The sequence below is a fragment of the Ceratotherium simum genome, chromosome X (genome assembly GCF_057802395.1).
Source record: "Ceratotherium simum simum isolate JZ-2026a chromosome X, ASM5780239v1, whole genome shotgun sequence".
In the NCBI taxonomy this organism is placed as follows: Eukaryota; Metazoa; Chordata; class Mammalia; order Perissodactyla; family Rhinocerotidae; genus Ceratotherium; species Ceratotherium simum.
Genome location: NC_141940.1, coordinates 84,686,934 through 84,747,881, shown reverse-complemented (window position 1 = coordinate 84,747,881; position 60,948 = coordinate 84,686,934). Strand labels below are relative to the sequence as shown.

Below are 60,948 nucleotides of genomic sequence, written 5' to 3'. Positions count from 1 at the left end.
CTCTACTTCCTGCCACAGGCACATGCTCTAGTTTGTCTCCTTTCAGTTAGGTGCACAGGTGTATGTGTGTGCACGCATGCATCATATGTCTCCACATACAGGCATTTGCTCACATGGGTGTGCCAGGCAGAGGTGCTTCCCCACACAAAGTCACACGGACACACACTGTCTCACTCGGCCATACCTCTCCACATGTCACACAAGACACACAGACACACAGACACACACACACACACACACAGGCAGAAAGAGAAAACATCCAATATAGCACTGTTCATTTCAGTTTTCCATTTACAAAATCCAATGGTGAATCCAGGCAGTTAGAAAAAAGAAATGGAGGAAAACCCTCCTGAATGTACCCTATCTACCCCCACCCCTGTGGTTCCCCCGCCCCACCCCCTGGGAAAGGCACCCCATCACTATCACTGAGAGAACAGGTACCCTCCCACCCCCAGCCTCTCAGCCACTCTGGCCTGCATTTCCAGGGCCACTCCACAGCCAGGCTCATTAATGTCTCTCCTGCCTAGAGTGCCCTCCCCATTCCTCTTGGCTCAAGGCTTCCCCAGCTATGGGACTGTCCTGGGGTAGGGAAGGAGCTTAGGACAAGGGCTTCTATAGGGAAGGGAAAAGGGGGAGGATAAATATAGATCTTCCCCTCCCCCCGAAAATGAGAGAGGGACAGAGAACCCAGGCAAGACTGGGCAAAGGAATGCCAACTTGGCTCACCAGTCCACAAGAACTGGCCTTGACGTGAGCCCAGAGTGGATTCTGCCCCGGGATGGAGGCTTGGGATTTCCCACCTGGAGAATCTGGCTGAAGTCTGCTCCCGTTTGGGTGGAGGTAAGGTTGAAGGGAGGAAGGGGGAGAAGAGCTGTCTGGGGGAAGGGATTTGGAGACTGAGGACCCAGAAGGTCAAGGGCTACCAGGGAGGGGCTTGAGGCCCCTGAGGCTTGAGGAGGACAAAAAGAGGTCAGATAGGAATGGACTCAAGTCCACAATGCCTCAGAGCTTACACCACTATGAGTTACCAAGGCCCCAAAAGAATTTTCATCTTCAGGAGAGTAGCGTGAACCCAGGAGACAATTCTGGGATTGAATTTCACTCTGACCCCAAGCTCTGGGATCCAGCTACTCTGGGGTGTTTGGTTCTCTCCCTACACTTCCCTGGGGGTGCTGCTCCTGCCTGTATGGCACCCACATCAGCCTTAGTGGGGCTGGAGTGGATTTCCACTCTCAGGAAGAGTTGGCCAGGGATCCAGGAGGCAGCTCAAGAGAATGCAGTCAAGCTCAGGTCTCTTCAGCTCGAGGCATGCAGCTCACATCCTGCTTTTCACCTAGCCTGGGCTCATCCCAGGGGCCCTTCTCCCTCCTCTCCTGGCTTCTCAAACACATACTCAAGAAACACTTGGGAGGTCTGGACATGGTGGGGAGGGAGAGGAGACTGGGCTTGGGACCAGGGTTAGCCTAAAACAACATTGCACACAACATAGCAATTCAACATCCCTGCTCCTTGGGGACCCAGCACCCCCCTTGATCCCTCTTGCCAGCATACCAATTTCTCCCTAGACATCCAGACCTTGCTAAAGGACTTGGAAGGGGTGGGTGCATGGGAGCAGAGGGGGCAATAAGAGCTCTGGAAGTCTATTTTACAGGACAAATTTCCCCTTTCTGGACAATGTCAGAAGGAGAGACATTAAAGCAAGAAAGCCTGTCTCCTCAGCTATTAGTAGAAAAACCTGCATTTTCAGTTTTCTTTTCTTTTTCTGAATTGTCACTTCTGGGGGTGGGGGAGAGAGAGAGAGAGAAAAGGAGAGAGATTGTAGAAGTGGAGAAGGAGGTGGCTGAGACAGGCCCCACAGAACTAGAAATGCCTTTTTCCCAGTCCCCCACCCCCACCCGGTCCCCAACCCTGGGGAGGTGTTGGCAAAGGTGCCTAGATTCCAGGTGGTTCGAGGGGCTGGGTCTGGAGCTCAGAAAGAAAGGCTCCTGTATGGGGCCGCACCTCTCCCTTTCAGGTGGCCCCATCATGGTGACCTTCCTGCCTGTCTGCCTACCAGCCTGCTTCACATGACACAGTAGGGTTCTCTGGGACCCGGGGCACCTCCTGTGCTCCAGCAGGGGGCATGAGTCCTCAGGCACTTCTTGAGGTCCTTGTTGAGCAGGAAGCAGACGATCGGGTTGACGGCAGCCTGGGCGAAGCTCATCCAAACAGCTGTGGCCAGGTAACGGTGGGGTACGGCGCAGGCTTTCACAAACACTCGCCAGTAGCAGGCCACAATGTAGGGTGACCAGAGGAGCAGGAAGAGCAGTGTGATCGCATAGAACATGCGGCCCAGCTGCTTTTCACCCTTGACCTCGTCCATGCCCAGCAGCCGCCGGCTGGCTGTGTGCCCATTCTGCCGGATACCCAGCAGGGTTGGTGGCATGGGCCCACGGCCAAAGCCAGCAATCCAGTTGGCAGCAGCCTGGCCAGTAGCCCCAGGGCCATGGAATGTCCAGTTCTGGCTGATGGCTGGCACCATCTGCACTGGCTTCATCTTGCGGTGACGGTACTCGAAGAGGAGCAGCTTGCCATAGACAGCATGTGTGGCTGCCATGAGCACAGCCAACATAAGCATGAAGCCCAATGTGTCATTGGCCTTGAAGTAGCGATGCTCAAAGATGCACTGGTCCTCCTCACGGATAAACTTGTAGGTGCCCACATCAAAGACGGGTGGGAAGGCCATGGCCACAGACAGGGTCCAGGCCATGCAGATGACAGCTGCGCATGTCCAAAGTGTCATGCGCTTGGCATAGAAGCGGTGGTGGGCGATGGCCATGTAGCGGGTGACGCTGATGCAGAACAGCATGAAGGCTGCATGGAAGCAAAAGAGCACGGCCATAAAGGCCACAATCTTGCAGCTGAGTGCACTGAAGGTCCATGAGGAGCCGTGGCGCACAGAAGCCAGCACAAAGGGGAAGCAGACGGCAGAGCGTATGCTGTCAGCCAGGCACAGGTCCAGCAGAAAGTAGTAAGGAGCCTTGTGCAAGGCACGCTCCTTGAGCACCAGCAGGGACAAGATGGTGTTGCCTGCCAGGCTCACGCACATGATCAGTCCCAGCAGCACCAGCTTCACATAAGCTGATGCTGATGGCGGGGACAGTGCGCCGCTCACCTCCTCAGGCTCTCCAGTGGTGTTGGCCATACTGAGGGGCAGGGGCTGTTCCCAACCCTATGGGGTCAGCCAGTCCAGTACTTGATGGGCCCTGGGGGACTCCATCAGTTGTCCTGCTGGGCTGCACCTGCAATTGGGGGTAATGGGAGAGACACAGACACAGAGAGACAGAGAGATGAGGGCAGGAGAGAGACAGGGAGAAAAAACACACACAGAGGCACAGAGATAGAGTGAGAAAGAATAGAACAAAGAGATAGAAAATGGCAACAAAGACATAAATGGATACAAATTGAGACAGAAATGGAGAGGATGAGAAAGAGTGAGAAAAGATAAGGAGAGAGACAAAACCAGAGACACAAGCAGAGGGGGAAAGAAGGAGAGAAACAGAGAGAGGGAGAGAGAGAAAGAAAGAACAAGAGAGGAGAGAGAGAGAGAGAGAGAGACAGAGAGAGAGAGAGAGAGAAACACAAGAAAAAGACAGTGAGAAGAAACAGGTGGAAAGGAAAGGTGAGGAGGAAACAGAAAGGGCAGTGTTAGTGTGTCTACGTGACCTCCCCACTCACTCCCCGCTGGTGTCGGGTTCTTGGCCCACTGCTGCTCATACCCCTCCTTGCAGGGTGAGGGTGCTTCATGTCTCTGGATGTCCTTGGTTACCTGTTTCCTCCATTGGTGGGTCTGTGGGGCAGGGATGTTGGTGTGGCTCTTCTGCCCCTTTGCAAAGCCCTAGGTTGTGTTCTTCAAACTTTTTTGACTGTCACACATAATAAGAAATACATTTTACATCACAACCCAGTACACATACATGCACGTGCACATGTAGCTGAACCAAAAGTTTCACAAAACAGTACTGATTCTATGTGTAATGTACCCCATTAGTTTCTATTCTGTTTCATGTTTTTTTTTGTTAATGCTAGTAGCCACTCGTTAAATAAGTTTCTTTATTCATTATCAGGAATGTACTTAGCACACTCAAGAAACGCAGGAAGACCAGTGTGGTTGGAACAGGGTAGGCGAGGGAGACAGGGGTAGAAGTTAAGGTCACAGAGGTGTCCGGGGCCAGATTGTGTAGGGCTATGGGCCATGATGAGGACTTGGGTTTTTATTTTAAGTGAGATGGGGAGTATGTGTGAATATAAAGATGTAGGTATGCTTGTGTGTATTCATTTGTTGAAAAAATATTTATTGAGCATCTACTGTGTGCCGGGCACTGAGGATACAGCTGTGAACCAGATAGACAAAGATCCCTGCCCTTGTGAAGCTGACATTCTAGATAATAAAGATATATAGGTGAAGTATAGTAAGTCAGGTGATGATAAGTTCCTAAAAATACAAATAAAGGAGGGAAGGGTGATAGGAAGTGCTAGAGGTGGGGGAGGTGCAATTTTAGATGAGGTGGACAGGGAAGGCTTCAAGGAGGAGGTGTTATCTGAGCAAAGACCTGAAGGAGGTGAAAGAGTGAGCTATGTGGATATCTGGGGAAAGAGAAGGCCAGGCAGAGGGAACAGTTAGAGCAAAGGCCCTAAGGTGGGACTACACATGGTAGGCCACTGGACGGAACAGAGTGAGTGAGGGGAAAGTGGTGGGAGGTGAGGTCAGAAAGGCGGCAAGGCCAGATCACTTAGGCCATGGTGAGGACTGTGACTTTTACTGAGTGCGATTGGAGCTATGGGAGGGTTTTGAGCAGAGGAAAGACGTGACATGACTCAGGATTGAATGGGATCCCACTTGCTGCTGTGAGGAGCACAGACCATGGTGGGCAAAGGTGGAAGTAGGGAGACTACTTATGAGGCTCCTGCGGTAATCCAGGTGAGAAATAATAGCACCCCTGTGCCCCTTGCCCTACTTTATTTCTCTTCCTAGAATTTATCTCTTCTAATTTACTATATAATTTACTTTTAAAATTTGTTTTTTTGCCTGCCTCTCCCTATTACAATGAAAGCTCCAGAGGGGCAGGGATTATAGACTCACGCACTCTCCTCTAGAAAAGCAGTGCATAGCACGTGGTAGGTCCTCGGTCAAAAGCTGTGAAATCAATTGGTTGAAGGACTAACCGGGCTGGTGGCTCAGGGAGAGCCACCTGGAGGCATCCAGGTAGGATTTGCTGAAAAAGCAGCCTGAGCAATGCATGAGTGGGATAGCACAGGAAGAGCCTGCGGGAAAACAGGAGAGCTCCTGATGTGTGCTGGCTGGAGGCAGGGCAATAGGGTGTGATAAGGTAACAGGGCAGGGCTCTGAGGGAGGGGGCAAGGCAACTGGGCAGAAGCTGGAGAAGCTCAGAACTACTGTTGGGGCTGGGATGGGCTTGAGGTGTGTGGAGGTGGGGCTTGAGTGGATGTCTTTCTACCCGCTCCCTCCCAGGAAAAAATATCCCCTTTGCACTGTTTCCCAGCTCAATCCAACCTGGCCTGCCACAGCCACCTGGGGCCAGGCTTTTTTGATGGCATCCCAAAGTCTCAGAGCTGCTGCCAGTAGGCCACAAGAAGGTGCTAGGGCAGGAGCTTGGGAGAAGTGGAGTTGGTGGGCCTCTTTTGGCCCCTGAAGGCCTGACAGCTCCCACAGAACTGTGGACCAGACAACAGCTGGGTGTGTGTGAATGTTCACATACACATACACACACACTCCTTAGCCTTGAGAGGAGGCAGGGGGAAAGTGATAGAGACAGAGAGAGTCAGAGAAACACGCAAAGAGTGACAGAGAAGGAGAGAGGAGCAGAGAGAAAGAGAGAAAGGGAGGGAGAGAGAGGCAGATGGAGACATGGGGGGAGGGAAAGAGAGAGAAACAGAGAAGGGCGAAATGGCCCTACACACAGAGAGGAAGAGACAGAAATAGAGACAGAAAGCAGAAGAGAGAAAGAGTGAGAAAAAGACAGAGACAGAAACACAGAGCGAGAGACAGAGAAGGGAGAGAAAAAGAGAAAGATGGAAATAATAGAGAGAGAGAGACAGAGAGGGAGAGAGGCAGAGAGATAGAAAGAAAGAGATAGAAAAAATAGATACAGGGGAAGGAGGGAGGGAAACAGAGAGAGAATAGGAAGAGAGGGATAATGCTAGGAAAGAAAAAGAGAAAGATGAAATAGAGACGAGGATGGAGAGTGCGAGATAGCTACAGAGAAGGAATGGAGACAGAGGCAGAGGCAGAGACAGAGAGAGGCAGAAACAAAGATGGATATAGAGAGAGGGAGACACAGAGAGACACACTAAGACTGAGAAGGTGGATAATGTGTAACCTAGAGTCTCAGTGAAAACAACAACAAACACTAAAACAAAAGAAAATAAAAAATAGCAGCAAACAAACAAAACCCTGGTGTTGCCTGGAAAGCTGGGGCAATTCTATAAATAAATGAGGAGAGGGTTGTTTTGAGCACAGACTGGCAGCCACAGCCTTGGTCCATCCTAGGCTAGAGATGTGTGTACCTGCACGAAACATACACACCTGTTCGTGCTCTGATGCCCTTAGACACAGATACACAGACTCCTACACATACACTCACACAGACACATAGCCTACTGCTATGGAGACCCGCAGACAGCAACCAGTTCACACACACACACACACACACACACACACAAACGGGGGGGTGTATATTGTGTATGCTGCCTGGTTCACATAGGCACAATGTACCCTGCCTAAACGCCAGCGCTTCGTCCTCAACAAAGGCGTTACTGCCCCCTAGGGGACATTTTGGAAATTTGTAGGAGCATTTTTGGTTGCTACAATGCTGGGGTGTAAGATGTCTTTCTAACATTTAAGGGTCCACAGCAAGGATGCTGGCCATCCAGGGATCTGCCGGGCAGTTCCACACAGCCAACATATGTCCCGCATCCCCTAGGATTTTGGACTTGTAATGAACTGAACCTAGAATCTATTTCACAGATAAACACAATTTTCCCTCTGATTTTAATATACCCTGAATTATCCAGGAATATAGCTGTCATGTAAATCCAAAAGAGACTGTACTTTGTTTTGTGGAGCACTTTACTTGAGTTGTTCATTATTTCGGAAAATCTCACCCCTAGGCCTTTGCTTGTCATTCTCCCCTTCTCCTAAATTCACGTTTACTCATCATAAGACACTACAAGCCTCTAGTTACTTCACTGAATCTCCTGGGAAGTGTCACACCCAAGCATTTACATATTGAAATACAAATTATTTTCTGATAAATCACTTTTATTTCTTATTTATTTGTATTAGAGTTAATACAATATGGATATTGTATAAAATTCTATAGGGATTTTCTTTTGAAATTATATATGCAGAGAGGTTATATTATCTAAGAACCTCATGTTCAGACAGTAAAGGTTGTTACAAAATATGTTACATAAAAGAGGGCATTGGGTATGAAAGGGCTGAGAATTGCTCATATACACAGACACACTGAGACACACACACACACACACACATTTGCAATGGCCCATAAACCCACAATTATAACTCCCCTAACACACACACACACACAGATGAACTCTCAAGTCCTGACAGATAGATACACACACACAAACCTACTCACTGTCACTCACACATAGACTCACGTAAACTCTTTGTCCCAATATACCTGATTATTCAAATCCTCTCATATATTCAGGCAAACTCTTGCAACACAGGTATGTGCACAGTGGCATACCTATACCATCACATGTACAAACACTGTTACACACATTAACACTCAGATTCAAAGTCACTTACATATGCCAGCATGCTCCCATGCACTTGAACCCTGCCACACACATACACACACACAAACACACACGTATGTATACACAGACAGAATCCCCCTCAGATACCCACAGATATATGTGCATGAAGAAAAAAATAGACAAGTAAAAAACTGCTCATATATACACACATGTACATACTCCAATACCCTCTAACATACAGAGATCGACCCATCCAAACCCTCTCACATAGATTAGGCACACTCACCAACACAGATGTGTACATCCTGGCACAGATACACACAGCTAGCCATTCACATACGCACTCACTTATGCAGAGAAATATACCAGCTCCAACATACGCACACACACCCCTTAGCAATATGCAAGCACAACCAAACACAAAGAGAAAAACCACCTATGTATACAGATACACTCTTGCACACACAGATGTGTGTACACACACAAACTTGCTCACAACACACATGCACTGACTTGATATACACATCTTGCAACAGGTATACACCCAAAGACAAACCCAGGCATGTGTACAGACCAGCCAACTCCTGCATGCACAGGTGGAAACATTAGCAGAGCTGCCTGGCTGGTGGGCACCTGCCACAGCAGGGGGCCAGAGCAAGAAGGGGCTCTAGGGTGCCACGTGAAAAGGGAGGTTGTAAAGGTTTAGATCACTTCCTGTTAAAACATCCCAGATAGTCTGATTATTACTTTGCCACTCGTTCATCATCAGTGAGGTTTTTTGATTTTGCCCATATGTGCACAATGTTTTTCTTTTAATTTGATCTCATTCTTATTTTTTGACAAAAATAGAAGGGTGTTGCTGCTATTACTATTATATAGTATTAGGTGTTCCTAAAAGGAATATTATTATGTTGTTAATTTCCTTGATTGTTGCTTCTTTATTTAAAAAAATCTTTTCTTTTAGGACATTTCAAACATAAAAAAGTAGTGCACCCATTGCCCAGATTCACCAATGATCAACTCAGAAGGTCTTTTTTCACCTATAACCTCACCCACTTCCCCAACTTCCAGAGTATTCTGAAACATATCTATTATACCATTTCATCCATAAGTATTTCAATAAGCATTTCTAAAAGATAAGGACTCTTTTAAAAACAATGCAACAATATCATTTTTATTATTTCTTTGCTTACTTACTGATTTACCTGCTACTGGCTTTTGACATTACAAATTAGCCAAATCTGATTCTTGGTGGGATTTCATAATTATTTCATAATTAATTATTATTTTTTGTTTTTAGGTAAAAATATTTGTCAAATGAATGGAGCCTGACTATTGTTGAATTGAATTGAACTTTCTGGCTTTGTCTCAGAGTGCTGCTTTCTTAATGATGCAGAAGACCTCAAATTTGTTTTTTGAAAAAATCAGTTTTCAGAAGTCACAAAAGTCTGCTGATCCCTTAAATACTTTATATTCAAGCAGCTTTAATTTTTGAGATACTTCTTTTCCCATCAAAATGGACTTTTTTATTAAAGTTGGAAAATCAGGAGACTCACAAGACAAACACAATAGTCTCCCCTCCAGAAAAATCCAAGATGTCCCTAATTTAAGCAATTTAATGAGGATTGTCTCAAATTTGGAGTCAGCTGCCCAACTAGCCCTCTCTTTCTCAGCCTAAATGTTCGATTTGTGTGGAAAAGTTATCAAAAGAAACTTCATTTCCCAGTAGGCTATGTTGGTCAACTGACCACAAAACACTCTATTACACAGAGAAAGATCTGGACTTGTTAAAGCATCGGGAAGTGCAAATCAAGAAACTGGGCTCTTTTATGAGATGAGTTAAAACATTCTTAGATGGAGCTCAACCAGCTAGTAACAGGGTTGCACAATTAATAAGTAAAGCTAAGACGACCATCCAGTAGAATCTCACGTTAGCAGTCTGCCGGGAAATTTTCCACACTATATTTGAGACCAGTGAGGTAAAGGGAATAGGAAAGAGGCTGGGCCAGCCGGGTGGCACAAGCGGTTAAGTGTGCGCGCTCTGCTTTGGCAGCCCTGGGTTCGCGGGTTCAGATCCCTGACGCGCACTGACGCACTGCTTGTCACGCCATGCTGTGGCGGCGTCCCATATAAAGTAGAGGAAGATGGGCACAGATGTTAGCTCAGGGCCGATCTTCCTTGGCAAAAAAGAGGAGGATCGGCATCGGCTGTTAGCTCAGGGCTGATCTTCCTCACCAAAAAAAAAAGGAAAGGGGCCACTTTCAATTATTATTATTAGGAGACACACTGACAACAGGTCAAAGGACATCAAGGTGACACTAACCCAGAAGTTCATTGAATCAAAAGGGTTTTCATTTTATAGTGATGCAATTCTGGATGTTGATTAACTGTGCTCAGTTAATACTAGTACTAATCAGAAAGCCTGAAGAGCAATGCAAGAAGCACCAAAATAAACCAAGGTTGAAATACTCAAAATGATACATGAATATTTTGAAATACTGTGGAAACTTTGTGTCAGGCTGTGGATTGATGCTGCTGTTGAGATGGCAGGAAGTTTACACCTGGAATTTGTTCTGAAAACGCTGAGATTCATTCACTGAGGAGCCCTCACCTACAAAAGTTTGCCTGAAGGTCTAATTTCCACAGTAAATGATGCTAGGTGAATTTAATTAAATCCAAGGCACTACCCACCCACTTGTGAGCTTTCTGTGAAGGAATGGGATCAGTATACTCTTCTCTATTGTTTTAAACTTAAGTGTGTAAGGATTTTGTAAACAATTTATGAGCTAAAAGAAAAATTTCAGCATTTCTTTGTGAATGAGTCTCACTTTGCAGATTTGATGCTTACTGGCTTCAACAAATGGCTCTTTGAGCACATGAATAAAATTACAGTGAAAAACTTAAAGACATTCAAAAATATATGAAAGTAGACCAACAAGGTTTATGGATTTGAAGCCAAACTTCAACTTAGAAGAAGTGAGAGCAGGTATGGTTCCTGGGTGATGTTTAGTTGGTGTTATAAGTTTAATACTAACAAAGATTTATTAGGATGAGCAGAACAATGCCTGTGTCTACTTAGGGGAAAAGCTTCATCATTAGTTTTAAATAGTCAAAATGGGGGCCAGCCTGGTGGCGCAAGCGGTTCAGTGCGCGCGCTCCGCTGCGGCGGCCCGGGGTTCGCCGGTTCGGATCCCCGGCGCGCACCGACACACCGCTTGTCAAGCCATGCTGTGGTGGCGTCCCATATAAAGTGGAGGAAGATGGGCATGGATGTTAGCCCAGGGCCAATCTTCCTCAGCAAAAAGAGGAGGATTGGCAGATGTTAGCTCAGGGCCGATCTTCCTCACACACACACACAAAGATAATAAATACTCAAAATGAAAATTTTCTGTTGGATTCAAAATTCATGAGCATTTGTTACAGGAAATTTCAACATCACATTTGATTAAAAGAAAGAGGTGTTAGATTTAAAGAAGGATTTCACCTTTGAAGCAGCAAGTTCAAAGGCTATGAATTATCCAAGTTTTGATTATTGATGAGAAAGGAGTTTTAATCAATAAAAAAATACTCTTTGACCATTTGCTGCCACCTACTTATGCAAGCAGTCTCCTGTTGATGGTAACTACCAAGAGATAGAAGAGATCATGTAGCTATTTCGAGCATAAAACCTGGGTCTCTGCCTGGCCATGGCAAGAACAAGTGAGTTATAAAAGGGAGGTGAAAAAGGGAGGCACAAACAAGCAGTTGTTCCATTTCTTAAGAAAGGTTGGTATAGTATAAAAGCATCAGCCATATTCAACACTAGAAACTGCATCTGATGCTTCAGAGAAACCAAAGTGGTACCTGATGACCCCAAAGCTCGTGCTTTTGAGGTAAGCTTTGCTGACCTGCAGAACCATGCAGCTATATTTCATACATTCAAGCTAATTACTGAAGACATTAGGGCAAACTGTGCCTGAACAACCTCCATGGAATGGATCTTACCTTCAACAACATGCCTTCCAAGGTCAACAAGTGGCAGCCCACGATGGAAGTTTACATCTGTGTCAAAACTACTAGTGGTTATTTGCTTTATTTGTTTTGTTTGGGTTTTTACCATGAAACACAATAACGATGTAGAAGATCTATGCTCATTACCAACTGATTTACCTAATCATGATGAAAATGGCCATAAATGAATCAAATGACCATGAAGTAAATCAAGGTAGTCATGACCAAAGGCTCAGAAAAACTGGGCATGAATGTTGACCACTACGAATTTGCATGAGTGAATAAAAAGTTATGCTTACAGAAGTGAACTCAAGTGTGCTATGACAAAATTCTGAAAAGATTTCATTTGGCAGTTGTATACAAATTCAATATTTAATAACTCTCTGAAAACTTTGCATTTTTGTTTTTCTTACCACAATTTGTATAACATAAAGAAAATGTAAGGAATTTCTTTTCATCAAACCCCAGTACCCCTGAATCCTCTTCAGTTTACTCCAGTGTGCCATACAAATATTTTACCTTCTCTATGTGCCTGGTTGTGAATGCCCTAACACATTCACAGCTAGTTACATTGCGTAGACACACTAGCACACATGGACATATACGTGCCCACAGGCACATGTGTACGTGGAGATTTGAATATGTACTTACATCCAGACTCACACCAGCTGGTAAGTGCAATCAGGTGCTCATACACACACACACACACACACACACACATACTTCTTCTTCTACACTGAAATGGTTAGGCATGTGTGTAGGTGCCCACCTACCAGCAAATCATGCAAATATATACAAAACACACACACACACACACACACACAAAGATATAACCACCCTTTTATAGAAATACAAGCCTAGGCAGAGACACATTCACCATTCACATGGGCACATGCAGACACATACACCTACAAACCAAATCATATGGTCCTACATGCTTTCAGACACAATCATGCATGCACAGACATCAGAACTGACACAGGGCAAGTCCTGCTCACATCCTACAGATCCAGGCTCTCCTCCAACCCAGGTTCTTTCTTTCTTTATTTTTTTCGTGAGGAAGATCAGCCCTGAGCTAACATCCGATGCCAATCCTCCTCTTTTTTGCTGAGGAAGATTGGCCCTGGGCTAACATCCATGCCCATCTTCCTCTACTTTATATGGGACGCTGCCACAGCATGGCTTGACAAGCGGTGCGTCAGTGTGCGCTCAGGATCCGAACCTGCGAACCCCAGGCCACCACAGTGGAGCACACACTTAACCACTGCACCACCGGGCCGGCCCCAACCCAGGTTCTTAAACTAAGAGATTAAAACCCACTAGCTTATACAAACCCTGCCCTGGCACACATACATATACACACAGTATATAAATCTGCCCTGGCACACATACACATACACACAGTACAGATATGCTTGCACATACAGACACATTGCTCAGGCTCACTGCTACACACAGAGGCAGGCAGGCATATGGAGCAGTGCAGACTCATGCATACACATCCCCATAGCCACCAATGCTTATAAACACAGACAGACACAAAGCCTCAGATGCACACACCCATACACACTTATACATAAACTCATGTGACACAGATATACACATCCTATTACATGGCCATATAGGCACAAATCCTTTACACACACACACACACACATCCACCCACATCATCACATATAAACCTGGATACCAACATTCTTACATTTACAGACACTCACAACAGAGATTCATGTGCACATATTTACATCCTTACCACTACGAACCTGTTTACATATTCAGATAAAAACACACTGGCGCACACACACACACACGCTCACATATGCAGACATACCGGCAATGCAGGTAACACCTGCACTCACATGGACACAACACTACCATAGATACAGATGTGTGCACTCATATACCCAGATGTGTGTGCACTGGGAAACACACACACAAGGGCAAACTCCCACCACTGACGCCCTAGACACACACTTCCTTTCTCAGACACCCATGGTTTTATATACATACTGGGACACGTATAAGTACAAACCAAGTTTTATGTACAAACACACTCTCACGTACACACAGGATCTGCTCATTCTCTCACATACACATGGATACAGATAATGTGGCAACTACACACATAGAAACTACCCCATTCACACTTGCGGATGGACACATACTGTTACTTACACATCAGCACATCAATAATTATAGTATTAGGTAACACCTTATATGGCACAGAGGACTCATTATGTGTCCAGCACTGTCCTAAGCACTTTTCAAATATTAACTCATCCAATCCTCACCCTGTGAGATAGGTAGTATTATTACGCCTACTTTACAAATAAGAAACTGGGGCTTAGTTGAGGTTAGGTGACTTGCCCAAAGCCACACAACTAATACATGGCAGAACTCGAATGCAAACCCAGAGCCTGGCTCCAGAGAGCTTGCATATCCAACTTACTCACATGGAGAAACACATTCACTTCATACACATATACAGATACACACCACTCTAGCACAAGCACATGCACACACAAGCCATGTATTGACACACTCAGATGCAAACAGCCACACACGTAGGCACATACACAAACACAGACATTCTCACATTTACAAACACTCCAGCAGAGGTATATATGCCCTAGGAAAGATACACACATTCATACATATACCCACAATCACACACCCCACCCAGACACACCCACACTATCAAACACACAAAACACCCAGATGAACCACCTGCACACCATCCAGATAAATCCACACTCATATAGAGATACACCCACATTCTCAGATACATTCCCCACCCAAATACACCCAAACACTCTCGCACACACTATCCAGATATACTCACATGCACACACCCCCACCCAGATACCTCACATTCACACGCTCCGCACAGATTCACCTATACACTCTCTCTTTCACACACCACCCAGATACACCCTATCTCTCTCTCAAACACCATCCAGAGAGAACCCCACACATCCTGCTTAGATATACCCACTCTCACATGCCCCAAACCAGATAGGTGCACATTATTTTTCTCACACACACTATTTGGATATACCCACTTTCACACACATACCCAATAGTGATACAGCCACACTCTCTCACACACATCCCATCTAAACATACCCATCCTTGTACACACACACATCAAATACACCTACAGTCACAGGCACTCCACTCAGATACAGCCATACTTATGCAAACTCCCAACTCAGTACACCCACACTCTCACCTACAATACTCAGATACACTCAAACTCACACACATTCCCAACCCAGAGCCCTCATATCCAACCCAGGCACAACTAAAGTCTCTCTGACATGCGGTATCAAGACACATACCCACAATGACACACACACACCATTCAAAGACACTATACTTACACACACTCCACTCAGCTACTCACACTCACAAATTCCCAACCCAAATACGTCCATACATACAGACATCCACTTACACATAATCCAGAGACACCCACTCACACACAAATCCTATCCATATACACTTACTTTCTCTGTCTCTCTGTCTCTGTCTATCTGTCTTTCTCTCTCTTTCACACACCCCCACCCCCAAGCACAGTTCTGCTCACACAGCCTCACCCAGATACATTCACCCTCTCATACGTACACACACCATCCAGAGTCATCCCATATGGACCACTGAGATAGACTCACACCCACACACATCATCTAGATACATACTCCACTACCATCTAGACACATTTGCATTCACACACACATCCCACGCAGATATATCCAACTCTCACACATGCTATCCAGGGGCACCTCCCCAGACACTCCACTGACCAGATACATCCATGCTTTCATCCCCTCCACACCACCCAGATGCACCCACACTCCAAACACACACTTCCCACCCAGATATGCCCCCAAAATTCTCTCTTTCACACACCCCATCAAGTTATACACACACATAGCCAAGTACATAAACATCCAGATATACAACCAAAGCTTTCACAACACACCATCCAGATATACCTTACTACACACTCCCCCACCCAAATACACCCAGGCTCTCACCCACCCACCGTCCAGATACACCCACATTCAAACACACTTCACCCCAAAGATACCCACACACTGTCTCACATACAGCCCAGAGGTACCCCTACACTCTCTCTCACAGACTTGCCACACACCGCCACAGCCCACCCACTCACCATCCAGCTACACCCACTCATACCTCCAATACACTCACACTCATGTCCTGACGCAGTTAACCACAAACACTTACACCTCATCCAGATACACCTACACACTCCTCTCACCTGATACATCCATGCTTTCATACCCCCACTACACTCAGAAACACCTACACTCTCTCTTATACAGACACACAATCCATATCCCCTCTCTTAATCACTATCATTCAGAATATCCACATTCCACACACACAATGCACATACACCCATACTCTCTCACACACACCACACACACATATCTCATCCCCACACACCCCAACACACCATCTGTAGATACCCCCAATTATATACACACTCACATACACCCCCACCCTCACTCAGATGTGCCCAGATTTTCTCTCTCTTACATACACACCATCTAGGTGTACTCCATCACACACTTTCATTGCCTAGATACACTTGTGCTCTCACCCACCTACACACCATCCAGATATATCCTCACCTGAATGCACCCCACCCCATTACACTCATACTCCCTCCTACACATACTCTACCTAGAAATACCCACACTCTCTCTTACACACACAACACAGATACATCTACACTATCAAACACATACATGACCCAGATACCTCCCCATTCTCTCTTGCACCATCCTGATATACCCACATATGCCCACATATCCCTCAAACACACACATCCTCACACATATTCCCACCCAGGCACACCCAAACTCTCACTCATACCATCCTCCACCCAAATAGGCCAATGCTCTCATAGTACCTCACAAATGTACCATTTACATACACCTGCATTCATACTCACCCCTCTCAAATATACCCAAATGTCTCACATACACACCCTACCCAGAAACACCCAGGCTCTCTCTTACATACACACAACCCAGATCCCTTCTCTCTCTCTCTCTCTGTCTCTTATTCTCTCTCTCACTAAATAGAACACCCTCTTCCACACACACACACCCTACTCTACCCAGATATACCTTCACTTATACATATATATTCACATCTAGATTTCTGCCTGGATGGCATAATTTGGGTGCTCTCTATGAAAACCATTTATCAACCCTAGACACCATACAATGCCATTTTGTCCTGGGTCTTTGATGGTGAGGGGAAGGGGAGGGAGGTCTTTGTGTTTCAAAAAATCCTTTTCTAAAGAGGTCACAGGCCCCCTTTCCTAGTAGGACATCAACTATGATTGGTTCCCACTTCTTGAGTGTGAATCATGACAGGAATTGTCCTGAGACCCACACAAAAGCCCAGCATATGGTCAAGGCCAGAGAGGTCCCAGAAGGGGTTCATGGATTGCTCAGGTGTTTTAGCTTGCCATCCTGTAGGATGTCTACAAGTTAGAGCCAGACATGGTCTAGCAGGGTGCCACTGACTCTCAGACATGCACATAAGTACATGCTTGGGTGTGCATACCATCACACAGACTCCTAAGTACCCTCCCTTATCATCCCCTCAGTGATGAGACCTATCTGCACAGACCCAAGGCCAAATATCTCTCTCACACACATACTGTCAGACAGGCACATGCACAAATACCTACACTCATCCCTACACATAGGCACACTCATAGCAATGCACACTCACACTGCACATGGTCCCACATGTACACATCCATTTACTCGCAAACACGGGCATACATGCATGGCATACATTCGTATGACATAATGTCCATGAAGGACATACATTCACTCACAAACACAAGTGTACACACAGGCATATTTACACACATCCACAGTCGGGCAGACTCTGTATCACACCTAACAAGACAATGAACAAACATGATACACAGTGGTGAGTTCCCAAATGTATACACACACACACCCGGACATGACCACATAACCATATTCACACACACTCACACATGGGTGTACGCACACACATAAACACTCAGATGTGCACATGCTTGTCAATGAGATATATACATATACTCTAACACACATAGACATACACACAACTGGGCATGTCCACCTATGAGCATGTTCACATGCATATAGACTTGTACATCATTCATTCCTATATGCACACACAATGGAGACACAAATGCACTTACAAAACATACACAATCACAGTCAGATATGCACACCATATACATTTGCACACATTCATACACCCATATGAGAAGCTATGCAAACAAAAGAAGATTCATTTACACTTACATTCCCAGACAGACTTGGACACAAATGTATATTCACACACATGCACACATGGAAGAGCAGTCACATATTCTCACACGCTTGTACATCTGCACAAGAACTGATAACACTCATCGCAGACACACACATGCAAAGACATCCTCATACACACACACATGCAAACACACTTATAGGCCAAGAGTGGCATGCATATACATTCACTTACACTGTTCTACAACATATGCTCCAGAACAAACAATGGTATATAAACACAAACACAAATATGCAAATAATTAGAACTGTACAGACTGGTACATTCACACACCTGTACATTCAGACAGGCACACACACAGGCATATTCACCCCTGCACACACACATACACTTAGATGAGCATGAACACACAGGCAAATATACACACATATTCATTTAAATTGCACACACAGCCAGATGTTCACACATACTAGCAGATACACATACATATACGTGCACAGTCACTCACAGGCATATCCACACTCACACATTCACAATCACACTCAGAAATTCAAACAAAAGACATAATAAGACAGGTGCAGCCAAGTATTATGAAATGTAGTTACTCATGCATACCACAATGAGACATGTACTCACACACAACAGTGTACCCACAAACATAATTAGACATAAACATAAATGCACCTATTCACCTATGTACACAGTCTTTCGTGCATATATATACAAGCATACACCTCCTCCACAGCCATATCCATATACATAATCAAATGTGCACACATAGGCATATCCACAAAACATATATTCATGCACAAAACATGTATTCACACACTCTCCCTTACTCACACAATTAGTTCTCCTTATACTAGTGTGACCATCTACACTAACATTTCCCTAATCAGATGTGGACCCATAAGCCTATCTACAGACAATATGTACTCAAACATGCAAACACAGACATATACATAATTCAAAATGCTGAAGAACCCACATGGACATTTACATATAGGCCTACTCATACATATACATGACAGACGCATCCACACAGAAACATGTTCACACACATGTACCCTCCCATATATTCATGGACACACACATGCGCTTATACTCACAAACGCACCATTTAGATGCACCTAACTCATATGTACAGATAAGCACACATGAATATACACAATCAGATACAATTAGGCATTCACCTAATTGGATATGCATACCCAGGCATTCTAAAACCCTCATACTCATACACATACAATCAGACATGTACAAAGACAAATTGACACTACACACATATACAACTAGATATTAAACGGCCTGTTGGTTCAGAGGAACACACTCTCACTCAGGCTCAGAATCAAACATACCTATTTGCTCACCCAGACAGACATGCAAAGTCATACCCACTCTCCTATACACAGACAAACCTATCCAGACACCCACACTCTCGCATACACCATCACACAGCCTGTTCACACACACTGACTTATACACATCCACAGTGCCCATGAACAGACACACACACAGACTGCACACACAGCTACACGTCTTCAGTTGCACATATAGTATACACCCATGCTCAGGCCCAGATGCTTCTGGACCACAGGTTGGGTCCTCTCCCTTCCACACCAAATGCTTCTTCAAAAAAGCCTACTCTATACTCCAAAGCCCCACCTCTCCCTGCCCCCACAGAAAAGGCAGTGTTCTGAGCCTCAGCCTTTCTCCTCTTCCTACTCCCCCCTGGCCTTGAGGACCCTCTTCCAGCCACCAATCCCTAACTCAGTTTTCCACCACATCTCCACACCCAGAAGCCAGCCAGCAGACCCCACTGTCCCCCCTAGCCCAGGCTGTAGGATAGCAACTCCCTGGGGCCTGTCCCCCACAGGTCTGGCTGCTGCATGGGCCACACCCCAGCTCCACCCGAAGCCCTGTGATCTCAGAAGCTTCAGCCTTGTCTCCAGGCCCTGCAAAGCACTGACCACAGGCCAAACTCTTGCCGAGTCTCCACTCAACAGAGAGACGCATACATCACCAGGGCCAGGAATGCTGAAGGCTGCAAGCCAGGCCTCTGTTAGCTCACAGGGGGCTCAAGCTTCTGTGTTTGTGCATGTGTGTGTGTGTGTGTGAGAGAGTGTCTGTATGTGTGTATGCACGGGCACAGACAGGATCAACTGCAGGGAAAGGAGCCTGGAGCGGGATGGGGGCAGGAGCTCTGCCCACAGCCACTACTTATAACTTCCTATAGATGAGGAGTAACAACACAGAGCTGCTCCTGCCTCCCTTCCACTCCTCCCACCATTTGCCTACTTGCTGTCCTCTCCAGATCCCTACCAAGAGCCTGGAGAAGGGGGGCCAGTCCCTCCTCTAAATAATCAATAACAGTATTAATCATGAATAATCAGCAACAACATTGACCATGAGCTTTGCTGACATTGCTTAAGGGCTACTTCTAGGCACATCCTTTATTTACATGCACCAACTCATTTAGTCACTACACACACACATGATGGAAGGGTTATCAGTCTCTTTGACAGACGGGAGACCCAAGATTCAGTAAGTAGCATACTTTTACTAAAGTTTCAGAGCTAGTAGTTGGGGGAAGTGTCCCTGGACAATCCACATTCTCCATGTACCAGGATTTCTTGCCCCTCCAGACATAGGGACCACTGGCCAGTATGCACAACGCCATAAGATCTGAGGGTCCCAGACACAACATGGGCGTCTCAAACAGAGATAGACAGCCTTGTGATGGAGGCTGGGGACCACCACATTGTGTCTGGCCCCTGCAGGTTGTTGTGTGGCATGGTCCTTGCCCCCACAGAGCCATCAGGCAGCCTAGGGCCTGGAAGTACTCCCCACCCCACCTCACCTTCCTTTCAGTCCTACACTGGTTTCCTCCCCCTACCAGGGAATCACAGTAATCTTCAGTGGTGATCGAGCAAAAGTCTGCTACCTTTAGGGAGAGACAGGAGAAGGAAGGAAGGAACGAAGGAAGGAAGGAAGGAACGAAGGAAGGAAGGAAGGGAGGAAGGAAGGAAGGGAAGAAAAGGAAAGGAGGGAGGGAGGGAGGGAAGGAAAGAAAGGAAAGGGGGGAGGGAGGGAAGAAGGAAAGAAGGAGTAGGGGTTGGTCTGGGCTGGGAGCAGCTTCTCTGTTATGTCTACCTACCTGCCTGCTCACACACACAAACAGACACACACACCCTGCATGCAGGCCAAGGAACCTGGAGGAGAGTGGAGGAGGAGGGAGAGGGAGAGAAGGCAGCTGCAGGAGGCTGAGCCTGCCCAGGGTGCAGGCATTGTGAGGAGAGCATGGCCTGGCTCCCAGGCATGCCTACCACAGCTAGCACACAAGAAAATATTAACACAGCCTCATGCCCAAATGCGACTATAATGATAAAAACAGACCCTGTGCGAGGAAACAGGTGGTGGTTCCCTTTCTCATGGGACATTTGGGATTGTGAAAGATGAGGATGGCTACAGGACTCTCCAGGTTTGGGTGCCCTTGTGATGGAGCAGAAAGAAAGAGACTAACAGAGTTAGAGAGAGACAGAGAGCATGGCAGTGATGGAGACTCTGAAGTATGTGGAGGGAGACAGAAGATAAGTCCCAGCCCCCCATCCTTGGTAGAAGGATGCTGACTACTTACCTGGGCTCTCTCAGCAGGGCTGTCTTGGAATCCAAGGAGGGAACTCAAGATGTCTCACCCAAGATAAATCACAGCCCAGACCACATTGTGGGACCCTCAGTGAACTAGCAGGCCAGTGACACTCGTGTTTCTGTTGCCGTGGATACACCCTGGTTGGTCTAAATTGCAGATATCAGGGGAAGCAGGCACCAGAGCGGTGCACTGGACAGGGCTAGGGGTTTTGGAGAACACCAGGTGGGCAGCACATAGACTTGGGGTGCCCAGCTAGCTGGCAGGTGGGGATCCGGGCAGGTGCTTCCCCCACTACACACTCCCACCCCCATATTCATACCACTGCCAAGCTGGGAGGGGGGCCAGCGCTGGCCCCTGCTACCCGTCTGCCCACCCGGCTGTCGGTTCCCCCCTCCCCCACTGTCTGCCTGCTGGCCGCTGCCTTTTGTCCTCAGAAGACACAGTCCCCATGGGGCCTCTGCCAAGCCTCTAGCAGATGCTCAGGGTCCGGGGCTCCTCCCTGGGAGCACTCCGGCCATGGCCTTGGAGAGCCCCAGGTTGGGGGGGGGCTCTCATCCAGGCTCATCCCGCTCCCCAGGCCTGGCGGGGATGGGGAAGAGTTGCAGGTCCACAGCCAGAGGCAGCAGCAGAGGTGGTGCTGGGGAGGGGATGGACGCCAGAAAGAGGGGGTGGGGTGGAGAGAGAGGCTGGCCTGGTAGCTGTGTCCCGGGTTTTAGATCCGGGTTGAGGAGAGTGGCTCAGAGCATCCGGGGGGGGGGTCCTAATGCAAAACGGGGGCACCATGGGCCTGCCGGAGGGACCCTCCTGGCCTGGAAACCACCCCAGCTCACACAAATCCAGGTCCCAAGATGCTGGAGACACGTAGCCTAAATGGGGTTTCAGCGGAGAGCCCAGGGCCCTAAGCTGAACCCCATCTGGGCCTGTCCGTCCCCCCTCTCCTCGATTTGCACGGTCCCTGCCTCAGGGGCGGGCGGAGGAGTGAGGGAGGCAGGGAGAGAGAGGGAGGGAAGGAGGGAGGTTGAGCAGGCAGGGAGACTCCCAGCTGCCAGCCTGGTCCTCCGCGGGGCGGGGCGTGGAGGCGGGCTAGCGAGGCCGAGGAGCAGCCAACTGGCTGGCTGGCCGACCGACTGGGTGGGGATGCTGGCGTGGCAGCCGTGCTGCCAGGACAAAAGCTGGCTGAGGAAGTCCGACTCCGGCCTTTCTGAGATGCTTGAGAGAGGCACGCCGTATAGGTGGAGAGAGGTGGCCAAGAGGCTGCTGAGAGAGCAACCCACATGGGCTACAAGTGCAGAGGAGGAAGGAGGTGGGCAGTCTGGGGTCAGGGTTCGGGCAGAAAGGTCCTGTGGAAGTTTCTCAAAAGCTTTGAGATGAGGCGGATACTTAGAGCTCTGAGAGGTAGGATAGATAACCTTATTTAGAATGGGCTCTATGGGCATTTTCCCAGCAAGGCCTGGAGGTGGCCTGCGGAGCGGACAGCAGGAAGCTCTGCCCAGCTCTGAACAGCCCCTCTCAGAACACCTCCCAGTGCCACCCCTTCTTCCTCCGGGCCAGAAGACAGACACGGACTCATACTTAATGCCATGTTCCAGGACAACAGAATGGGACAGGCGAGGAGAAAGCCTGCTGGGCAGAGATTTGAGGATAAGGAAAAAATATTTCTGTCCTGAATGGATTAAATTGGGACCAAATGATGCCATAGTGGTTCCCCTAATTTATAGCATTCGAGAATTATAATTCTCTTGATGTAAGTAATTTTCTTTTATTTCCTTTCTTCCGTTATCCATTGGTTCACCCATTTCTTAACATGGCTTTATGCTAGGCCCTGTGGTGGGTACTGGCGATACAGGTGAATTGGACTTGCTCTCTGCCCTTAGGAAACCCTTGCTCTACTACCAAACTGTGGTCCTGCAACCCACCTGTATCTGAATTCCCTGGAGAGCTTGTGAAATGTGGATCCCCAAGCCTACCTCCTAGAAATACTAATCTAGGAAGTTTGAGATGAGGCTCCAAAACCTGTATTTTGACAAGGCCCTCAGGTGGTTATTTTTATGCCCACTGAAGTTTGGACACCCTGCTTTGAAGAGGGAGAAAAACCCATGAATCGAAGATAAATTCACAATGGAAATTAGAAAATATTTAAAACTGACTGATAATGAAAATATTACATCTGAAATCCTGTGGGATGCTGCAAAGGCTATGCTTAGAGAGAAATTTATAGCCTTAAATTCACCTTATTTTAAAAAAGGCTGAAAATCCATCACAAGAAATTAAAAAATCAAATTAAACTTAAAGAAAGTAGAAGGAGAGAAATAACAGAGATAAGAGCAGAAATCAATGAAGTAGAAAACAGAACCACAACAGAGAGGATCAACAAAGCTAAAAGTTGGTTCTTTGAAAAAACTAGAAGAATGATAAATCCCTGAGATTGATCCAGAAAAAGTATATAGAAGGCACATAACTAGTGTCAGGAACAAAAAGGGGCACTACAATACGGGTCACAGATACATTAAAATATAAGACAGAATTATGAAGAACTGTATACCAAAAAATTTGAAGATTTTGATAAAATGAGAAAATTTGTGGAAAAATACAATTCACTAAAACTCGTACAAGAAAAAATTTTATGTCTGAATAATCCTATAACTATTAAATAAATTGAATTTATAATTAAAAAGCTTTCTACAAAGAAACCTCCAGACCCAGAGACTCTCAATGGTGACTTCTACAAAATATTTAAAGGAAAAAACCCACCAATTTTCTAATTTTATGCAAATTCTTGCAGGGAATTGAAGAAAAATTATATGATCATTTCAATAGATGCAAAAGAAGCATCATGACAAAAAACTTAGCAAACTAGTTTGCTAAGAATATAAAGGAAATTCCTTAATTTAATATACGTTATCTACAAAAAACCTATAGCAAATATCATACCTAATGGGGAAATGTTAAATGCCTCCCGTCTAAGATTGGGAACGAGGTAAGAATGCCCACTATAACCACTTTTATTCAGATTGTACTGGAGGTCCTGGCTAGTGCACTAAAGCAAGAAAAATACATAAAAGACAAGGATTAGAGAAGAAGATATAAACATGCAACTTTATTAGTAGTCAAGAAAATAGGAAATAAAATCACACTCACTAGAATGACTAAAAAGAAAAACACAGTACTGAATATTGGTGAGAATGTGGAGCAACTGGAATTCTCATACAATGCTGATGAGAGTATAAATTGATATAATCACTTTGGAAACTGCTTAGCAATATATACTAAAGGTGACCATATGTACACGCCATAACCCAGCAATCCTACTCCTAAGTACATACCCAACAGAAATGCTTATATATGTCTACCAAAAGACATATACAATAATGTTTAAAAAAGCTCTATTTGTAATAGTCCAAACTGGAAACAACCCAAATGCCATCAACAGAAGAATGATAAATAAACTGTGGTATATTCATACAATGGAATACTACACATGGATGAAAAGAAATGCCCCATAACTACATACAACAATATGGGTACATTCTGCAAACATTATGCTGAGCAGAATAAACCAGACACAAAAGAATACAGACTGCATGATGCCATTTATATAAAATTCTAAAACAGGAGGAACTAATTTATGGTGATAGAAGTCAGAGCTGTGATTGCCTTTGGGGTCTGAGTAGGGAGGCCCAAGGAGACTTTCTGGAGTTCTGGGAATGTTCTGTTTCTTTATTTTGGTGCTGATTACATGAGTGGTTACTTAGTAACAATTCATTGAGAGCTGTGCATTTATGCCTTGTGTACTTTTTATGTGCATTATACTTCAATAAAAAAAAGTTTTTACAAAATGAAAAAGTAAAATAAGCAGTCAGACTGTTTCATTATCATGGGAGGCAAAGGTGGGAACTGGGAGCTGTGGGAGCTCAAAGATGTCAGGGTGGGTGTGGGGAGAGGTGTTGATACCCAGGATAAGTGTGAAAGAAGTGAAAGTGAGTTGAAAGAAGTTTAAGAGGCAATATAGTGTAGTAGCTAAGAGCATTGACTTTGGCTCCAGGCTGCTTAGGTTTGAATCCATGCCTCTTACCCTCCTTGCACCTCAAGTCTCTTGTCTGTTAAATGGGGTAATAATAGTGCTTACAACATAGGGTTGTGAGGATAAATGAGGTAATATTTGTAAAGTGTTCATAATAATGTCAAGACATGTAATTAGTACCATGTACATCTTGATTAAATAAAAAATGGTGGCTAGGTGAGTGAAACAGCCTGTACAAAGGCTTGGGGGTCCCAGAAGGCAAGATGCGTTTGGAGCCTGGTGAAAGCAATTTGTTGTGGCCTGGGTGAGGGATACTCCTGCACAAGCCGGACCCTGAATGCCAGGCTAAGGATCTCAGACTTTCTCTTGAAGACAGAGATATTGACCCGGACTCCTACTATCTTGGTTTGCCCTCAGTTAGCTTCTAACTGATGTCCTTCTAAGGCCCTCAGGAGAAAGAACTGTTCTGGTGAGGTCATTGGAGATGATGAGGAATGGCGTTGAGGAAAGAAGGGCTTGCAAAGGAGGGTGGGAGAGGCTGGCTGGACTCAAGCCTCCCACCCTACCCTTCACCCTGAAGCAGCCTTCCTCCCTTGCCAGGGGGAAGAAAGGGTTCTCCAAGAAGGCCTATCTGTGAGATAAGCACATAGGAACCAACAAGCAGAGCTGTAGGGGGAGTAGACAGGGGAAACTGAGTCATATGCTTATAGCCACAGTCCCCTGTTTTGAATCAACTCCAACATTCTAGGAATGGGAGAACCTTGGTTCTCTTCTGCCTGTGCCCCTCTGTTTATCCCCCTGAGCAGGTGGGGAGAGAAGCACATTTTAGAGGATTTTAAAAGTTCCTTATTTCCTCCTGTTCCTTTCTCTGAAATGACAGTATTCCACCACCAGGTGGGCAAAAGCACCTTTGTGGGGTTGCTGTGGTCTGTTTAACTGGCTCAGACTGCATTGAATTGGGAGAAAGAGTGCCATGTTTTACTATTCAATTGTGATTTAAAAAATTTAACATTGTAGGGGGCCGGCCCGGGGGCGCAAGCGGTTAAGTTTGCGCGCGCTCCGCTGCAGCGGCCCAGTGTTCGCCGGTTAGGATCCCGGGCGCACACCGACGCACCGCTTGTCAAGCCATGCTCTGGCGGCATCCCATATAAAGTAGAGGAAGATGGGCATGGATGTTAGCCCAGGGCCAGTCTTCCTCAGCAAAAGAAAAAGAGGAGGATTGGCAGATGTTAGCTCAGGGCCGATCTTCCTCACCAAAAAAAAAAAATTAACATTGTAAAGTGTGAGATGTAATATACAGATAGAAGTGTGCATAAAATTTATACATGCAGATTGACAAATAGTTATAAAGTGAACACCCATATAACTACTGCTCAGCTCAAGAAATAAAATATTAATGGTATCCAGAAGCCCCTAGCATAAATGATTCTTTTATTTTAAAAAACGAAAGACACATTCCTATCATAAGGAATGTTCCACTTGGTGCCTAAACAACTGGAAATGGTTTGGTACATTTATCATCCATGTTTAACTGTCCTAGTTACTGAATCTAAACAGGGCTTTTACTCCAGACTTGAATAAAGATGCTTCCTTACAACTTGTTCTGGAATTTTTCTTAGTTGGGGCCCCTTTTCATTTTCTCAACAAACTTTAATTTTTTTATTTTGAACATTTCAAACATACAAAACAGAGAATAGTAGCATGAACACACACACACACACACACCAAGATTGGACAATGAATAAGATTCTACCATATTTGTTTCATCTATTCCATTTTTTCTTTTGTTGAGGTATTTCAAAGCAAATCCCAGACATCATGTGACACCCATATATACTTCAGTATGCATTTCTAAAAAAGGACATAATTTAATAAAACCATTATGCCATTATTACACTTAAGAATAGTAATAATTCCTTGGTAACATCTAATAATAAGCAAGTCCACAGTTACTCAATTGTCTTCACGATCAAAGGTCTTTTTACAGTGGGCTTGTTCTAATCAAAACACACTTCATTGTTTGGTATGTCTCTTGAGGGTCCCTTAATCTAGAGCAGGTCTTCTCTTCCTACTTTTTGTGTCATGCCCTTGACTTGCTGCAGTTGTGCTATAGAAGGACTCAGCTTCCAAATTTGTCTGTTTGCTCTCTTGTGGTATCATTTAACATGTTCTTTACTCCCCATTTTTCCTGGAGATGGAAGTTAGCTCTGAGGACTCTATTGCATTCAGGTTATTTATTATTACTATTTGTTTTGAGAGAAACAAAAAAGTCACTGGATCATATTGATATTTCCAATTCAAAATTAATATTCCAAGGTGTTTATGCAACTTTTATACTTCAAAAGTGGCACTGTTATACTGAAAGTCTTGGTTCCTAACAACATTTATATAATGACTTCTTTACAGTAAATTAACAAAACCAATATTTCTACCAACAGTTAGACTCCTGAAAGAAGTCTAAGATTTCTTAGCAGCTCTGTTTGTCCTTGGAATATATTCCACTAAGGATATGCATTCAAAACACTGTGTTCTAAAGTTGCTGGAAATAATATATTATCTTTGGAAGCTATGTCATGAATGTGATAGATTTAGGTTTATTAATTCCAGTTTGTTTTCAATTTTTAGGGATTAGTCTTTAAATTTTTAATTGAACTTTAATTTTTGAATATGTAAAACATTTTTATGTTTCCAATATACAGTCTAAACCATATAACTTCCATCCTGTTCCTACACTCTGTTGCATCTGCTCCCTCATAGGTCACAATTTTTTGTTAGTTTTTGGTTTATCCTTCCAGTATTTCTCTTTGCAAATGTAAGTATCTACCTATATGCTTATGTGTGTGTGTGTGTGTGTGTGTGTGTGTGTGTATACTTATACTTTGCATTCTCCCCTTTCTTATGCAAGGTAGCAGACTAGATATACTTTTTTATACCTTCTGCAAGCATCTATTGAGTGCTTGTTATATTCCCAGCACCGTGCTGAGGTACAAGCAAGAGCGATTCCACTTATCACCATGTTCTAGTGTATTTTTCGGTATTACGGTTAATTAGGGCTGCTACTCTTTATCTCTGTCTCTCAGGAGACAGCGCTCCTGGGTGCCGCCTCAGTGCAACTTACCTCCCACTATCTTGCAGCAAGCAGTGACAGTGATAAACTCTTGTCCCTCAGCATGTCAAAAGAATAAACATATTTTTAATTACACAAGTAATGCGTGAGAACATGTACATTGTGAGATGCTTGAACACAGAAGTGTATCGAAAAACAAGCCATGGTTTGCTCTCGCTCTTGCCCAATTCCACTGCACTTGACTGAAACAATTATTCCTATGGTAGTTGCCAAATGGTGATTTTCTAATTCCATTATTTCTTCTAGACATATTAGTTCACATTTTACAATAAAGAAGAGCTTTCTCTTCTCCTTCATTTATTTATTTATTCATTCATTTAATTTCGTCATGTGAATTTGTGGATTATTATTTTATTCAATGGGTTATAAACTGCTACATTCATTATTTATTTTGATGCCCAAATTGTCCCAGAATTTGACAAGGTGGGGGTCCTTTCAAGCTTGCTTTTGTGTCCTTTTGATATGCCCATCATTCTTTGAGCACTTCCTTACTTTCTGGAACAACAAGATGTTCTAGGCTCATCTTGTACTTTTTCTGGCCCAGCTCTGGAATCAGCCATTTCTCCAAAAATCCAGACTTGGTTCCTTTTTGTAGAGATACCAAGATATGGGCACTAGGTGTGCTCATTGTTGCAACTAGGGGCCATTGCTTCTAGGTCATCTCAGTGGACAGTGCTAGTGTGTATATATATTCCCAAACACAAACACATATATACACACACATTATCTATATCTATCCACCTATCATCTATCTATCTATCTATCTATCTATCTATCTATCTATCTATCTATCTATCAACTATCTATTTATGTAATGTCTGTATCATCTTAGAAATCATGAGTTCATACTGGTACTCCGATTCCAATCTCAAACCACAAGGTTCATTCTAAACTTCCCTCTTTCCATATTTCTAACTCCCTTCTCTGACAGTGAAAAACCTGGTTCTCATAATCCACAACATATTTACTTATTTGTTCAATCCTAGGATTCGCATTCAGTAGTTTCAGAACTACCAACCCACACCACTGTGAAAAATAAAACTACTAACTAGGGTTTAATATTTGTTTACAGTTCTTTTTGTTTTTCCCCTTCACTGTAGCTATGTTATTCATCTGAAATAGGCTCATTTGTTTCTGTTTATATCCCGTTTTGTTTCCCCCACCCTTATTGAGCGATTATGTAAAACATTAACATGATTTTAAAAGTCAAAACTACACAAAAAATTATACCCAGAGAGGTGTCACTCCCCCATCCCCTGTAGACCATTCCCATCTGCCAATCCTTTTCACTCCATTCTCACTCATCCCACGTAGGTAATAAATCCCACTAATTCCTGTTTTACCTTTACTGTATTTTTTTGCACAAATGAACAATATATATTTTTCATTTCTTTTTCTTTCTTACACAATAGATAGCATACTATATATACTCCATTGCACTTTGCTTTTTCTTTTGTGCTATTTTCTTTACAAATACATCCTGAAAAGGTATGTATTTATAAAAGCATTTTAATGGTAAAGTATAATATACATACAGAAAAGTACACAAAACGTATATCCACTTTTTAGGAATAATTATAATTCAAATACCTGTATAACCACTACACAGGTTAAGAAATAGAACGTTATCAGCACCCTAGACGTCCTCTGAGTGACTTTTGCCAATCATAGCTCCCTCTCTCTCATCCTGAATTTTATGGTATTTACTTTCTTGCTCTTCCTTATGGTTAACCACCTTAGTTTAGTTTTGCCTTTATTCAAGTATAACACACACACACAAATAACGGACAACTTGATGAGTTTTCACAAACCAAATATACCCAAGTCAAGAAACAGTTCATGACCAGCACCCCCTCCCAGTCACTTTCTACCTCAAGGTAGCCGCTATTCTGACTTCTAAGGGCATGGTTTAGTTTTGCACTTTATATAAATGGAAAACTAATAAAGTATATGCTTCTTTTACTTAATTATGTTAGTGAGATTTATCCACTCTGTTGACTGAACAGATAGTTCATTTTTATTGCTGAATAGCATCTCATAGTATGAATATACCACAATTTAAAAAATGTTCCGCTGGCATTGTTGAGAACTTGAGTTATATATACATAGCTTGTAAAAGAAGGAAAAAATAACCTGAAGATCGTAGCCCCACAGGTGAGACAGACAGATGAGGCAGAGAGTTGCAGAATAAGTTCTCCATGAGAGTTATACATGTGGAGTTATGGATAGATGGACTTTGAGATGTTTGAGGTACGTTTTGAAGGATGAGAAGATAGGATCTCCCTAGGAGGATATAGGGAGAGAGAGAGACTGAGAGAGAGAGGCAGAAACACAGAGAGACAAAGATACAGAGAGCTTCCAGGCAGAGGGAGAGCATAGCGAGGATCTGAGAACTGCTAGCATTTTGGGAAGGCTGGGTCAGAGGGAGCTGCATTTAGAGGTGGAGGGGAGAATTGAGGTTGCAGGGTAGGTTGGTGAGGCAAAGGACATGTCACAAAAGTCCTAGGGTGCCGGGTTATGAAGATGAGACTTTATCCTTTAGGGGATTGGGATACTACTGAATTTTTGTTTTCTCTCCTCGTCCTCTTCCTTCATCATTTTCTCCTATATTTTTTTTTTATTGATGTTTTAATGGTTTCTAACATTGTGAAATTTTGGGTTGTACATTTTTGTTTGTCCATCACCACATACATGACTCCCTTCACCCCTTGTGCCCACCCCCCACCCCCACTGCCCTGGTAACCACAGTCCAGTTTTCTCTGTCCATGTGTTGGTTTATATTCCACATATGAGTGAGATCATACAGTGTTTGTCTTTCTCTTTCTGGCTTATTTCACTTAACATAATACGCTCCAGGCCCATCCATGTTGTTGCAAATGGGACGATTTTGTCTTTTTTTATGGCTGAGTAGTATTCCATTGTATATATATACCACATTTTCTTAATCCAATCGTCAGTCGAGGGACACTTAGGTTGCTTCCACTTCTTGGCTATGGTGAATAATGCTGCAATGAACATAGGGGTGCATAAGCCTCTTTGGATTGTTGATTTCAGGTGCGTTGGATAGATTCCCAGTAGTGGGATGGCTGGATCATAGGGCATCTCTATTTTTAATTCTTTGAGGAATCTCCATACCGTTTTCCATAGAGGCTGCACCAATTTGCATTCCCACCAGCTGTGTATGAGGGTTCCTGTTTCTCCACATCCTCTCCAACATTTGTTTTTTGTCTTGGTGATTATAGCCATTCTAACGGGCGTGAGGTGGTATCTTAGTGTTGTTTTGATTTGCATTTCCCTGATGATTAGTGATGTTGAGCATCTTTTCATGTGCCTATTGGCCATCTGTATATCTTCCTTGGAGAAGTGTCTGTTCATTTCCTCTGCCCATTTTTTGATCGGGTTGTTTGTTTTTTTGTTGTTCAATTGTGTGAGTTCTTTATATATTATGGAGATCAACCCCTTGTCAGATGTATGTTTTGCAAATATTCTCTCCCAGCTGGTTGGTTGTTTGTTCATCTTGATTCTGGTTTCATTTGTCTTATAAAAGCTCTTTAATCTGATAAAGTCCCACTTGTTTATTTTTTCTTTAGTTTCCCTAGTCTGGGTAGGCATGTCATCCGAAAAGATTCCTTTAAAACCAATGTCAAATAGTGTGTTGCCTATATTTTCTTCTATGAGTTTTATAGTTTCAGGTCTCACCTTCAGGTCTTTGATCCATTTTGAGTTAATTTTTGTGAATGGCGATAGCACATGGTCCACTTTCATTCTTTTGCGTGTGGCCGTCCAGTTTTCCCAACACCATTTATTGAAGAGACTTTCCTTTCTCCATTGCATGTTCTTAGCACGTTTGTCGAAAATTAGCTGTCCGTATATGTGTGGTTTTATTTCTGGGCTTTCAATTCTGTTCCATTGATCTGTGTGTCTGCTTTTGTACCAGTATCATGCTGTTTTGATTACTATTGCTTTGTAGTATGTTTTGAAGTCAGGAATTGTGATGCCTCCTGCTTTGTTCTTTTTCTTTAGGATTTCTTTAGCTATTCGGGGTCTTTTGTTCCCCCATATAAATTTTAGTATTCTTTTTTCTATTTCTGTGAAGAATGTCATTGGGATTCTGATTGGGATTGCATTGAATCTGTAGATTGCTTTAGGTAATATAGACATTTTAACTATGTTTATTCTTCCAATCCACGTGCATGGGATATCTTTCCATTTCTTTATGTCATCATGGATTTCCCTCAATAATGTCTTGTAGTTCTCATTGTTCTCCTATATTTTTTAAGCAAGGGCATCGTATCGCTTATTTTGCAGTTTAGAAGGATCCTTCCAGCAGCATGCAGGAAAGATGGATTCGAGGGGTAAGAGCAGGAGGGAGGGAGACCTGTGAGGAAGCCACAGCAACATTCAGGGAGTAATACATGTTGGTAGTTAAGAGTGAAAGTCCTGGAGTCAAGCTTCCAAATTTTCTCCAGCCCACTTCTCTCTCCCGATCTCCAGACTCTCATATCCAACTTTCTACTCAACATCTCCACTTGAATGTCTAGTAGACATTCTCAAACTCAACACAACCAAAACTGAACTCCTGACCTTACCCCTGAAACCGGCTCCTCTCACAGTCTTTCTCTCATCACGTTGGCGATTCCATCCTTCTGGTTGCTCAGGCCACATTCTTAGAGTTATTCTTCACTCCTCTCTCTTTCACGTCCCATATCCAATCCATTCTGAAGTCTACTAATCTATTTGTTTGCATTTCCTAGAGTTCATATAAATGGAATCATATGATATGTTTTCTTTTTTTATCTGGCTTCTTTCACTCGGCATAATTAGAGATTCATCCTTGCAGTTGCATGTGTCAATAGTTCATTCCTTTTAGTGCTGAGTAGTATTCCATTGTATTTATATAGTACAATTTCTTTTTTTTTTTGGCGGGGAAGGATTCACCCTAAGCTAACATCTGTTGCCAATCTTCCTCTTTTTTTTCTCCTCAAAGCCCAAGTGCATGGTTGTATATCCTAGTTGTAAGTCCTTCTAGTTCTTCTATGTGAGCCGCCACCACAGCATGGCAACTGACAGACGGGTGGTGTGGTTCCACGACCAGGAGACAAACCCAGGCTGCCAAAGTGGTAAGCGCACTGAACTTTAACCACTAGGCCATCAGGGCTGGCTTTATACCACAATTTCTTTGTCCATTCATCTGTTGATGGACATTTGGGTAGTTTCCAGTTTTTGTCTATTATAAATAAAGCTGCTATGAAGATTTGTGCACACACCTTTGTATGGACATATGATTTCATTTCTCTTGGGTAAATACATAGGAATGGGAGGGCTGTATCATATAGTAGATGTATGTTTAACTTTGTAAGAAATGTCTAAACTGTTTTCCCAAGTGGTTGTACCATTTCATTCCCACTAGCAGTGTATGAGAGTTCCAGTTTCTTCATATCCTACCAAAACTTGGTATGGTCAGTCTTTTAAATTTTAGCCATTTTTAAAGTGTGTAGTGGTACCTAGTCATGGTTTTAATTTGCGTTTCCCTAATGACTAATGATGTTGAGCATTTTTTCATGTGCTTATTTGACATCTGTATATTTTCTTTAGTGAAGTACCTGTTCAGATCTTTTGCCTATTTAAAAAATTAGGTTGTTTGATTTCTTATTACTGAGTTTTCAGAGTTCTTTACATATTCTGGATACAAGTCCTTTATTAGATATATGCTTTGGAAAACTTTTTCTCTCGGTCTGTGGCTTGCCTTTTTATTTTCATAACAGTCTCTTTCGAAGAAAAAAAATTTCTAATTTTGTTGAAATCCAAGTTATCAATGCTTCTTTTATATCCGTGCTTTTTAAGTCCTAGTTAGGACATATTTGCCAAACCAAAGGTGAGTAAGATTTTTTTCTGTTTTCTTTAATAAGCTTTTGGTTTTGAATTTAGGTCTATGATCCATCTTGCATTAACTTTTGTATATGTTGTGAGGTAACTGTCAATGTTCATTTTTTTTTTTTTGCATATGGCTATCCAAGTGTTCCAGCACCATTTATTGAAAATATTATTCTTTCCCTCATTGAATTGCATTTATACCTTTGTTGAAAATCAACTAACCGTATGTGTATGGGCCTATTTCTTGACTCTTTTTCTTTTTCACTGATCTTTACACCAATACCACATTGTCTTGATTACTGTAGCTTGAAATCAAATAGTCCTCCAATTTTGTTCTTTTAAAAAATTGTTTTGGCTATTCTAGGTCCTTTGCATTTCCATATAAACTTTTGAATAGGCTTGTCAATTCATGCATCTTAGCAATATTGAGTCTTCTAGTCTGTGAACATAGGCTCTCTCTCATTTATTAGATCTTCTTTAATGACTCTCAGTAATGTTTTGTAATTTTTAGTGTACAGTTCTTGCACTTCTTTTGTCAAATTTATCCCTAAGTATTTTACATATTTTGATGCTATTATAAATGATAGTTTTATTTCAAATTCCAATTGCTAACTGCTAGTATATAGAAATGCAGTTAATTTTGAATATCGACCTTTTATCCTGAAATCTTGCTAAACTCATTTGGTAGGTTTTTTGTAGATTTCTTAGGATTTTGTATAGACAATAATGTTATATGTGAAAAGGACAGCTTTACTTCTTTCTTTACAATCTGGATACCTTTTATTTCTTTTTCTTATCATACTGCAAGGGCTAGAACCTCCAGTACAATGTTGAATAGAAGTGCAATCAGACATTCTTGCCTTGTTGCTGATCTTAAAGAGAAAGCATTCAGTCTTTCCTCCATAGAGTATGATGTTAGCTGTAGGTTTTTAGAAGATGCTCGACATCACTAATCATCAGGGAAACGCAAATCAAAACCACAGTGAGATATCACCTCACACCCGTTAGGATGTCTATTATGAAAAAGACAAGAGGTAACACATGCTGGCAAAGATGTGGAGAAAGGGGTACCCTTGTACACTGTTGGTGGGAATGAAAACTGGGAATGAAAACAGCCACTGTGGAAAACAGTATGGAGGTTCCTCAAGAAATTAAAAATAAAACTACCATATGATACAGCAATCCCACTTCTGGATATGTATCCAAAGGAAATGAAATTAGGATCTCAAAGAGATATCTGTATTCCCATGTTCATTGCAGCATTATTCACAATAGCCAGGGTATGGAAACAACCTAAGTGTCTGTCAACAGATGAATGGATAAAGGAAATGTGGTATATATACACATACACACACAAACACACACACACACACACACACACACACAATGTAATATTATTGAGCCTTAAAAAAGAAAGAAATCCTGCCATTTGCGACCACATGGATGAACTTGGAGGGCATTATGTACGATATCACTTATATGTGGAACCAAAAAAAAAGTTGAACTTATAGAAACAGAGAGTAGAATGGTGGTTGCCAGGGGCTGGGGAGTGGGGAAAATAGGGAGAGGCTGGTAAAAGGGTGCAAATTTTCAGTTATAAGATTAATAAGGTCTGAAGATCTAATCTATAACATGGTGACTATAGTTGACAATACTATATTGTATAATTGAAATTTGCTAAGAGAGTGGAAGTTAAATGTTCTCATCAAAAAAAAAAGGTTAATATGTGAGGTGATGGATGTGATGGTGGGAATACTTTCAGTGTACATTTATATCAAATCATCACGTTGTACACTTTAAATGTATTACAATTTCAGTTGTCAATTATACCTCAATAAAGCGGAAAAAATTTCTATTCCCCCTTTTTTTTTTAAAAGATTTTATTTATTTATTTTTTTCCCCCCAAAGCCCCAGTAGATAGTTGTATGTCATAGCTGCACATCCTTCTAGTTGCTGTATGTGGGACGCGGCCTCAGCATGGCCGGAGATGCGGTGCGTCAGTGTGCGCCTGGGATCCGAACCCAGGCCGCCAGCAGCAGAGCATGCGCACTTAACCGCTAAGCCATGGGGCCAGCCCCTCTATTCCCCTTTTTGATTTCTTCTTTGACACAATATTTAGAAGTGTTATTTTGTTTCAAAATATTTGCATATTTTCCCAATACCTTCTCAGCAATTTATTTTTAATTTAATTGTGTTGAGAGAAAATACTTTGTATGACTTAAATCTTCTAAGGTTGTGGAGATTTGTTTTATGGTCCAGAATATGGTTGTGTTAGTTTCCTAAGGCTGCCATAACAAATAACCACAAATTTGATGGCTTAAAACAACAGAAATTTATTCTCTCACATTCTGGAGCGCAGAAGTTTGAAATCAAAGTGTAGGCAGGGTTTGCTCCTTTTGCAGACTCTGAGGGAGAATCTGTTCCGTGCCTCTTCTCATTAGCTTCTGGTGGCTGCCAGCAATCCTTGGCATTCCTCAGCTTGTAGATGCATCACTCCATCTCTGCCTCTGTCTTCACGTTGCCTTCCTCTCCGTGTCTCAAATCTCCCTCTGCCTTTCTCTTATAAGGACCCCTGTCATTGGATTTAGGGCCCACCCTAAATTCAGGATGATTTCATCTTGAGATTTTAACTTAATCACATTTTCAAAGACCCTTTTTTCGAATAAGGTCACATTCACAGGTTCCAGAGGTTAGGACGTGGACATATCTTTTCAGAAGCCACTATTAAACCTAGTACAATGTTCTATCTTGATAATTGTTCTGTGTGCATTTGAAAAAAATGTCTATTCTGCTGTTGTTGGATGGTGTGTTCTATAAATACGTTAGGCAAAATTGGTTGATAGTGTTGCTCAACTTTTTTATATTTTAACTGATTTTTTGTCTACTTGTTCTATAGATTACTAAAAAAGATATGTTGACTTCTTCAGCTATAATTATAAAAATTTCTATTTCTCCTTTTAGTTCTATCAGTTTTTGCTTCGTGTATATTGAAGCTCTGTTACTAGGTGAATAAATGCTCAGAACTGTTATATCCTTCTGATGAACTGACCACTTTCTTATTATGAAAGGGCCCTTTTTATCCCTGGTAACATCCTTTACTCTGAAATCTACTTTTCTACTTTTTCTGATATTAATATAGCCACTCTAGCTTTCTTTGTATTAGTATTTGTGTGGCATATATTTTCCCATCTTTTTACTTTTTTTAAAAACCAACTTTATTGCGGTACAATTTCCATTCTATAATATGCACTCATTTTGGGCGTACATTTTCATGAATTTTGACCAACATGTACACTCATGTAACAACCACCACAAGATATAAGACATTTCTGTCACCCCAAAAAGTTCTATCATGTCCTTTCTTAAATAACAGCTTTATTGAGATTGAATTCACATACCATACAATTTATCCTTTTAAAGATACAATTAAAGTTTTTAAATACATTCACAGAATTGTGCAACAATCACCACAAGCTTTGAACATTTTTCACCACCTCTCCAAGAAAAAAAAAACTCCATACACATTAGCACTCACTCCCCTTCCCCCTCTACCCCAATCCTAAGAAACCACTAATCTACTTTCCACCTCTATAAATTTGCCTATTTAGGACATTTCATATAAATGGAATCATACAATACATGATCTTTTGTGACTGGCTTCTTTCACTTAGGATAATGTTTTCAGGTTCATCCACGTTGTAGCATGTATTGGTACTTCATTTCTTTTTATTGCTGAATAATATCCCATTATGTGGATATACCGCATATTATTTATCCATTCATTAGTTGGTAGACATTAGGGTTATTTCCACTTTTTGGCTATTATGAATAATGCTGCTTTGAACATTTGTGTACAAGTTTTTGTGTGGACACATGTTTTCAATTCTCTTTGGTATATACTTAGGTGTGGAATTACTGGGTCATATGGTAACTATATATATAATCTTTGAGGAATTGTCAGATTGTTTTCCAAAGCAGCTGCACCATTTTACATTCTCAGCAGTGTATGAGGGTTTCAATTTCTCCACATTCTCCACACCAACACCTATTATTATCTGTCTTTTGGATTATAGCCATTCTAGTGGGTGTGAAGTGGTAATTCAGATGGTTTTGATTGCATTTCCCTGATGGGTAATAATGTTGAACATCTTTTTATGTGCTTATTGGCCATTGTATATCTTCCTTGGAGAAATGTCTATTCATATCTTTAGCCCATTTTAAAATTGGGTTATTTGTCTTTTAATTATTGAGTTGTAAGTGTTCTCTCTATAATCTAGCTATCGGGTATATGATTTACAAAAAATGTGGGTTTATTTTTTGCTTTCTTGATGGTATCCTTTGCAGCATAAAAGCTTTTAATTTCGATGAAGTCCGGGCCGGCCCCGTGGCTTAGCGGTTAAGTGCGCGCGCTCCGCTGCTGGTGGCCCGGGTTCAGATCCCGGGTGCACACTGACGCACCGCTTCTCCGGCCATGTTGAGGCCGCGTCCCACATACAGCAACTAGAAGGATGTGCAGCTATGACATACAACTATATACTGGGGCTTTGGGGGAAAAATAAATAAATAAATAAAATTATTAAAATAAAAAAATAATAATTTTGATGAAGTCCAATTTATTTTTTCTTTTGTTACTTGCGCTTTCGTTGTCATATCTAAGAAACCTATTCCATGGTCATGAAGTTTTATGCCTATGTTTTCTTCTAAGAGTTTTATAGTTTTAGCTCTTAATTTAGATCTTTGATCCATTTTGAGTCAATTTTTGTATATTGTGTGAGACAGGTATACAACTTCATTCTTTTGCATGTGGATATCCAGTTGTTTCAGTACCATTTGTTGAAAAGAGTATTCTTTACCTTTTAATTTTATTGGCACTCTTGTCATAAATCAATTGGCCATAAATATGAGTGTTTATTTCTGGACTTGCAATTCTGTTCCATTGATCTATGTGTTTATCCTTATGCCAGTACCACACTGTCTTGATTACTATAGCTTTGTAGTAAGTTTTGATATCATGAAGTGTGAATCCTTCAACTTTGTTCTTCTTTTCAATATCGGTTTGCCTATTCTGGGTCCCTTGCGACTTCATATGCATTTTAGGACCAGCTCGTCAATTTCCGCAAAAACTGCAGTTAGAACTTTGAAAGAGATTACATTGGAATAAATCAGTTTGGGGAGTGTTGCCTTCTTGCAAGCACTAAGTCTTCTGATCCATGAACATGAGATGTCTTTCCATTTATTTAGGTCTTCCTTAAATTTTTCGATGATATTTTGTAGTTTTCAGTGTACAGTCTTGCACTTCTTTTGTTAAATTTATTCATAAGTATTTTATTATTTTTGATGCTATTGTAAAATGAATTGTTTCTTTAAGTTCATTTTTGGGTTGTTCATTGCTAGTGTATAGAAATACGATTCATTTTTGTGTATTGATCTTTTATCCTGCAAATTTTCTGAAGCCATTTCTAAGCCCTAATAGTTTTTAGTGGATTCCTTAGGACTTTCTATATACTAGATCATGTCATCTGCAAATAGAGATAGTTTTACTTCTTCTTTTTCAATCATGATGGCTTTTATTTCTTTTTCTTGTATACTTGCCCTGGCTAGAGCCTCCAGTCAGTTTAGTTTTTTGCTCTCATAGGGCCCCTTCTTAATTGCTTACCAGCAAAATCTCCATTGTTTTTGAATGTCCTTAAGTTTGAACTTCTCTACACTCTGTTCCAAATAAAATCAGTTCCTTTGGGAATAACTTCAGAGGTCTCTCTTCTTATGAACAGACTCTCTCCCTGGGTAAAATCTCTGAGCCACTGCTCCAGGCACTGGGTGAGGGTGGTAACTTCTGCTTTTCTCAACTGGAACCTCTTCTTACGAGTGAGGTGGGGCAAGGGCTATAGATGCTCTAGTATTTTTGGCCTGCTGTGCCTGGGGTAAGGTTTCCACCCTACAAGTAAGGGCTGGATGGAGGAAGGGAGCCTCTGATCTCTCAGACACACTCACTAGGAATTTAGCCTCTGCAACCTGGAGCGGGAGGGGATGAGAAATGCTGGTGTCCTGCCCCTTCCAGTGAGATGCTGTGTCCCTTGATTGGGAGCTGAATGGAGAGGAAGCCCCATCTTTTTTGGCCACATCCTCCCAAGGTGAAGCTTTCATCTAGCAGAACTGGGGGGTGGAGGATGGAGTGGGTCCTGGCTCAAGTGCCACAGACTTTCACTGTTCTGAGATTTAGTAGGTTTTCTTGAATACATGTTTCTTTATTTGTTGTATATCCTTAGGACAATTTCTGGAGACTTTAAATGTTTTGGTTTTAAAAAAATAACTTTTACTAGTTGTTTCACTGGTGAACAGATCCACAGAGCTCCTTGTGTTGCCATTCTGGAAGTGGAGTCCCCTGAGTGGCCCATGCTTTTACTTTTAACCTATTTGTGTCTTTACATTCAAATTGGGTATCTTTTAGGAGGTATATAGTTGAGTCTTGCTCTTCTATCCAATTCTGCAATCATTGTCTTTTAATGGGGGCATTTAGACCCTTTATATTTAATGCAATTATTGATATAGTTGGGTTTACATATTTTATATTGTTATCTATTTGCCCCCTCTGTTGTTTGCTCCCAGTATCCTCTTTTTTTGCCTTGTTTTGGATTAATGTAGTATTTTTATGATACCATTATATCTACTTTGTTCATTTGTTGGCTTACTTGCTGTACTTTTACTTTTTAGTAGTATTCAGGGTTTATAGCATATATCTACAGTGTATCACAATATACTCTTTTTTTATTGTGGTAACATTGGTTTATAACATTATATAAATTTTGGGTGTACATCATTATATTTCGATTTCTGTGTAGATTACATCATGTTCACCACCCAAAGACTAATTACCATCCATCACCATACATGTGCCTAATCACCCCTGTTGCCCTCCCCTCTCCCCCCTTCCCCTCTGGTAACCACCAATCGAATTTCTGTCTCTATGTGTTTGTTTGTTGTTGATTTTATCTTCTACTTATGAGTGAGATCATATGGTATTTGACTTTCTCCCTCTGTCTTATTTCACTTAGCATAATATCCTTAAGGTCCATCCATGTTGTCACATGGGCAGGTTTCATCCTTGTTTATGGCTGAGTAGTATTCCATGGTGTATATATACCGTATCTCCTTTATCCATTCATCCCTTGATGGGCAGCTAGGTTGCTTCCAAGTCTTGGCTCTTGTGAACAATGCCACAATGAACGTAGGGGTGCATATATCTTTATGCATTCGTGTTTTCATGTTCTTTGGATAAATACCCAGCAATGAAATAGCTGGATTGTACGGCAGTTCTATTCTTAATTTTTTGAGGAATCTCCATACTGTTTTCCACAGAGGCTGCACCAGTTTCCACTCCCACCAGAAGTGTATGAGAGTTCCCTTCTCTCCACATCTTCTCCAACACTTGTTATTTCCTGTCTTGTTAGCTATAGCCATTCTGACAGGCATGAGGTGATATCTCATTGTAGTTTTGATTTGCATTTCCCTGATAATTAGTGATGTTAAACATCTTTTCATGTGCATGTTGTCCATCTGTATATCTTCTTTGGAGAAATGTCTATTCAGATCTTTTGCCCATGTTTTGCCTGGGTTGTTAGTTTTTTTGTTGTTGAGATGTATGAGTTCTTCATATATTTTGGATATTAACCTGTTATCAGATATATGGTTGCAAATATCTTCTCACAGTTGTTAGGTTGTCTTTTCATTTTGTTGATGGTTTCCTTTGCTGTGCAGAAGCTTTTCAGTTTGATGTAGTCCCATTTGTTTATTTTTTCTATTGTTTCCCTTGCCCAGTCAGACATGGTACTTGAAAATATGCTGCTAAGACCAATGTCCAAGAGCATACTGCCTATGTTTTCTTCTAGAAGTTTCATGGTTTCAGGTCTCACATTCAAGTCTTTAATCCATTTTGAGTTAATTTTTGTGTATGGTGTGAGATAGTGGTCTACTTTCATTGATTTTTTTCTATTGTTTTTTTAGTATCTATTCCATTTATTTATGCTCTGATTTTTATTATTTCCTTACTTCTACTGATTTTGGGCTTTGTTTGTTCTTCTTTTTCCAGTTCCTTTAGGTGCACTGTTAGACTGTTTATTTGAGGTATTTCTTGTTTGTTGAGGTAGGCCTGTATTCCTATAAACTTCCGTCTCAGAACCACCTTTGCTGTACCCCATAAATTCTGTCACATTTTCATTTTCATTTGTCTCCATGTATTTTTTGATTTCCACTTTGATTTCTTTGTAGATCCAATCATTCTTCAGTAGCATTTTGTTTAATCTCCACATGTTTGTGGCTTTTCTGATTTTCTTCCTTTAGTTGATTTCTAGCTTCATACTGTTGTGGTGAGAAAAGATACTTGGTATTATTTCAATCTTCTTAAATTTATGGAAACTTGTTTTGTGACCTTGTTTTGTGATCTATCCTGGAGAATGTTCCATGTGCATTTGAAAAGAATGTGTCATCTGTGGTTTTTGGATGGGATATTCTGTATATATCCACTAAGTCCATCTGTTCTAATGTGTCATTTAAGGCCAATGTTTCCTTATTGATCTTCTGTTTGGATGATCTATCCATTGGTGTAAGTTGAATGTTAAAGTCCCCTACTATTATTGTGTTACTGTCTATTTCTCCTTTCATGTCTGTTAATAATTGCTTTATATATTTAGGTGCTCCTAAGTTGCATGCATAGATATTTACAAGTGTTATATCCTTTTGTTGGATTGTTCCCTTGATCATTATGTAGTGCCTTTCTTTGTCTCTTGTTACAGTTTTTGTTTTAAAGTCTATTTTGTCTGGTATAAGCATTGCTACTCCAGCTTTCTTTTTGTTTCCATTTGCATGGAGTGTCTTTTCCATCCCTTCACTTTCAGTTTGTGAGTGTCTTTAGCTCTAAAGTGTGTCTCTTGTATGCAGCATATATGTGGGTGTTGTTTTTGTTATCCAATTGGCCACCCTCTGCCTTTTGATTGGAATATTTAGTCCATTGATGCTTAAAGAAGCTATTGATAAGAATGTGCTTATTGCCATTTTGTTAGTTTTTTTTTATTGGTGTTTTAGTAGTTCTTCTCCTCTTGCTCTCTTCCTTTTCTTTCTTCTTTAGTATTATGTTTGGGCTCCTTTCTCTTAATTTTGTGTGTATTTATTATAGTTTTCTGGTTTATGATTACCATGAGGGTCATATATAATAACCTATTCATATAGCAATCTATATTAAGTTGATGGTCTCTTTGGTTTGACCTCTTTCGAAAAGCTCTACTCTTTTATGCCCCTCCTCTCACATTTTATGTTTTTGATACCATATCTAACCTCTCTTTTTGTGTATGTGTATCCGTTACCATCTTATCATGGAAACAGATAATTTTAGTGCTTTTGTCTTTTGATCTTCATATTAGCTTCATAGGTGGTTGATCTGCTACGTTTACTGTATATTTGCCTTTACCAGTGATTTTATCTGATAATTTTCTTATTCCTATTTGTGGTCTTCTCTTTTCCACTTTAAATAAGTCGCTGTAGCATTTCTTATAAGCCTGGTTTCTTGGTGATAAACTCCTTTAGTTTTTGCTTATCTGGGACGTTCTTTATCTCTCCTTCCATTCTGAATGACAACCTTGCCATGTAGAGTATTCTTGGCTGTAGGTTTTTTCCTTTCAGCACTTTAAATATATCATGCCACTCCCTTCTAGCCTGTAAGGGTTCTGCCAAGAAGTCAGCTGATAGTCTTATGCGGTTTCCTTTAGGATTCTTTGTCGTTAATTCTTGACATTTTAATTATAATGTGTCTTGGTGTGGGCCTCTTTGGGTTTATCTTGTTTGGTGCTCTCTGTGCTTCCTGTATGTGGATGTCTGTTTCCTTCCTTAGGTTAGGGAAGTTTTCAGCTATTATTTACTCAAATAGATTCTCTGCCCCTTTGTCTCTCTCTTCTCCTTGTGAGACACCTATAATACGGATGTTAGTGTGCTTGATATTGTCCCAGAGGTCCCTTAGACTGTCCTCATTGTTTTTAATTCATTTCTCTTTTATCTGTTAAGCTTGGGTGATTTCCTCTAGTCTTTTGTCCAGCTTGCAGATCCGTTCCTCTGTATCATCTACTCTGCTATTGAGTCCCTCTAGTGAATTTTTCATTTCCAGTGTTATATTCTTCATTTCTGATTGGTTCTTTTATATATTTTCCAGTTCTTTGTTGAAGTTCTCACTGAGTTCATCCATTCTTCTCCCTAGATCAGTGAACATCCTTATGACTTTTTATTTGAACTCTTTGTCAGGTAGATTGTTTATTTCTGTTTCATTTAGTTCTTTTTCTGGGGTTTTGTCTTGTTCCCTTACTTAGAATATATTCCTTTGTCTCCTCACTTTGCCTCTTTCTCTGTGTTTATATCTATGTATTAGGTAGGTCAGTTAGGTCTCCTGATCTTGGAGAGGTGGCCTTATGTAAGAGATGCCATATGAGGCCCAGCAGTGTGCTTCCCTCTGGTCACCAGTTCCAAATGTTCCAGCAACGTCCCTTGTATGGGCTATGTGTGTTCTTCTGTTGTGGAAGGGTTGTTCTTGCTGCAGGTGCCCAGGGAGGTTAGGCTGTCCCCCTGGATGGCTGGTTGTAATGCTCAGCTGCCTGTGGCTGCTATGGACCCTTCAGTCACTTTATCAGGTGTGGGGAGCCCCAGCAGAGTTGGCTGCAAGGTCTAATAGCACATTCCTGCTGCTGTTTTTCTGTTAAGTGAGTAGGCCCCCCGTGTGGCTGGTTGCCAGGCTCAGAGGCTTAAAATTGCTGTACGCCTCCAGCTTGCAAGGCTGTTTCCAGCTCTGTGAGGATTGCATCTGAGTGGGGCTGGCCACAGGCATGGGAGCACCCAGTTGTTTCAGGCTTTGGAAGATGGGGCCAATGACCTATGTGGCTTTTTGTAAAGCACAAGTCTGCTGCAGCTGACAAGCACCACCACTCGCTGGGCCACACACACTGTCAACACAGTCCTGCCCCGTGTGTGCACCCTGACCCACTGAAGCAGACCCAGTTGACCCACTGAAGCAGACCCAGTTACCCCACTGCAGAGGTCCCACACACTCCACCAATGCAGGCCCACCCTTCATGCACGCCCTGCCCCGCAGAGGTGGACACACTCACCTGGCTGCAGAGGATCCAGGCACCTAGCCTATGCAGGCCCACAAGTTGCCTGAGGGCTTGTTGTTGGGTGGGGCCAGTCCCTAGGGAGGGCTGTCTGCCATGGCTGAGCTGGATTAAATTGGTGACCTAGTGGGTGGGGAAGACCCTTGCACTAACAGGCCAGGGGAAGAACTCCAATGGCCTCTGCCAGCAGCTGTATCAGTACACCAGTACTAGTTCAGAATAATGGCTGTCACCAATGTCCCAGTCCCTGGAGTCCCTGGTCTCACCTTTCACCAAGATGCACCCAGAGCCTATCAAGTGAGTCTCTTTTCACCAAAGGACTGTGCATCTTTCTTTCTGGTTATTTTAGGTTGCTTTCTAAAATGGGTGAATTTGTGCGTGGGCCCTTTAAGGGAAGGCTTTTTTCCCCTTATGTCCAATAGCTTTCCTGGGGGTATTCCCCGTTGTTTTTAGTAGCCAGCAATGCCAGATATTATGACACTTGTCTTGGTTGTGCTGAGTCCTAAAGCTGCTTATTGTAGTAACACTCCCCCACTCAGATCCCCCCCTCCTCCAGGTAAGGCTTTGTACCTTAACATTGCTCCCAGCTGGCTGTGAAGCACTGTGGTTCGAAGGTGGGTTTTTTCTCTCCAGAAAGGAATTTCTGCTTCTTCCACCTCAGTCAGCACTGTCCCTTGTTGTGGGGGTTCTTTTTATCCAGTTTTCAGTTCTCTCTCAGGGGTAATTGTTCCAAGAGTAGTTGTAAATTCATTGTGTCTGTGGGAGGAGGTGAGTTCAGAGTCCGCCTACACTGCCATCTTGATACTGTCTCTCCTATCACAATATAGTCTTAAGTAACATTACAACACTTTGAATAGAGCATAAGAATTTTACAACTGTATAATTCCATTTCAGTTCTTCCAGCCTTTTTGCTTTTGTTGGCATACATTTTACTTTTATTTATGTTATAAACCCCACAATATATTATTATTTTTGCCTAAACTGTCAATTTTTAAAGTTACTTTAAAATATTTTCTAAAATATTTTAGAATTTTTATTTTCTAAAAAAAGGGTGGTTTATATTTACATACATATTTCTCATTTCTAGTGCTTTTTCTTTCTTTGTGCAATCTTAATTTTCATCTATCATTTTCGTTCTATCTGAAGGGCTTTTAAAACTTTTTTTGTATTTTGCATGTTTGCTGATGCATTCTTTGAGCTTTTGTATCTCTAAAAAAGTCATTATTGAAAATTATTTTATCTCAGTTTTCAATTTTAGTTTGACAATTCTTTTCTTTTACTGTGTTAATGATGTTGCTCCACTGTTTTCTGATTCCTAGTATTTCTGAAGAGAAATATACTGTTATATTTTATCTTTGATCCACCTTACATAATGAATCTTTTTTTCCTCTGGCTGCTTTTAAGATTTTCTCTTTTTTAAAGCTTTTAAACATGTTGATTACAACGTGACTTTGTGTAATTTTCTTTATGTTTCTTATGTGTGGAATTCATTGAACTTCTTGGATGTGAGTTTATGGCTTGCATGAAATTTGGAAAAATTTCTGCTATTATCTGGGAACATTATTTGTGTCCACCTTCCTTCAGCAAATCCAATAATATGTATATTAGGCTACTTGAAGTTGTCCTACAGCTCACTGTTCCTCCATTCATCAAAAAAAAATTTTTTTCCTCCCTAAGGCCCCAGTAGATAGTTGTATATTCTAGTTCTAAGTCCTTCTAGTTCTTCTATGTGAGCCACCACCACAGCATGGCTACTGACAGACAGGTGGTGTGGTTCCGTGCCCAGGTACCAAACCCAGGCCACCAAAGCAGAGCACGCTGGACTTTAACCACTAGGCCATCAAAGCTGGCTTGCTCCATTCATTTTAAAGATTTTATTTATTCAGTTTTTTCCCCCCAAAGCCCCAGTAGATAGTTGTATGTCATAGGTTCACATCCTTCTAGTTGCTGTACGTGGGACTCGGCCTCACGTTGGACGGAGAAGTGGTGCCTCGGGGCGCTCCCGGGATCCGAACCCGGGCCGCCAGCATCAGAGCGCGCGCACTTAACCGCTAAGCCACGGAGCCGGCCCGCTCCATTCATTTTAAACAAAACTTTTTTTTCCTTTGTGTGCTTCACTTTGGATTTGTTTTTTTTTACATCTCATTATGTCTTTAAGTTCACTAATCTTTTCCTCTGAAATGTATAAATCTACTATTAATCTCATCTAGTGTATTTTTTATCTCAGATCATGTATTTTAATCTCTAGAAGTTCAATTTGGGTCTTTTTAAAATAACTTCATATCTCCTATTAACATGCTCACTCTTTCCTCTATCTTCTTCAAAACATAGAATACACTTATAATAGTTGTTTTAATGTCCTTGTCAGTTAATTTTATCACCTTTGTTATTTCTGGTGATATTAATTAGTTAATTAATAATTTTTATTAATTAATTTTTCTTCTCATTATTGGTTGCATTTTCTAATTCTGTGCATGCCTAATAATTTTATGATGTAAGGAATCCAAAATAGTCAGTTGACTGAGCTACCATATTGAATCTAGAACCTCTTATAAGCATACCCATAATGATCACATTCTTCTGATCAAAAATTATACTCTTCTCTCCTTGGTCAAGCCATCTTGGAATCCATTCTCAAGCATATCATTCAGAAAATGAACATAAAAACTAACAAAGTATTTTAGTTCTTTTTTATATAATACTCTACTCCAGGATATAATCATATTGCCACATTTCCCCTGAGTCTTGGTGGGATCCACTATAGCTACAGATTTGGAGATAATAGGGAATGTCGAGACATGAGGAGAATTAAGTTTTCCTTTCAAGGTGATGCATCAGCATCCTCAACCAAGGCAAAAATAGCCTTATCAGACAAGGGAGGAGGGGCTGTTTAAGTCGCCAAGGAAGGTTTAGTTGGGTTTGGGGTGGGAGGGACTTCAAATATTCTAAAGCCTCCCATAATATAGCCCTTATAATTTAAATGAGACATTGACTCACAAACCTTTTGAAGTTTAAATTAGAACTTTAAAAGTCTATTTTTCAGTTCCTTTCTATTATTCTGCACCAGCAGCAACTTAGTTTCCCTTTCCCTACCTTCAAAGGAAAACTCATTTCAGGGCCTACTCATTTTACTTTCACAATCAACTGACTTCTTGTCATTTTATAAGAAAAACATCTTTCAGTTTAAAAGTCCCACTGTCACTGGATGATAATGAAGTACTTAATAAGAACCATAAGAAAAGATCAACAATGAAGGGGCAAAAAAGGAGGAAAGATAAAGGCAGCATCAGACAACTACAGAAGTACACACACATGAACACACCCTGCAGCTGTAGAAAGAGGCAGTAGGAAATAATCTGGGCATTGACAGAGGTAATGAACAAGAAAACCTCATCACTAATCAGACTTTTTTCTTATGACCTCAGGATTCCACAAGTGAGTTTACTGAGGGCCAAATGCCTACAGTAAGGCTGAATCAATTTAAACTGCACTGAGAGCTATTTCAAGTATTAGGTAGAAAGCTATGGGCAGCAACGGCCTTATTCTGATCAGGTCCTACCTCATCATCCTCATTGATGGCTGATGAAATGGTCTTAGGCGTTTGTCCAATATCCTCTAAAGTAGCAACTTTTTTTATTGCAACATGTGAGAATAACACATGTTGTATAAACTCAGTGGGCACATTAATATAAGTGTTTGCATATTTGCACGTGTGTGTAGTCTATGTGTATATTCTATACACAGAGCATGCTGATATTTTCTATTTTATTGTATTGTATTCATTTGAAATACAGTTTTATGACCCACTACATTAATCTCATGACCCACTATGGTTTGCAAACCACAGTTTGGAAAACATTAAAGTCTTTCACAGGACATTCCCAAAGATTATTAAATGCTGATATAGAAGTACATGCAAATGCATATAAGAACCCCATTTCATCGCCATCCTTAGAAATTCAGTGTTATCACATGGATGGACATTGAGGGTATTATGCAAAGTAAAATAAGTCAGAGGGAGAAGGGCAAATACCGTATGATCTCACTCATAAGTGGAAGATAAAAACAACAACAAACAAACACATAGAGACAGAGATTGGATTGGTGGTTACCAGAGAGGAAGAGAGGGGAGCAGGGCAAAAGGGATAATTAGGAACATGTGTGTGGTGATGGATTATAATTAGTATTTGGGTGGTGAACAGGAGAACATGATGTAATCCATGCAGAAACAGAAGTATAATGATGTACACCTGAAATTTATACAATGTTATAAACCAATGTTACCACAATAAACAAAAAAAAATAAAAGAAAAGAAAAATAAATAAAAAATCATCCCCCCCAAAAAAGAAATTTGCTAAGACAGTAGAAGTTAAATGTTTTCACCAAACATAAATAAATAAATATGTGAGGTGAAAAAAAAAAGAAATTCAGTGTTTTCAGGCATAAAGGACATCTTTGATATGGGCCTCAAGAGCTGCCACAAAATGTATAGTTGCTGATGAAATGTAAGTTCCATCTGCAAAGCTTCACATTACAATTCAGGTAACAGTGTCTGTTTTGCACAAGGCAAGTGTCACTTGGCACAGACTAAAACTAACAGGTAAAAAGGTCAGCAGATACATGTGGCTTCTCATTCTCTTGGCATTCTGTCTAGAGCTGTGCTTGGGCTTAGGCATAGCTGAATGTCATGCATTGCTGTGTTGTAGAAAAGGGATCTCATTTCTCCCCTACACTCCCATTTTATGAGACAGACGTGAGAGATGCATTGCACGTGGTGGGAAATAAATAATTTGACCTCAAGCGCCAAGCAGCTTGAGCTTAGATTCCAGCTGTTTAGGGGCCTCTGGAAAATGCCAGCTCCCCAAAACACTGGAGACTTTGCTCCCGCTCTCCTCCTCAGTATTGTGAAAATTTAAGTTTGTTCACAGATTCTCCTGCTTGGACAAAGGGAAGCCTCTGGTCATGTGGGAATTTGCAGCCTTCCCACAGTGAGAGGGACTGCTAACAGTCCCAGCTCTAGCTCCTTGCTTATCATCCCAGAAAGAGTCCTAGAAGAAGGCACTTCTTCTTGTCTCTACAATGTCTTTAATACTTTCTGCTGCTTTCTGTGTGTCACAAGAGCTACTTTACAACTCGCTTCCATCCAAATCCAAATATGGTCCTATGAACTCATTTAGTTGGCCAGGAGTTAAATTCCACAGGAGCAGTGGAAGGAAGCTAACAGTTGGCATTAGGTTGAAGCCTGACACTTGAAGCTGTAGTGGAGCCACTCAGGAATCATCAAAGCCCAGGTCCTCATGACCCACAACCACCCAGCCATCTGATGACATGAATTTGGCCATCTGCTGGTTAGGTGTTAGGATAACTCACTATCTTCCTTTCTTTGAGCACTTCTTGAGTGCGCTGCATTGACAACTGGGGTTAGGAGAAACAGAAAGCAAGTAAAATTTGATAATGATAGTGCCCTTGCTGAGGAAAAAAAAAGATAAAAGATAGATAAACTACATAAAAGATAAGGGATTATAACTGCTCTCCCTCTTTAACAAAATGGAGAACAACAACTCCTTTTCAAGCTGCTTTTGAGAGACAGAGAGAGACAGAGACACAGAGAGAGGTAGGAACCTCCTGTTCCCCACTGAAGGTATTTTCCTTCAAAAAGGCCCAGCTGTATGAAATATATAGGAGTCAGTTCAAAAATATATTCTAATTTACTTACAAAAAGCTACTTTCTCAGCAGGGTCCCCATCCTCTCCCTCCCTTCCATATACTACCTCCCAAATTAAACTGATGAGTTATACAAAAACAAGTATGAGAATGGAAATCATGCACCAGCTCACTGTCTACATTAACAAGAGTTTTAGTATTCCACTGTCTTCACCAACATAACTTTATTATCCCAGGAAACTCTTGCTCAAAAAGATAAAAGTTGTAAATGACTTGATTGTTCACTCCAGGCCTGAAGGACCAACCAACTATTCAATAAGAAGTGTCAAACAACATTTGCAAACCCTGAATCTCTTTGAACCCCTTGTTTCAAAGTTCTTGCCTTGCTGTGTCCACCAACCCTAAACCATTATATCATGATCCTTACCCAACTCCAACAATGCCAGCCCCCTAAATTGAAAGACTTGTTTTCCACCAGATTTCAAAATATGCAAAAATATCACTCCTGCCCTTCTACTTCTGAGATGTTCCTAAGGTTCTGTTGAGGCAGTGCTCTGCCTTACCACATCATGCAATAACGTCAGCTTTGTCTAATCAATGGGTTATTTGGCTGATATTCTGGGGAAAACAGTATATGATGAGCACAGTCACCACTGGTTTATACCGTGTGACAATAGCGTGAGTCTAGGCCCTAGAACCAATATCTATGGATATTTCTGAACCATACACCTACTGAATGACCACAGGTATATTCAGTGAAATCAGTAGCAGCCCAGAGATTTTTCTGGAAAATGCTTCCTCAGATGGTCTCTGCAGCACAGAGGTTTTGCCTGCCTCTGCGACGAGACCTACTGACATGTCCTAAACTCCTTGCAAGGCATGTCAGAGGAAGAAGACAGTGGAAGCTCCCCTCCCATTTTTTCCTCTTTCATCTGGCTGAATTGTTGTAAAAGTTCTATCAGAAGGGAATATCTAGTGCTTTCGTACATGTAAATAGCAGCTAGTTAGAAAACACAGTGGAGGAAAAAAGAAATCTGCAACAGCAATGCAACATAGCAATAAAAATGCCTGAGAATAAACTTAATACCAACGTGAAAAACTAATATGAAGAAAATGATCCAACCCTTTGGAGGGATATGTAAAAGACTTGAAGAACTGAGGAGTGATTTTTTTCTTGAATAGAAAGATTCTGGAATAGAAAGATGGCGATTCTCCCTAAATAAACATGTAAGTTAAATACAACACCAATTAGCATCTCAACAGGAATATTTTGGCACTGGTTCACGTGATTCTCAAGTTCATCTGAAAGACAAGAGTGCCAGAATAGCCAAGAAAAGAGAAAGCAATGAGAGAACAAGCATTAGGTAATATTTCAAATATAACTAAACTACAGTGATTAAAATGGGATGGTAGTGGTACAAGTATAAACAAACAGCTCAATGGAAGAAAATTAAAAGGAGAAAATTACATACAAAAATGAATGGGAATGTAGGTGATAAAAAAAGAGCCATTTCAAACCTGTGGGAGAAACGGGGATTCAACATATGATAGTGAATCCCTACCTCTTTACTTTGTCCAGGCACACCAAGGGTTGGGATGTTGAATACTGCAACCAAAAAAGAATAGTTGTGTCTATTCTATTGGAGTGGGCAAGGTCATTGCAAGCATGACAGAACACTCAAAAGGCAGGAAAGGAAATGATTGAGCAAAGCATGTATAAAACAGGTATTAAAATCCTTAATATCTATTTCTATCACGGTGAATTTTCCTGAGACATATGCTTCCCTAAGAGTAACCTGGGGCTGATCTTCCCCAAAGTTACTGAACTTGGAAGAAAGGCTGGGCAGGAAGAAGAAAAGTGCTTTGCAAGACCATTTTTGTCCTCAGGAGACTTTGTACTTCCCATTCTCTGCTGCAGCGGGAAAACCTCAGCCCCGTGCGGCGCAAGACCCAATCCGTGCTCATGCCCTTGGCTACGCATGTCCCTTGTGGTGCGGGTCCTTTGTTGCGCAAGCAAGCACGTTGATGCGCACGTGCCTTGCTGTCTGTCTTCTGTGCTCGTAGCTGTGCCAGGGGCGGTAGTGTCTTGACATCTTGACTCTTTCTTGCTGACAGAAACTCAGCCGGTAGGTACACAGATCAGTCTTCCCAGGAGTTTAAGAGTGAGGAGGAAGCCAGCAGGCTTCGGCGGGTCCAGGCGGCATGGTTTCTGGCCTCTGAGGAGGGTCCTCCAGGTCGTTGTCCTCTTCACTGGCGTCGCAGCCGCCATGACTCTTGTCGTCGTGGTGGGGCCGGGACGAGGGAGGACGGTGGGCCGCGGAGGGGAGGGGGTGTGAGGAAGATGGGGTGAGTCTTGGGGGCGTTATTGGAGGTATCCGGGTCCTGGAGGCGCCTGGGACTGCTGAAAGAGCACGGAATCCGGAGTCCTCAGTGGGGCCCTGGGCCGGGGCGGGTTGGGGCGGGCGGTAAAGAAAGGGCCCAGAAGCAGGGAACGCCGCGGGCTTGTAACTGCGTCCCCGAGATTGGTAGTGCACCAAGCAGAGTGCCAAGGGAGGAGCGGGCCCATCCTTCTGCATGGCAGCTCGGCAGCTGGGCAGCTCGTCACCTCAGCCCTTGGAGTGGGAAAACAGCCACAGGCAATATGGGAACGGTTGAGGCTTTCCATGGGTTCCAACAGAACTTGATGGAAGGCGGAAGAATGGGCCTAGGAGATGGGAGTGTGACAAAAGCAGTAGTCACTCAACTTGAAATTTTCTGGTGTTTTCATGATGAATCCAGTTGTGAAACCAAACCTCATCAGAAAAGTCTCCAGTCTTTTGCCTTGTGCCTTAAGGTGATTTCTATGCCTCTTTGATACTCACATGAACAAAGGCTTATCTGGTGTTTTTAGAAAGCATGAGCACTTCTCATGACCCTAGGACTTACTTTGAAAATATTTTCGAAATTAAAAAGAGTACCAATAACCATTTTGCCATAGTGTTCATATACAGCTATCCTCTGACATGCCGTTTTCAAATTATGATATTGTATTTCCAGTGGGAAATATGAGTGCACATGTAAGAACAAGATCCAAGTCTACAGGAAGGAGAGCTCATCGAGAGTCTTCCCAGCCAGTTGGACCTGTGGTTGTGAGTGCTTCAACATTTTATGTTTTCTATTACCAGAATCTATTATTTTTTAATGTTGTTGAACTAGTATAGATACACTGATAGAAATCTTCCACACTGATAGAAAATGATAATGGAATCCTATGAAGAAAACATTGACCCGGGAAGATTACATTCTGTTGTTGCCTGGATGGGCATGCTCTTATGTTTCCCATATTTTGCCCTATGACTTTCTTAAGCTTATTGATAATAGATTACACACATCCATCCCAGCGTAGATTAAAATAGCTTCCAAAATCCTTACAGGTCACATTTTACTTGGAGTAGATTATCTGTGGGAAGGGTAACGATTTTATTTATATATTAATTACTTTTGGAAAATGTCTTTAAACTTACTTATGATTAGATATATGTGTTTGTATCCTGTATGTTTATATTATTGACTTTTTATTTGCACACACACTCACACCCCTAGGCTCAGCAGCCCAGTGATGAACAACCTCAACTAGAGGAACCACCAACTGAGAATCAGGATATTATACCTCCTTAGGACATTGATGATGAAGGAGCACCTGCAGTTCAAGATGAAAGGAGAGAGAATAAGAGTGCCTGTGGGTCTATGGGTGATGGACATGTGTTTGTGTATCATGCATTATGACATACCAGTAACGGGAGTAAAGAAACATTAGAAAAGTATTTCAAACGTTCCTTGCTACTGCTCTGGGGAAGGAGTGGAGCAAGGGCAAGTTAAAATGCCACAAAACTTTCCTATCATCTTGAAAGTGGCTTTTTCTTGATTGGGCATTTGTATGTAAACCTTTGAGTGCTTTCCAGAGCTCCTATATGGATTGTTCAGACAGTTTTGATGTTTCTGGGGAGGGGGAGAATGAGAGCTTTGGGCTTCCTAGTCTGCCACTTTGCTGACATCCTCATGTATTTTTTAAGATTTCTTTCCCACGCATTTACTAGTGCCCACTTATGCCATGTGATACACTAAGTGCTGGGAGTCTCAGTGCTAATGAGAGACATAATTTTTGTCTAAAGCTTATAATCTAGTCAGACAGACTCAAACAAACCACTGATTTAATGTGATAAGTACAATAACAAATAAGTACAAAAGGGACAATTAAGTTTTCTAGGGGTAGCCTGGGGAAAGGAAAGTGTAATATTTGAAAAACCTGTTTTCCATTTTTCTGGCAACAGACTCCTAAACTAATGCTCTTGGGAGACTTATGCATCACATTTGTTACCACACTAGCCTACAAGCTTTTATTTCATAATGCTAAGGGAATGGATATTATTTCCTTATTCATATTTCATGGTTTTACTTCTTAAATTGATGAACTTTTTATTTTTAAGGGCCTGATGTGGAAGCTGATCAACAAGAACTGACTCTGCTGAAGACTGTGGATGAGCCTGGAGATGGTCTTGCTGTCAAGGAAGAGATTCTGCCAAGTCTAGAGCCTATTTAAATGCCAGAAACAGGTTTGTTATCCATTAAGATGTAAATTATTGAATTATTAATTTCCACAGTATTGTATTTCTTATAGTATAGAGGTATAAAGTAACATTACTGCTACTTTAATAACAGACTTCCCATATAAAAGTTATTTGAAAGGTAGTTCAGACCCCAAATGGCTGTTGTGTAAGCTATCAGAGATAGAAAAAAATTGGGTCAATGCTGTATTGAATTGTAAGATATGAAAGTATTTTCTCACTTCTAAGTCATTTAGTGAACAGCTAATAATTTTCACATATTTTTATAAAGGCATGCTTTGAACAAATACACACCACATTATAATAAACATCAGTTTATATTTTGATGTCACATATGATGGTAATGGCTTAAAACTGGTGTAGCCATGTAATTTATTGTACAAACTGAAATGCTTTTAATTGCATAGAGAGGCAGGAGTATGGGTGAAAATGGGGACAAATGTTTAACCTACTTAAAACAACTACATAAGGGCTAAACTATCCCAAAGAAACATTTTTGCACTTTCCCACAATAGAGACAAAACAAATGTGATAATGGCCTTTCTGTTTACTTCACTTAGGTAGTTACAAGCACATCCTATATTCAGAATATTATTTCACATCAAAACATTAAAAATATCTATTTTTTTCAAAAATATCCTTTTTTTGGTTGGATTATTACTAACAGTGTATGCATTTTTTTTCTTTCTACCTATACCTACCTTTATTTTTTTTTATTTATTTTTTTGTGAGGAAGATCAGCCCTGTGCTAACATCTGCCAGTCCGCCTCTTTTTTTGCTGAGGAAGACTGGCCCTGTGCTGACATCCGCGCCCATCTTCCTCCGCCCTATATGGGACACCGCCACAACATGGCTTGCCAAGCGGTGTGTCGGTGCGCACCCGGGGCCCAAACCGGCGAACCCCAGGCCGCCGCCGCAGAGTGCGCGCACCGAACCACTTGAGCCACCGGGCCGGCCCCTGTACCTACCTTTAAATAGTTTGATTTGATTTAATTTGCTCTGAACTGGAACAGTCTCTGTTTCCTTATTCCGCTAAAAAAAGTGATATGATTAAAAATACTGTTAATATGTCTGAAAGTTTACCTTCAATGTCTATATGAAGGCTAACTGGATGTAAGTCAAAGGGTCACCCTTTGGGCTCTGGTTTTAATCCATCAAAACTGTAGTGTCCTTTATATAGCTCTAGTCATCTAAATAAAGTTCTGCTAAGTAATGTGTCTCAATTTTATGTTTCTATTATACGTGAAGGACAGCCACAAATTTAAACAAAGACAGACTGAAGCCAAGCATGCTGTCCTTACTTTGGAAATTTGAGTGTTAACAATCTCTCAATAAAGTTTTACAACTTTATTCAAATAATTCTTGCATATTTTTGTTAAATTTATTCCTAGGCATTTGATGCTCCTAAAAATTGTATCTTTCTTGAAAGTTTACATTCTAAGTGGTTGAGCTGGGATATAGAGAAAAAAAATGTTTGTACCTTGATTTTTTTTCTAGCTAACTTGCTAAATACGCTTATTAATTCCAAAAGTTTATCTCTTGATCTTTTTTTGGATTTTTTAAATACACAATCATATCATCTTTGAATTTTGGTTTTGCCACTTTAAACATTATACCTTTTATTTCCTTTTCTCATTTATGGTATTGGACAGGACCACCAGGTACTGTTTGAATACAGCTGGTAGTATTGGATATCCTTGCTTTTTTCCTGATCTGAAGTGGAAAATTTTCCACATTTCAATATAATGTTTACTGTACTTTTTTGTGGGTACACTTTATCAAATAAGGAGCTTCCATTCTACTCCTAGTTTTCTAAGCATACGTAACTTGAATGTATGTATAATTTCATCAAACTGTTACAACACATCTCTTAAAATCATAGGATTTGTTTTCCTCCATTGATTTGTTAATGTGGTGAATTACGTGAATAAGTTTTTAAATTTACACCTCTGAGCTCCCATTTACATCCTTACACCCCAATAAAACAGTTCTGCAACAAAGAACTCCGCTCGGAATCTACCCTGCTTAGGGAATGGCACGGGATTATAAGCACAATTATTTCTCCCTCTTACAGAGGTTTAAAAATATTTAGCTGAACTCAGTCATTTCCAGAGAAGCTTTTGAAATATCTGACATTGACTAAAGTATTACTTAATTAATTTACTTACAAGAATTTTTGTAACAGCTTTATTGAATATAATTCATGTATCGTACAATTGATTCATTTAACATAAAGAAGTCAATGATATTTAGTACACTCACGAAATTGTGCAACCATCACCATAGCTTAAGAACATTTTAGATTCTGGGAAGATGGTGGCATAGGAGGACTCTGAACTTAACCTCTTCCCATGGACACAACGAATCTACAACTATTTGTGGAACAGTTACCTCTGAGAGAGATCTGGAAACTGGATAGAAAGAACGCCCACAACAAGGGACAACATTGACATGGGTGGAAGAGGCAGAAATACACTGAGGGAAAGAACCACATTCTTTTCTTCTGAGGAAAAGAACCACATTCTAGCCACAGTTTCATGACTGGGAGCAATCTTAAGGCACAAAGCTTTTCCTGGAGGAGCAGGGGATCTGAGCGGAAGAGCTATGCCACAAGAAGCAGACTTTGAATTCAGCACAACTGAGATGAGTGCCATAAAGTCTGGATTTTCTGGCTATTAAAATCAACAGGGAATACCCAGGGGAAAGCTATCAAACATGACAGAAAGAAAAGCCTGGCCTTAAAGGGCCCATCCACAGATTCACCTCTTCTGGAAACCAACACAAAAACACCAGAAAGGTGTGTAGTCCTTTGGCAAAACAGACTCACTTGCTAAGCTCTGAGCACATCTCAGAGAGGCAGGAGGTGGCTGGGCCCACCTCCCCAGGGACTGGCGGTAGCCATTATTATGACCTAGTGCAGTTGTGCTGACATGGATGCTGGCAGGCACTATTGGATTTTTCCCTCTGGCCTTTTAGCACAGAGGTTTGCCCCACCCACTAGAGCACAGAATTAATCCAGCCCAGCCAGGGCAGGCAGCCCACCCTAGGGACTGGCCCCACCCACCAGCAAGTCCGTGGGGAACTTGTGGGCCCACATAAGTGGGGTGCGTGGGACCTCTACAGCAAGGCAAGTGGGTCGGCCTCAGCAGGGCATGCATGAGGGGTGGGCCTTCGGTGGTGGGGTGTGTGGGTCCAAGGGTGGTGGGGCATGTTGGCTGCAGCAGACTTGTGCCCCTGGCCATCTCAGCCACACGGGGGATCTGCCCCCTCATTCCAATGCCTGAAAAGATTGTGTGCTACCACGCCTGGAGCCACCCCCACCCATCTGTGCTCCTGAGAGAGCTGACAACAGCCTTCCACCGCAGGGAGGCTCACCCAAGGCCTGCAGCAATTACGAGCTTCTGAGCCTAGCAACTAGCCATGCTGGGGGCCTGACTCACTTAACAGCAAAACAGCAGCAGTTGTGTGCTATTACACCTTGCAGGCAGCAGTGCAGGGGCTTGCCCCTCCTCCCAATAAAGTGACTAAAGTGACTAAAGTGACCGTAGCAGCTGCACGTGGCTGAGCCTTACAACCAGCCAGCCCGGGGACCAGCCTAGCCTACCCATGCACCCACAGCAAGAGCAACCTCGCCACAACAGAAAGACATGCGTAGTCCAAACAAGGGATACTCCTGGAACATTTGGAACAGGTAAGGAGAGAAAAGCACATTGCTGGGTTCCATACGGCATCTCTTACATAAGGCCACATTTCCAAGATCGGGAGACATAGCTGATCTACCTAATATATAGATATAAGCACAGAGAAGTAGGAAAAATGAGGAGACAAAAGAATATGTTCCAAATAAGGGAACAGGACAAATCCTCAGAAAAAGAACTAAACAAAAGAGATTAATGATCTACCTGATAAAGAGTACAAACTAGTAGTTATAAGGATGCTCACGGATCTTAGGAGAAGAATAAATGAAACAGTGAGAACTTCAACAAAGAACTGGAAAAAAAAAAACAATCAGAACTGAAGAATACAATAATGGAAATGAAAAATTCACTAGAGGGAATCAACAGCAGAGTAGATAACACAGAAGAACAGATCAGTTAACTGGATGAAAGAGTTGAGGAAATCACCCAAGTTGAACAGATAAAAGAAAAAAGAATTAAAAAGACTGAGGACAGTCTAAGGGATGTCTGGGACAACATCATGCGTACTAACATCCATATTATAGGTCTCCCAGAGGAGACGAGAGAGACAAAGGGGCAGAGAACCTGTTTGAAGAAATAATAGCTGAAAACTTCCTAACCTAAGGAAGGAAACAGACATCCAGGTACAGGAAGCACAGAGAGCACCAAACAAGATAAACTCAAAGAGGCCCACACCAAGACATGTTATAATTAAAATGTCAAGAGTTAAACAGAGAATCCTAAAAGCTACAAGAGAAAGGCAACAAGTTACATACAATGGAAACCCCATAAGGCTATCAAGCTGACTTCTCAGCAGAACGCTTACAGGCTAGAAGGGAGTGGCACGATATATTCAAAGTGCTGAAAGGAAAAAACCTACAGTCAAGAATACTCCACATGACAAGGTTATCATTCAGAATGGAAAGAGAGATACAGAGTTTTCCAGACAAGCAAAAAGTACAGGAGTTTGTCACCACTAAACTGGCCTTACAAGAAATGTTAAAGGGAAGGGACATGTTTGAGTGGAAAAGAAAAGACCACAAATAGGAATAAGAAAATTATCAAAGAAAAAATAATACAGTAAAGGT

The 60,948-nt window shown here is 41.9% G+C and overlaps 2 protein-coding genes across 3 annotated transcripts; one reads left to right on the top strand and one right to left on the bottom strand.

Moving 5' to 3' along the window:
• Window positions 1-414: 414 nt before the first annotated feature.
• On the bottom strand, window positions 415-22,493 carry GPR173 (G protein-coupled receptor 173). 2 transcript variants are annotated; one of them, XM_087427160.1, is made up of 3 exons: window positions 21,737-22,493; window positions 3,809-3,905; window positions 415-3,281 (listed from the first exon to the last, which is right to left on the bottom strand). In XM_087427160.1, the coding sequence occupies exon 3, from the start codon at window positions 3,182-3,184 to the stop codon at window positions 2,063-2,065; it is 1,122 nt and encodes a 373-aa protein (XP_087283286.1). In that variant the 5' UTR covers window positions 3,185-3,281; window positions 3,809-3,905; window positions 21,737-22,493; the 3' UTR covers window positions 415-2,062. The 2 variants fall into 2 exon arrangements, with proteins under 2 accessions (XP_087283286.1, XP_014635255.1); XM_014779769.2 differs by lacking the exon at window positions 3,809-3,905.
• A 32,130-nt stretch (window positions 22,494-54,623) lies between these two features.
• Window positions 54,624-56,158, top strand: LOC101392153 (putative G antigen family E member 3). Its single transcript, XM_087426433.1, is given in 3 exon segments — window positions 54,624-54,707; window positions 55,162-55,267; window positions 56,043-56,158. Coding segments are annotated over 3 exon segments (306 nt in total).
• The last annotated feature ends 4,790 nt before the right edge of the window (window positions 56,159-60,948 follow it).

Excerpts from the sequence above, each read along its gene's own strand:
- GPR173 (XM_087427160.1), bottom strand. The coding sequence starts at position 3,184 with ATGGCCAACACCACTGGAGAGCCTGAGGAGGTGAGCGGCGCACTGTCC.